This window comes from Pteropus medius, unplaced genomic scaffold (genome assembly GCF_902729225.1).
Source record: "Pteropus medius unplaced genomic scaffold, Ma_sr-lr_union100, whole genome shotgun sequence".
Taxonomy (NCBI): Eukaryota; Metazoa; Chordata; class Mammalia; order Chiroptera; family Pteropodidae; genus Pteropus; species Pteropus medius.
The window spans coordinates 13,327,265-13,399,042 of record NW_024344378.1 but is presented as its reverse complement, the minus strand read 5'-3'; the positions used below and the strand labels follow the sequence as shown (position 1 = coordinate 13,399,042).

The window sequence follows — 71,778 nt, the reverse complement described above, 5'->3', positions numbered from 1 at the left end:
GGAGCTTTTCAAGTTTTCCCCTTCAAATAAGAACATACTCAAAAACATAAAAAGGAAGACTTCTAGCTGCTGCCTAAAATGCCAGCTGCCTGCCATAAGCCCAGCTCTGTCCTGGAGATAAACTTCTAAGTAAAGCCAAGTGACCTTTCCTTGAATGGGATCATTGACCAGGAAGCCTAATAGCTTGGGAAGGTGCCAAAGTTCTTATTTTGTTTTCCTTTATTAAAAATACTCACACTATATGACGAGGCCTCAGCTTACAAGCCGTGGGCATCTGACTTAGCTGGATTTCTATTTTTGTTTGTTTGTTTGTTTGGGTTGTGTTTTCCCCTTGTTTCTCAGAAAATGAAAGAGAAACAAGAATTGGCAGGATGTTGTGAAAGCTCTCCAGCCTTTGGCTGAGTGAGGACTGGGGAGGCCCTGATGTGTCTCCAGCGTTCATCCGGGGAAACCCCGAGCACTGCTTCTTAGAAGCCAGGCGAGGCCGTGTTAACCTTTGGGGTTTCTGAAGGCCCTTGGTTTCTTCCTCTTGAGTCTAAACAGAAGATTCAGAAAAGAAAAGAAACATGGTTTCAGGGGTGTGTTGGGCTAAGCTCCAGAAGGTGGCTAGGATTCCAGGCCTAGTGTGTCAGCATTTTCCAGGCACTAAAGGGAAGATGAGGTCTCTGTAGGTACATCTAACTGAAGTGTTAAGCCCAGGGGCCAGCCATAGTAAATCCTAATAAAAATACTGGTTGTTACTGTTAACTACCTTTTGCAAAATCCTCTGTAACTTTCTTCCAAGTTGCCATACTGGCTTTTGCCTAAACACTTGAATTCTCAGGAAAGAAAAAGCAAGCTCCATATGCGGGGTGATGTGAGAATTGCCTGCTGCTGGCCCTTGTCCCATGCCCCTTTTCCTATGACGGGTCTGGTGGAGTTTCCATTTCACTCTTATTCCAGGACAGGAAATGGAAACACAGGAAACGGATGGATGATATGGAAAAGACTCCCAAAGACATAGCCACTGTCCCTCCAGCCCAGTGTTTCCCTCTAAATCTCCAGGGCTCCATTGTTCTATCACTGGCTTTTCTGGAAAAGCCACTCTGGAAATGCTGAGTCTGACCAACCAGCAGTTCTTTTTAGCTTTGCCTTGGAGTAGGTGGTCTCTGGTTCCATTGGAGATCCTCCTTAACTAGAAACCTGGTGTGTGGGTGGTCTCCCAAAACGGGGCAGATGTGAGCATCTCTCACCCAAACCTTCATCTCCACATGAAGAAGATCCGGGTGGGGTAACCCCTCTGCTTGCAGCCTAACAGCTTTTCTTTATCTGAGAATTCCGGGTAGATAGTATTTTCACTTCTCAGAAGCATACTTTTTTGGGATGTGGGGGACACATTTTAACATCTCTGAAATCCGATGCATCTTATGATAAAGTGTCCTAGGTTTGATGAAATACACTGTATAAAACATCAGGACTGTTAAGTGGGGAGCTCACCTTGTTGAATTCTCCTCTGTTTTATCCTGAAAGAAACTGGGGCTGCCCCCAAGTTGAAGGGCTTGCCCTGGTCCTGTCGTGTCAGCTAGAACTTGAACACAAGCGTCTCGTTGCTTCCCGTCACATCACACCGCTTCTCTTCCTTGTCAGCACAGGAAGGCTGCGGGCATTTCCCACCTCCTCGATTTGTGTGAGAAAATGAAAATCTTTGTCATGTGGGCTTTGCCATCACTGAGTCACCAGCAGTAATGTAGGGTAGAGAGTCTGCCGGGGTGGAGGCTTCCCCCACACTCTTGGTTCAGTAGCCTTGGCTCTGGACTCTCTCTACCTGGAAACCACAAAGGGAACCTCCCACCTTAAAATAAATAGGTCAGGGTTGTTTTGTTTCTTGCCCCAAGTGAGCAGGCTAATCCAACATTTCCTGGTTGTCCTTTGCCCCTGCTTCCAGGGTGGCCCAGTTGAAATCCTTCCATTCCTCTACCTTGGAAGTGCCTACCATGCATCCAAGTGCGAGTTCCTCGCCAACCTGCACATCACGGCCCTGCTGAATGTCTCACGGCGGACCTCCGAGGCCTGCACAAGCCACCTACACTACAAATGGATCCCTGTGGAAGACAGTCACACGGCTGACATTAGCTCCCACTTTCAAGAAGCAATAGACTTCATTGGTAGGTTCAGCCATTCCCCCTCAGTTGTTCTGAGGCCCCGAAGGGTCATGTGTTCTTGGGTTTCGATGTGCTGATGGTGGTTGACTTCTTGGAGAAGAAAAGTCTCTTGTATATGTAACCACCAAGAATTGGAGCCAAGAAGGGATGCAGCCCCGAACACGCAGAAGGGAGGATTTGAGTTGCTATTAATAGGAGCTTTTATTTGCAAGATAAATTAATATAATTTTATGGCAGTACTCACTGCCGCTCTTGTTATGGTTTCTAGCTGGGCAGGAAGCAGAGTGTGTCTGTGCGTAATGCTCCACGCCAGGAAAGCAGGGGAGGGAAAGAGCCACCCTAACTGTGCTTCTACGTAGGTTGGGATATTTTTAAAAGCAAACAGAAGGATCGAGGGAGACTACTTAACGCACTAAGCCCCAAGGGCCCCAGCAGCTTTCCAGTTTTTGGCAAACCACTTTGGGGGCAATTTGTTTTGTATTTTCAGCTAATTTTGGATTAAAGATAGCACTTGACTCAAGTTCCATGCTTTGTGCACAGAAAAGTTGGCATCTTTCTGCATCCCTTCTCTATTCCGTGAGGCAGTTACCATTCACTCTGTTGCGTAGGCCTAGAAATTTCTGGTCCCTCGGCCTGGAAAGGACATTCTTTGGGCCTGGGGTTTCCAGCTCGTCAGTATAGCTTGATCGTTCTCCCATTTGACATCTTCTCTTTCTCTCATCCATTTCCCTGGAGGCTGAGCTGACTGTTTCCTGTCTCAAATTCGCAAGCACCACTCCGCAACCTTAGGCTCTTTCCTCCCTTTGCAGAGTCTTTTCCCATTAACATACATAGTTGTTGAAGCCAAGACCTTATTCTCCTGTATCTTATTGTGAGGGATGTTGGAGGGGAAAAGGCAGGTGTCAGGCACAACAATAATTACTTAGTGCAGGTAGCAGTTAAAGGGCCCCTCTGCTCATCACGCACTATTTCTGCGGGAAGCTAATGAGAAACTGACCAGAGGCAAAAGGCCAAGCCTATCCTCCTTGTCCCTGAGCCTCTCTGCGGAGGCCAAGACGGCTCCTCTGGAGTCTCTGAGAGGCGCCAAAATGATGGGTTCAGGGTGGGAAAGCCTTGCCCTTCTCAGCCTATTATTTAATTACCTAGATAGCTACTCAGTGAGGTCGTGAAACCCGCCCCCATCCATTTCTCAGAAGCCTCCTTCCCCATCCTGTGTGTGTCTTGTGTCTGTCTGTGTACACAACCACGCACACCCACAGCATTTTGAAAGCACAGGATGCTTTTCCCCAGACTGGTCGCCCTACTCAGGGAAGGAGGGACTGAAGTTGAATCATGCAGTAACTCCTACCAAGGGGAAGGCCACAGGAGGGCCACATGGAAGGCAAGCCCTGAGGGGATAGAGTGGGATCCAGAAGCAATGCACTCAAGGCCAAGGCCCTTTGCCTTTTTGGCACTGGGCCAGGTAAAAGCTAGCGTACAAGGAGGCCAGCAGGAGGAACAAGGGAAAATCAGAGTTACAACTCTATAATCCTAGGGACTTGGGGGTCCCCTTTTGAACTAACTTGCAGGAACTTATTTTTCCTCTTGAGACAGAGACTGAGTTGGAGGCACCTCTAACGAGCTACAATAGTGTCCTCACATGGGGAAACTCCAGGGTTCCTCCTCGACTCCTCAGAAACTTGATGTTTTAGATTTTGCAGATCTCATTTGCAAAGTCCTTGAACTCGAGGAGGGAGATGGATAAGGAGGCTGACTTTTTATTTGCCCTTAAAATCTTAAATATTTTTGCATACTGTGGCTTTACATGGTGCCACGTACACCTAACTTCCTGTGATGTAATTGTTTCCTTAGTAGCAAGAGAGAGAATTGGAAAGACTTTTTTTGTGGTTATTTAATGTGTATGTTTAACCTTTTACCCTTTCTCATTTTTAACAGTTGTAGCTCTTTTGGGGGCAGGAATGGAGCAGAAAAGGAGGGCACCCCCCCCTTTTGTCATATTGAGCTAAAGAATGCTGATGGTGGTAGCTTTATAGCAGTGACTCCCATTGTTGTGCAAGATGGACTTTGCAAAAGCCATTTATATCCTACATCTTAGTAAGCATCACTTAGCCAGGGCTATAATTAGTGGCTGTGCACTATATATTGTATGTTTGGTAGTGGGAACCCTGGGAACTGAGCCAAGCATCCTGCCTTGGCATAGCCAGACAGGGTGCCTGGGGAGGCCAGAAGGCCTCTACCAGGATGGGGAATATGTCATCACCATTAGACTCAGACCCTGAGAAGCAGGATTTGCTTCTCTAAGTCAGCCTGAGCTTGAGGCCCTCAGAAAAATCTGCATAAGCAATGAAAATTTGTATGCAATTTCAAGGCTTTTCCAGTGCCCTCTTGGAACCCATCCATGTTCGGATGGCATCCTCAGGAAAGGATTAGTCCAGGTCTAGCACCTCCAGTGGCAGAGTCTGTGCAGGTATCCTGGAGAACCAGAAAGCAGCCCTAAGGGTTAGAAAGGTCCTACGTGGGGAAAGACATTGGTGGGACCTGAAAGCCCTGCCCTCACCAGTGGGATTAAAGACTAGCAGAAGTCTGGTGTAGGACCTCAGCTGCTGAGCAGTCCTGATTGTTGGATAACTAGGTTACTTTCGTGTTTAATTCTTGTTTGGTGTTGCCTTTGGGTTCCAATCCCAGCTTATTCTCAGTCTTTTCTTCCTTTCAGATTGTGTCAGGGAAAAGGGAGGCAAAGTCCTGGTCCACTGTGAGGCTGGGATCTCCCGTTCGCCCACCATCTGCATGGCTTACCTCATGAAGACCAGGCAGTTCCGCCTGAAGGATGCCTTTGATTACATCAAGCAGAGGAGGAGTGTGGTCTCGCCCAACTTCGGCTTCATGGGCCAGCTCCTGCAGTATGAGTCTGAGATCCTGCCTTCCACACCCACCCCCCAGGCTCCCTCCTGCCAAGGGGAGGCAGCCAGCTCTTCATTCATAGCCCATTTGCAGACACTGAGCCCTGACGTACAGGGTTCCTACTGCACATTCCCTACCTCCGTGCTGGCGCCAGTGCCCACCCACTCGACGGTCTCAGAGCTCAGCAGGAGCCCTGTGGCCACAGCCACGTCCTGCTAAAACTGGGAACCAGCCCAGCCCCAAGAACAACTGTGATTTTGTTTTTTTAAACTCGTGGACATTTCATACCTGTGCAATACTGAAGACCTCCCTCTGTCCTGCTGCCCCAGTGGGACAGTTCATGGTCACCAGGCTTGCAAACGAACTTCAGACTGACCTGGGGGATAGGTTCTCGGGACCGAAGGAAGGCTAAGCCATTATGAGAGCACAGTGTGTGCTAACTACTGTACTTCCAGACCCCTGCCCTCTCAGGACTGTTCAGTCCTAGCACCTCAAAGTTCGCCTTTTCATTTCAAGCGTAAGGCAATAAATACCTGCAGCAACATGGGAGAAAGCAGTTGCTAGACCTGGAGAAAAGGCAGTTATGAAGCCAATTCATTCTGAAGGAAGCACAATTTCCACCGTACTTTTTTAACTGGGCAGTCTCCGTATTTGTCTCTGTTGCTTCAGGAAATAAGCTGATCATCTAGTCAGGAGAGTAACCCTATAGGGTTTGTTAGGGACCCAATATATATGCTGATTTGACCCCTCGTGTTTCTGAGACTCTCTCTTGGGTCCAATGGAGGCGGTTGGTTGAAGTAGGGAGACGCTGACACTTCTGGGTTGCCTTTTCACTGTGGGTCCTTCCCTGACTTTGGACTTTGGCATGACTCTTATTCATACTTGAACCTTTCTTGTTGCACCTCTTCTCAAAGCAGCTCTTGTGTCATTTTGAAAAGAGTTCTTCAGACCACAGACCAAAAGTCACCTCGTTGAGGTGGCAGTGGGTGCCAGGAGAAAAATGGTACCTGCTGTCCGGTCAGTGGCATTGATGTGGTCATTTCCCCAGCTTGCTGTCCTTAGGTGTGTTTGTCGCGTCTCTCGTGACACTTGTTTTCCTCCTTGCCCCTGGGGTTTGTCTTCAAGTTGTGGACTTCTGGGATTTTCAGAGTTCTCAATGTGGTACTACTGCTTTTTTTTTGTCCATAGGTTATTTCTCCAGGGGAAAAGGCAATAATTTCCTAAAATCCACACGAATGTGAAGAAAAACAGTATGTTACTGGTTGTCATTGTTGTTTTTTATAGTGTAAAATAAAAATAGTCAAAAGAAAAAAAGCACTTCTTTTGGTGAGTTGGGGTAAGGGAGGAATACGTTTAGGTGGGGACGTGGCCTGCTCCACCGGGATTTATCTCCAAAGGAACTCTAAGGTGATGGTGGCAGTAGGCAGGAGGCTGTGGAACAATACAGAATGTTGCTTTCCAATTGAGAGGCCTCCCAAAGCTCATTTGCAAGAGATGTCCTTGGGCACCGGCCACACAGGTGGTCAGAGCATCTGCTCACTGAGTTCTTCACTCCTATGATCCCAGGCAAGGAATTCGACTTGAACCTCAGATTCTTCATGTGCGGAGTGAAATGAGCTAGGTGATCTCCCAAATCCCTTAAAGCCTGAGAACCTGGATTCCAGCAAATCTGAGTGCCATGGTTGTGGTCAGCTTCCTCCCTCCAGTTCCTGGCACATGGCAGACACTTGGAAAAGGTTGGAAAAATGGCCAAGAGACAGAAGTAAACTACTAGGTGAAGGTTTACCTTAAGTGCCTCCCCACCCCCTTTTTTTACCACTGAAATGAATTCCCCCAGGAATTCCTAGGTAAACCTTCAATGAGTGGTTTTAAATCCAAGGCTATATGGACTTGCCTTCTGAGTAATTTTCTCTGCAAGGGAAGGAGGAGGCAGTATTGATGTCACCACACACTTGGCTCTGCCTCCGCTCCAGCTTAACCCTTGGGGCCTGTTTCCTAATCAGAGGGAACCAGGAACTGGCTGGGATTTATGCCACCCAGTCAGCTAGTGCCTGACATGGGCATTCTAATTATACCCCTAGATCGTAGAGGGTCCAAAGAGGCCTCCAGCTCCCCTATCAGGGGCCATGTCAAAATAGCAAGATGGCAGCCAAGCCCCGGGTAGGCAAGCTCTTTCTGAACACCTCACTTCAAAGGCTTTGCTTGAGGCCTTACTCTCCACACTCCTTTCAAAACGTTCTACAGTTTCCTTGTAAAGTCCTCAGATAAGAATGCCACCCAGACTGGGGAGGCTGCATTTCCTTCAGCCCATGGCCCTTATCTGCATAATCCAAGCAGGCCTTCCATGGGAGGGAAGTGGAGCGTAGAGGACTGGAGAGGGAAAGGAATGTCCTGGGTGCTAGCCCTCACCCTACCCCTAACTCCAGTGCTTTGGAGCTAATCTCTAACATCTGGACCAAACTACTCTAGAGCCTCATCTAGCTGATGCCTGAGATCCCTCCTCAGTTCCACATCTCTGAGCCCGTGCTTAGCCTTGGAACATGTCCCGGAAGCCTGCCTATTGTTTGGGCCTGCCCAGGTGCTGAGTGGCAGGAGGGGCCTCACGCAGTGAGAGCCAGGGAGTAGGAAGCTGGGTGCAGGCTGGGGTGATGTGCTAAGCCACGTCCCACTTGCTGACATTTGCTTTATTGCATTAAAGCCTTTCTCCGAAGGGTGAGTAAGTCCTCTAAATCAGGCCTGTGAGGATGGCTCATAAGCCAATGAGTCACTGGAGGGTGAGCCAAATGAAGCCCCACAGCTGGAGATGGCTCTGTAACTCACTCCTTTAATAGTCTCCTCATTAATTACAGTTCCATTTTGGCCAAGACCAACTTTACACTGGCTTCCAGTGCTGGGTGGGGGAATTAAAGTTGGTGTTTTCCAATTTCTTCATCCCAGGTTTTGAAGAAACATCTCTGTTGGCCTCCAGCAACGTTTCAGGTAGAGAAGTGTCTAGGAAAATAGAGATGTCAGTTCCCCGCTGTTCTGTTTCCCAGCTGGACCTGTGGATGAGCCCCTTCAGGTCCACCCTATCTCCTCAGCTGGGCCGGATAGGGACAGGCAACGTATGAGCAGCCTCACACCAGTGTGCTGGCAGGAGCCCTGTGTACTCGCAGATCACCTTTGTGTGAGGGCCCAGGGGAAATGCCTCACAGATCCCAAGACCCTGAAAGGCTGTATCTCTCTGAGTTGCTGCTGGTTTATCTTATTAACGCCATAAAGCTCATGACTTCCCATTTCCCTCCTCACTAAGGCCCCTAGGCAGCTCATAAGCAAATTTTTAGCCTACCTGTGGCAATTTTATAGGACATTGTATTTTATAACTCATCCTTCAACTAAATAACACTTAACAGCCCTTCACATCTCAACTCCAACTTTACCTCTCCAGGAAGCCCTCCCAGACTCCCAGCCCAGATCAGATGTCCCTGTTCCATCTCTCATGGCTCCCTAGCTATATCTTTTCTTCATATTTCACCAAAGCTTAAGAAGTATCCATTCATTTACCTGTGATTATTCTATTAATGTCCATCTTCTCCAAACTTGGAAAGACCAGGAGAGCAGAGAGTATATTGTGTTTCAAGAGGGACACAGCACAGGGCCTGATTTGCAGTAGGTGTTCAATAAATATTGATCATGTGAAGGAGCGAATGAATGACAAACTGGGAAGGAAAAGCTGTCAGAACTAGAAGCTGCTCTCCATCTTTCAAACTCAAGCTATCCTCTGCCCATGAGCTCCTTTACCTCCTGCCACTTGCCAATTACTTCCTAATCCCAGAGGAAACAGGTTTCCCATATTTAATTACTGCTATGCTATTGGTAAGAGGTCATGTCACCGCATCAACTCATTGGGCACTGGTCAGCCTGAGTGGGCTGCCCTTGGGTCAAGTGTCTACCCTAGGACCAATCAGTTTCCTCTAAGTACAGAGACCTGCCTTGCTCAGACTCCCCAAGCTGGGACTGTAGATGGAGCAGCTTCAGCTATAACGGGAAGGGATCCTGCCACACACTTAGCTAACTTGCCATGTAAAGTGCTCAATTAACACCAGCAGACTGAGTGTTTGATGATAAGGTCCAGAAGACTGCCATATAGCCTAGCCACAATAAAACTCAACCCTACCTGTCTTGTCCCACCTCCAGTGAGCACCCTAAGGTGATCAATTATGGTACCTAAATTTAAAATCCTGGTAGTACTTATTTGTAGTAGCAGGTCAGATCCCTCCCAGTGCATATACCCACTCCACCCCCTTATAAAGTTTACAGAAACCTGGAAACCATTAGGTGGGAGCTTAAAATAGACTCTTGAAACATCTGTATACTTTTCATTCTAGGCTTCTCCAGCAGCCAGGAGAAAATGTGCTACTTGAGAGGAACAAATCTCCCAGATAGTGAAGCCTCCAATATATTTCTATGGCAGGAAGATGGAAAAAAATTATTTCCAGCCTTCAAGGAAAAGAACAGTAGACTTAGAATCAGGAAGCATAGCTGTCAGACCCCCAGGGAATCTAACTGCTTAGGACATTTAAAAAGCTCTTTAAAGCTGGATGCTTTGCATATGTTCTCTTATTTAAGATCCACAAAATACTGCAGGATGGACATCATTAGCCTTATTTACAGGTTAAAAAACTGAGAGGTTACATACCCAGTCCAAGGTTATACAGCTTGAGTCTGTGAATGTCAAAGCCAGGATACTCAACTTGCATTGGATTCCCAAGGCTATACTCTTTCCCCTACACTACACTGTTTTCCAGAAAAGGAAATTCAAAAGCTTCTTAGTTATGTGTCTCCATGTCTGTATCCCTTAAATGTGGTTATGAAATCTATTTGTTTTTGGGAGCAGAGTTTCAAGCGATCTCATTATAATAGTTCATTAACTTAACAAAGCCTTCTTTTCCAACATTATTAAGTTTAGATTTGAAAGCTGAATTTCATGTGGGATGTGGACAAACTAGTGTGTTCACAGATAATGGGCAATGAAGGGACTGGAAACTATGTTATTTGAAGAAGAGTTGGGAAAGGAAGTGATGTTTGGCCTGGAGGGGAGAGCCAATGAAATTGTGGAGTCATGTCTAGGAACTCAGGGCCTGGAGTTTCAAAACCCTGAGTTTGGATTCTGTCTCTGTTACTTGCTAGCAGTACAAGCATGGACAAATTACTTTGTCTCTCTAAACCTCAAAGTTATTATCCATAAAAGGAGAATACTAATTGAATCTACCTTGTGGGTACAATTTTGAAGAGTAAGTGTGATGAGAAATAATTGCCTAGTATGAGGTCAAAGACATAATAAGTCCTCAGTGAATAGCGGTCATGATTATTAATTATAGTAACTGAGGCAGTGAACTACCCACTGGTGTGAGGGTTGGGCAAGCAGAAGTGAGATTTCCACTGGAAAGACCGCTGTGGAGAGGATTCGAGCCTGGGGGCCTTTGCACACATCCCTCCTTCACCTGCTCATTTATGGGTCTTCTCAGTACCTCCCTGGCAATTTCACTTCCTCAGGGAAGCCTTCTCAGATTTCAAGATTCTACCATCAATGTTCTCCTGGCACCTGTAACTTTCCTTCCAAGCACTATCACACACAATAGGAATTAAATAATGATGCTCATAATTTTTAAAGGTCAGCTTTATTGAGGTATAATTTACACAGCATAAAATTCACCCATTTTAATGTTACAGTTAAGTGAGTTTTGACAAATGTTTCTATTCAGTTATGTAACCACCACCATAATGGACTACTTTATTCATCCCCCAAATTTCCTTGCACCCCTTTGCATTCACTCCTCTTTCCCCACCCCAGCTTTTGGCAATCACTGATCTATTTTTCTTTATTATAATTGTGCCTTTTCTAGAATTTCATATACATAGGGTCACACAGTATGTAGGTTTTTGAGTCTGGATTATTTCACATAGCATAACGTATTTGAGATTTATCCATATTGTCATGAGTACTAATAATTCACTCCTTTTTATTGTTGTAATAATATTGCATGATATGTATATATCAATATTTGTTTATAAATATACCCATTGATGGACATTTTGATTGTTTCCAGCTTTGGGCTCTTACAGATAAAGTTGCTATGAACATTCATGGGTATATTTCTGGTCAGATGGTAAGTATATATTTAACTTTATAAGAAACTGCCAAACTATTTTTCAAAGTGGTTATACCATTTTGCATTCCTACCATTAATGAATGAGAGTTCCAGTTGTTCCATATTCTAGCTAATACTTGGTATTGTCTATTTTTTTGAGCTTAGCCATTCTAGTAGCATGTAGTAGTACCTCACTGGAGTTTTAAGTTTGCATTTCCATAATTATTAATGATGTCGAGAATTATTTCTTATACTTATTGGCCATTCATATATCTTCTTTGGTAAGTGTCTATTGAAATTTTTCTTTAAATAAGTCATTTGTTTTATTATTGAGTTTTAAGAGTTTTTTATATATTCCATTGATCTATACGTGTATCCTTTTACCAGTACCACACTGTCTTGATTTCTGTAGCTTTGCAGTAAGCCTTGAAATCAGGAAGTGTGAGTCTTTCAACTCTTTTTTCTTCTTTTTCAAGATTGTTTTGGTTATTCTAGGTCCCTTGAATTTTCATACAAATTTTAGTATCGGCTTGTTAATTTCTGCCAAGAAGGAAGCTGGGATTTTGATAGTGCTCATACTGAATCTGTAGATCAATTTGGGGAATATTGCCATCTTACCAATCTTAAGTCTTCTGATCTATGAACATGGGATGTCTTTTCCTTTCTTTAGAACTTCTTTAATTTATTTCACCAATGTTTCATAGTTTTCAGTGTACAAGCCTTGCACTGCTGTTGTTAAATATATTCCTACGTGTTTTTTTTTATGCCATTATAAATGGAGCTGTTTTCTTCATTTCATTGCATAGATTGATTTTTGGGTGTTGATCAAATCTTGCATTTCTGGGATAAGCCCCACTTACCATGAATTATAATCTTTCTTATGTATTGTTGGGTTTGATTTGTTAATATTTTATTAAAGATTTTTGTATCTATGTTTATGAGGGATATGGTCTATAGTCTTATCTTTCCTTATCATATATTTGTTTGGTTTTGATATCAGGATAATTCTGTTCTCATAAAATAATTGGGGAAGTGTTTTTTCCTCTTCCAATTTCTGTAATAGATTGCATAGAATTGGTATTATTTCTTCCTTAAATATTTTGTAGAACTTATCAGGTTTTCTTTTTGGGAAGATTTTTACCTATAAATTCCATTTATTTAGTAGATATAGAGCTATTCCAGTTACTTATTTCTTCTTGAGTGAGTTTGGTAGCTTGTATCTTTCAAATAATTTGTTCATTTCATCAAAGTTGCTAAATCGTTTAGCATAAAGGTCTTAATAATGTTTCATTATTATCATTTGAAGGTCTTAGGATCTATAGTGGTATTCCCTCTCATTCATGATATTTGTAATTTTTTGTCTTTTCTTGGTTTTATTAATTTCATTTACATTTTCAAAGTACTACCTTTTGGTTTTATTGATTTTTCTTTACTATTTGTTCATTTTCTACTTCCTTGGCATTCATCCTTATCTTTGCTTTTTCCCTCCTGTTTACTTTGGGTTCAATTTTTTTTTTTCCTTAGCATCTTAAGGTGAAAATCTGTCATTGATTTTATACTTTCTTCTTTTCTAACATAGCATTTAAAGCTGTGAATTTTCCTCTAAGCATCCTACAAATTTTGACATTCTGTGCTTTATTTTCATTTAGTTCAAAATATGTTCTAATTTCCCTTGTCATTTCTTTTCAAATCTATTTGATTAACTTCCAAAATTGGGATTTTTTATGTATCTTTTTTTTTTTTCATTGATTTCTAGTTTAATTCAGCGGTGGTCAGGGAACATACTTGGTGTGAATTCAAATCCTTAAATTTATTGAGAATGATTTTATGACCCAAAATATGGTCTGACTTGGTGAATGTTTCGTGTGCACTTGGAAAACAAATGTGTATTCTACTCTTTTCAGGTAGAATGTTATGAAATGTCATTTAGGTCAAGCTGATTGATAATGTTGTTTAAGTCTTCTATATCCTTACCGATGTTCTGTCTACTCTTCTATCCATTACTTAGAAAGAAGTGTCTAAGTCTTCAATTCAATTTGGAATTTGCCGATTTCTCCTTTCAGTTCCATCTGTTTTTGCCTCATGAATTCTGAAGTTGTTAGTTGTAGCAATGTTTTGTCCTCTTGATGAATCGACTCTTTATCACTATGAAATTTCCCTCTTTGTCTCTAGTAATATTCCTTGTTCTGTTGTCTATATTGCCTGATGTTAATATTGCTACTCTATCTTCTGTTTAGTTAGTGTTTGCATGATATATCTTTTTATTTTACTTTGAACCTATCTGTGTACTTATATTTAGAGTTGTTTTCTTGTATACAGCATTTAGTATGGTCTTCCTTTTTTTATCCAATCTATCTCTGTCTTTTAAAGTACCTTTAACATGATCATTGATATTGTTGAGTTTAAAGCTACTATTTTGCTATTCGTGTTTTGTTTGTCCCCTCTGTTCTTTGTAACTTTTGTCCTCTTCTCCTGATGCCTTTTCAATAAACTGACTATTTTTTATCCACTGTATTTTTTTCCACTGTTGGCTTATTGGTTATAGTTATTTTGTTGTTGTTAATGGTGGTGCTAAGGTTAAATATACATCTTTAATTTATCACTACCTTCAAATGTACTATTACACTGCTTGTGTATAGTAAAAGAATATGTAATAATATATTTATGTGTCCCCCTTCCCAGTCTTTGTACTTTTGTAATGAATTTAGTTCTACATGATCTATAAACCTAATAATAACCTGCTATTATTTTTGCTTTAAACAGTTGATTATCTTTTAAATCGATTGAAAAATAAGGAAAAAAATTCTAGATCCTTGATTTCTACAATAATTGGCTATAGCACAGGGAGTATGAGTACAGCCTGACTGCTGCATCTTAGGGGTGACTTCCAATTAGAATACCAAACAGTCCCTGAGCCCCCAGCTGCCTAAACCTCTTCTCCAGGCCATATTCCTCCCTTGGGTAGTGGTCTCTCTTAGTTACTGCCCTCATAGTGGACAGGGCTCCCAGAGCTCCATAGCTGGGCTTCTTTCTAACCACTAAACCACCAGGGTGCGTGACTTGGTTTCTTTCTAAATCCTCTTTTTCTATGGCTGCCTGCAGCCAAGAACAGCTATGATGGGCCCTTAAGCTCTTTTTAAAGTTTACAAGGACATTGACCCTCATGCCAGAGCATTGAAAATCATGACGGTGCACATTAATTGAGCTCTTTCTATGTGCTAAACAAACCCCTTGCTAAGCTCATTATGTGCATTTATCTCTTAACTCTCACTTCCTCTGATGAGGTAGATACTGCCACCTTTTCACGAATGAAGAAATGGAGGCAAGATTAAGTAAATTGCCCAAAGTCATACAGCAAGGTCTACAAGGAAACAAAGATTTGGTTCTCAGTGGTCTGACATCGGAGTCAACCGCTCTCAACTACTGTTCTCTATGTCCCCCCAGTGACCTGCCCAGGGACATTTTACTGTCCTCTTAACACACATCTCCATTGATGTTATACACCTGGAGAACCACTGGGTTGGGGGCCTGTTCATCTGCCTGTCAGTGCCTGTGATGGAAGAACACATACACTGTTGATCTGTGTGGTTTAGTGGCTAGAGTCACTCTGTTCTCACTGCAGTTCTGTGGTTCGCCAGTCATATCTCTTTAGGCACATTAGTTAATGTCTCTGGTCTTGTAGTTTCTCACTACCTATGGTAAAGGGATCAGATTAGGTCATCTCAAAGACTCCATCAAGTACCAACATCCTATGAGTCTATGAATTAGTGACCTTGCTGATAGAGAGCTAATAATTACCTAACTTGGTAGGACATCTAAGATTTATTTACTTTAATAATATTTATCAAAACCACAGGGCTTAGCTGCTCCTTTTATGCTCATATATATTCTCCGGTTTCCTGTTTATCCCAAAGGTTATCTTTTTGAACCGACCTTTGGGCTTGTAAAATTTCCTTTGTGTTCACTACATGTTATTAAGTGAACAAAATGCAGGTTACAAAACTGTATGTATCCCATTTCATTAAAAAAAAAGAATGTGTGTATATATTTGTATATGTAAAAAATATATACTATATATAATAGAATGTATATGTGTATATATAATAAATTTATGTTATATAAACATAATACAACATATAAGTATAATAACTATATACTTATGTTTATATTGATATTTACATTTATGTAGTCTGAAAGGATGTACATCAAAATGTTAGAGTGACTTCTAGGTGGTGAAATAACTGGTGATTTTCATTTTATTTTTTCATTATACATTTTTGTCCTTTGCAGTTTTTGTACAATGGGATTGCTTGTATTTTTTACATTTATTGCTTATAAACACAATAGATCATAAACCAATAAATAAAATCTTCTCTGGACTTAGTATTTCCCTTCCCCTTTAACTTTGTCTTTGGTGTCTTCTCCCAAGTTGGCTACAAGTCTTTCTGTTGTAAATAACAAGACAGGTCGCAGGGGGGGGTGGAGGGGAAGTGGAGGGGGTGGGTAAGTGACACATGGAACAAAGTACTCTGACCTCTGGAGAGTCAGCCTTCTCCAGCCCCAGCTGTTGGCTATCCCTCACATCCTCCACCTCCATTCACTCACCCTCCTATTCTTTTTTCTCTTTTTTGTGTCAATATGAACCAACATTTTCCCCCAAAGGTCTTTCCACTTTCAGTTTCTCCCTCTGCGATTGATCTTGAGCACTTCCAGCATTCATGCGTTCATTCATTTCTGCATTCATCATAAATTATGCATAAATCAGAACAATAATGTAATAAATGTATTGTTTAGAGTTGAGGACTGAGGTTCAAGTCCTGAGTACCAGGATCATGTGAAAAGCACTTGGAAAATTGTAAAGACAGGATCAGTGGGAACCGTTATTGCCAAGGCCCTGTGCCAAGTCCCATGGGGGAAATGGTGAGGAGGAGCCTCTGCCCTCAGGAGCTGAGAGTTGTTTTCGAGGGTAAGGTGGAAATGCAAAGAGGGAGGGGGAGGGCGGAGAGGGATGCAGAGAAAATATCCATAGACATAGGAATGTATGACTGAATTCTGCACAGGAGGAAGAAGAACGAGTCAAAAATCACCAAGGAGCTGGGGGCCAGAGTGGTTGAGAAAATAGTGAAGCCATTAATCCATTTATCAATCCATATATTCATTCATTCCACAAATACACATTGAGTATCCGCCACCAGCCCAATACTGTTACAGGTGCGAGAGATGCAAACAAAACAGTTAACGACCTCCCACCAACCCCATTTTGATTACAGTCTATGAAACAACAGAGAAAAAAGAAGTAAGTAAGTACATAAACAAGATCATTTCCAAAGACGATAAGTGCTATGAAGAAAATAAAACTCGGTAGTGTGTGAGAGAGCAGCCTGGGAGGTGATATTTGTGCTTCCATGTCATTAGCTGAAATAGAAGTCAGGGGCTGGACTGAGGAGGATGGTGAATTTCATGGTAGGGCTGCTGACTCAGAGATGCTAACATTCACCTCCTGATGAAAATAATTTAATCTTCTCTCAAACTCTGTATTGTATCATTTTCTGGCTCAGAAATATTCAGTGGGTTTCCATCGCCCTCTGGATAAAATCCCAGTTCTTTAGCTTGCAGTTCAAGGCCTTCAAAATCTTGTTCACCATCCTCACATGAACCGTCCATTCTGGCCTCAAAGGGCTCTTTACTGTCTCCACATAGGCTGTGTCCCTTTGCACATCTATACTCGGGTCCTAGGAAAGTCTCCTGAGTTCTCCTGTCCACTACTGTCTTCTTGGAGCTCAGGTCTTTTCTCTGGCTGCCTGCCCTCTTAGATGGTTTAAATGTCTCATAAGCAAGGACCCAACTAGAATGAAGTCTTCTTGAGGGAGGGGCTTGCCCCTTCATGATCCTCTCTCTTGGGTTTGCTCTTTACACTTGCCCAGAAACCTTTATAGATCAATTACCGTCTTGTATAAAATGAAGAAGGAAAGACAGAATAAGAAGAATCTAGAATATCAAAGAGTTTCCACCCAAATTCACAGAGCCAGGAGATGACGAATTCAGCTGTGCGCAAGTATGCAGAAGCAATCAATAAAGAATCGAGTCAGTTCACTAGGGGAATTAGAAGTTGGAATAAACTACGTCTACCTTGTGCATCTAGGGATGAAACTGCTTGGCAATTTATGGCCTGAACCAGTGAGTTCTGGAATTCCTTTCATCTTTTAATCACAAGTCTTAGACTCGCCTAAAATAATCCATAGCCCCTCTCTTCAAGGCTTTCTTCCTCAGTTTCCTAGGCTTTGTCATATTTCCTCCTTTTAACCTTCGGAAGATGGAGCACCTCAGATTACCCATTTGAAATGCAGGACCACGGGATCAGCTGTCCCTTGCCCTTCCTTCTTCCCTTTCAGCAGCATTTGATACTGATGCTCAACTTCTGTGCTCTGGGGCCAGGATGTCAGGGCAGTGGAAGGTGAAGGGAGGGGCACGTGATCGTCATGACGGGTGTTTGGGATGAAAGTCAATACCATAAACACGTATTCATCATGACACTCCTTCTGTCATGTCTTTCATCTGGGGAATCTGAAAGCCCTGGACAAACGGTAATTAATTTTCACAACAGCTTCCAAGGAAGATGGGGTGCCACCTGCCAAAGGCCAGAGGGACATTTTCTCTGTACCCTTCCCTCAACTCTTCCTGCTGCCTCCCAGCTGCTGCTGGTCCCCAGTGCCAGGTGAATAGGATGCCTAGGTCTTAGACTCCTTCCCAGGGCTTCTCTGCCTAGAAGGCTCCAGAGGCAGATGAAGACTCCCAACTAGCCTCCTTCCCCCACCCTCACCTCTCCCTCAGAGGATGACTAAGAGGGAGCCAGGGCAGGGTTGGGAGCATTTCCGGCCTCCACAGGCGGGCTGGGGCCAAACAACTAGTTAGTTGACTCAGCAAGAACCACATGGCTCCAAAAATACAACTGCCTCTGCCCAGTTCCACCTCATGCTTCCTTGGCCCTTTGGACAGAGTCACCTGCTCCTCCTCCTAACCCAGGGGAGCCACTTGAAGTGATGTTTGCCTTAATTTTGATTATAGAAGGTCTAAGTTCGTTGTAGAACACTTGGAAAATATGAAAAAATATAAAGCAGAGAATTACACTGTTAACTCCATAATTCCACCACTCCTCAAATAACCACTGTTGAAATCTTGTTATATTTCCTTCCTATTTTTTCTGGGTTTTTTTCTTCGTGTGTGTTTTATTTTAAAATTTATATATAATCATGGCTATATATACACAGGTTATAAAATGAAAAGTGAAAGTCCATCCCAACTTTCTACTCCCACCCTGGGGGAAAACACTGTTAAGAGTTTCTTGCATATCTTTCCATAAATTGCCTATTGCATGTACAAGTATGCATATGCATACTCATTTGACATGGTTGAGGTCTTACTGTATGAATAATTTAGCCTTTTCTTTGCTTCACGTGAATACATGAGCTTTTTCTGTTCTGTTAAAAATTACTGGTTAAACAACATTTTTATTGATTACCTAATGTTTTATCTTATTGGTATGCCACAGTTTATTTAATCTTTTCCATATCGTTGGACATTTATTCGAGTGAAGGGCAAGGAGGAGGAAGTGAGTCAGAATGAAGGGTTGGAAGGTGGAAGCAAGTTAGGATTGACTGAAGGCCTACTGTGTGCCAACTACTTTTGCTATCTTCCCAATTGCTCAGTGTGAGAGTTAAGCACTATTCCCATGCTGAAGATGGTTCAGAAAGATTAAGAGAAAAGTTGCTTAAAGGTAAGACAGCCAGGGTTTGAAGCAAGGTTGGTCAACTCCAAAGTCTGTGGTAGTTCCATTTTGCCAAGATGCCTTAGAAAAGTCCCAGGGTTTAAAATTCCCCACTGCTTGGCGTGGGGATGAAGAGAGCTCTTCATTCATTCCAATAATATTGATGTGTCAGGCATGAAGGATTCAAGGGGAAAAGACCCAGTCCTTGTCTTCTAGAAGTTCAGTTGCAAGAGGGTGGACATGTAAACAAGCTATCATAACCTGGTGTGGGAGAGAGAAGTCCAAGGTGATTTGGGGTCAAACCAGGGGTTCCTCTCTCAGACTCTCAAGGTCAAAGAAGGTGTTCAGGGGGAGGGGACCCAATGCCGAGTCAGTCCTCTGGCCCCAGTCAGGAAGTGCCAATGAGGTTTGAAACGCCTCTGCTTCCTGTCCTTCCAGATCCCATTGCACCGCAGTCACCAGAAGCCGGAGTCGGCTCCTCCCTGACCCGGCTCTTGCCTTGAGCTTCCTGCCTTACACAAAATGGCTTGCCAGACTCCCACATGGTTGGGTGGGGTGGTGGGCCCCTAATTTCTGAGAAGATTTTCAACACAATGTTTCCAGTTGTTTTCTAGAAGGTTAGGAAATGTTTATCATAGCCTGGGGAAGAGGGGACTACACAAGAGGTTTGGTTAAATGCTTGGGCTCTGGACGGACAGAACTAGATTGGAGTCCAGCTCCCCATTTGCTCTGGGACTGCTGGAAAATCACCGATATCAGTCACAGTTCTGGGTAACAAGCTTCAGAGATGGCCCCTGACTATCTTAAACCGAGAAGAGAATCAAATGCAATAGAGTTGGCGGGGGCTCAAGAGGGGGCAGTCTTAGGAAAGGAGCAGATACTAAGGCAGCTCTCACGGCCCAGAGCAGCAGGGACATGCCACTGCAGCCAGATATCACAGCAAATGGGGTTCCAACTCCCCAGCACTTAGGGATCCAAGGCTCAGGCCTCAGGCAGGAGCATCCCACTAGAATTAGCTGGGCTTTGGCTTTGGTTCCCACACCCACTGCCAGGAGGGTGTGCGTGTGTGTGTGTGTGTGTGTGTGTGTGTGTGTGTGTGTGTGTATTTGTTTTGCCTTTGGACCTCAGTAGTAGGAGGTCGGGTACTCCCTTCCTCCAAGCCTACACACAAGGTAGGACAAGTCCTGCATACTATCAGGGGAACTTTGGATCCTGGATAGCCAAAAACTCAATGTCCAGGACATGCCTTGACATCTCAGAGCCTTTGTAAAATAGAGATGCTAATGTCCACCTTGCACATTGTTATGAGGATTTAAAAAAAAAAAAAAAAAGTCAAGTGCTGGCACAGTGCCAGACACCCAGTAAATTCTCAGTAAATGTTAGTTTACCATTAGTGTTGTTCTAATTATTATTTTTATTACTATTATTAGCTACTTTCTTTTAAAATAAAATACAAATAGTATTTTAAATATAAAACAAATTTTTATATATGGTCATATATGGCATTTAAAGTAATATATGCCATAGATAGAAAAGTCGAAAAATAGTGAAAAGTTGAAAGAAGAAAAAGAAATCACCCGCCACTCACAGAAAACCACTGTAAACATTTTCAGTTTCTTGCCAATCTGTTTACTATATGTTGGTTTTGGTTCTTGCATTCTTTGTTCCTTTTTTTTCCTCTTAAACATCTGTGACCATCTTGTCTGTACAGTTGTGAATCTGACCTTATAGCATTTACACTTCCTTATGTTATTAAGGACTCTTTGTAATTGTCATTCTCAAGAGCTACAAAATACCCCGTGGAGTAGATAGAACCATATCCTCCAACGGTTGTTTCCACTGCTTGGGAGAGGACAGAGGACAGGGAGTGGTATGCATTTGTAAATTATGAGTGTTTTTTCAAAAAAACACTTCTGATTCTGGAATGCTTCTTTGAAATCCCGATTGATGCTTAATTGACAACAATTAAGCACTTTGTTCCAAGGAAATTCAAGAGGCTGTTTCCTAAAATGATGCAGGGCAAGGGGCATGGCCCTCCTGGTTGCACACCACCTCACTGTATTTTGATGGGACACTTTCACTGCCACCAAGAGTATGAGAGTCTCATAGTCCCACGGTCACCCTGACACCGCTGGCCTGCCCACTGCTTTCTCACGTTTCCAATATGTTCAATCACTGATTAGACTTGGGATGGTTTATTCTGCCTGTGAAATTTCCCGCCATTAGTGTAGTGGAAAGTGCCCCGGCTCTGCCTCTTGCCTCCTTAGGACTTGGGGCGATTTTCTCACATCTCTCAAATCTTCTGGAAAATAAAAGGAATCATATATAAATTCTCTTAGTAAGTTGTCTTGGATAGTTTCATATTCTCTTTTTCCTTACTCCTTACCCCAGCCCGTGACCGGCTTCCACCACTTGCGGGTCCCAGCCGGGGTTCCAGGAAGTGGCTCATGCCTGAGGGGGGCGGGGCGGGGAAGGGCAGCTGGGGATCACGTGATCAAGCTCCCCACCAGGGGGTGACTAAAATGCCAGTGATGCTAATTATTTGGACTTCCTGGGCAGGGCCATGCACCCTGTGGTAGTGGGGCTTTGGAAGCAACAATAATTAATATTTTGCCGAATGCGATTCTGATCGCCCCTCCGCTGAGCAAAGGGTCCCACCCTGAGCTGGGAGCCCCGTGGGAACTGCCCCAGCTGCATTCCCCGGGGAAGTGATTGTGCAATGGGCACCCGCGGGCTCAGAGTGTGGGGCGGGCTGGCAGAGGATGTGCCCCAGCCTGACCAGCTTAGATAGACAGGAGAGGTGGAGCATTAACCTTTACCTTGAAGTGTCCTGGGCCGGACGCCCACGTGGTCCTGAGTCCACCCTGGGCCTGCCCAGGGCTCCCCATTGGGTGGCTAGGCTCTGGCCCCTCCACGGGTGTGGGAGTGAGGTGACCAGACGCGGCATCTGGGGAGGGCAAAGGGAAATGAAATCGTTCTTTCCCCTGTCGCCCACACCTCCCCGCCCTTCCGAAGAATCATTAGAACCTGAAAGAAGCAGGAGGCTCAGAGGTCTTCATGTCCAACTCTCTCATTCCACGAGGAAGGAAACTGAGGCTCAAGGAGAAGTGAATGGCTCTTCTTCAAGTTTCTATGAGAAACGACCAAAGAGGAGAGCGCACGGAAATTTTGAAAGCACTCTCCATGCCATTGCTTATGATGCCATTTCAATTACTGAGAAAGGCTCTCTGACCCCCAAATTCTCCTCCTACTCCTCAGCTCCTGAAATTCCACTTCCCTTCCCTTACTTTAAAGCCTTGATGCCAACTAAAAGTTAAGCTTCCTCCTGCAGGGATCACGCCCGGTGTGAGTAAGAAGTCATTTCTGTTCCTTTTTCTGAGAGCAGGTGGGAGGGATGGAGGGAGAGAAGGAAGACATAAAACCTCCGTGCGGCAGTCCTCAAACGGCTTTCAGAGTACGTTTCGTGTTTTTGGTTTGCAAGGTACTTGCAATGGCAATCTCCAGTCACCTCTGCAACAATGCGATGAGGCGAGAGAACCCTTAACTGTTATTTGTATTTATCAGGGGAAGGAATGGAGGCTCTGGAAAGTTAAGTGACTTGCCCATGCAGTAGGTAAGTGCCCAGGTGGGTTCCAAATCACGGCACCCAGCTGCTGCCCACAGCCCAGTCAGTACAAGGGTACGATGTTAGGACTTCTGTTGACTGGTTGATAGAAAAGTAGGAAAACAAGTCCTGGAGTTCAGGATTTGCGAGAGCTTGGAGTCATGCAGTACGGAACGCTTGCCTTCTCATTTGAGCTCCACTGTAGCCTTAGGTTAGTATCATCGCATTTTCCAGAGGGAAGGCCTAAGGCCCAGAGAGTGAATCCATGCAACTGTGGGCACCTCCAGGGCAAGGAACTGGGTCATGTCTATCTTTTCATATTTGATCCATAACTTTATCCGTGAATGTCTGTTGAGCGTGTACAGAAAGAATCCTGCAAGATCATCCACTACGCTCTGTGTGTTGCACAGATGAGAAAACCGAGGTCTGCAGGGTTAAGGAATGCGCCTGGACACATAGCTGGTGGCAGAGCTTGGACCTCAGAGCTCTCAATTCCTAGTCTGGTGTCCTTTCCACTTCGTTCCTTCATCCCTTCATTTGTCCAACTACGTGAACGGAGCCCACACTTCTTCAGAAACTATGCTGGGCTCTAGGAATACAAACAGGGTGGGGGATAGTGTCAGGAGAGTGAGGTGTTTGCTTTGGGTACAAAAACCTAACAGGGGTAGCAGAGACGGCAACAAAAAAAACTCAGTGACCAAGATAAATAAAACTTTATTACAATATTTTAACAAAATTAAATCAGCAAACCATAGGCCTACAGCCACTTTTTTGTAAATAAGTTTTAGTAAGACTTTTTTTGTAAATAAGTTTTAGTAAGACTAAGTCCCAGTTCCTGTTTTGAGGACCCCACAGTTTCTTTGGGGAAGAAAAGCCCAAATTAAGTATTTATTTAATTGTCCATGAGTGTCCTCAGGCAGCAAGCAAGGAGTAAAGGGGGGAATGTTCAAGACAGGAAAGGAAATGCACAGAAATCCAGCTGTATGACACTGCTGTGGGTTTATTGGGGGAAATGAGCGCAAAGTTTGTTGATATAGGAGACACAAGGTCAGCAGCCAGGGGAAGGAGGGGTGGTGAGTGACCAGGTCTCAAAAATCATGGGGACAGATGGGGGATAATGCAGAGCCCACCAAGCCGAGAATGTCCCTTAAAGATTTTGGACTTTCTACCATGGATCTGGTGAACTACCCTCAGGCTGACACTGAAATGGGGGGAAATCAGACACAAACCAGAGAGTCTGTTGTCAGAACTACGTTTAAAACCACAATGGATGTGTTTGGCTGGTTGTCCCAGAGGTACCTGTGGTATTTGCCCCCCTCCAGTGCTTGTCCCCCATCCCGATGCTGAGAGGACTTGGTGTTTGGGAAAGAGTAGAGTCCCAGGAAGGTTTAATCTAGGAGGACTTTCTAGAGAGAAAGTGGAGTTGAGGGCAGAATTTTAAAGGAATCGAGAAGATGGATGGAAGCATTCTGAATGACATGGTGTCTGAAAGATGGAACAATTTTGCTTATCTTCTATGAGAAGTAACTGCTCTCACATACATAAAATGGTTGGCATGTCACAAGGACCCAGTGAAAGATGGATGATGAAGAAGGAGGAGCGAGGAAGAGGAAAAGAAAGAGAGAAATGGACTGAGAAGCAGGAGACCTTGGTTCTAGCCACAGCTGTACCTCTGGTTAGTTACGTGAGACTTTGCGGACATCGCTGCCCCTCTCGATACCTATAGATTATTCAGGCTAAGATTTCCACCTCTGAGAGTCCCTGATCATAATAAACACAGAACAATAATAGCTATTGTTTATTACCACCTACCTCATACCAATCTCTCTCCGAAGTGATAAACATATATAGCATTACATTTGAATTTCACAACAAACTTATTCGTGGTCTCCATTATTATCCCCATTATGCTGATAAGGAAACAGAGTCTCAGAGAAATAAACTGTCCAAATGGCAGCTCTAGGTAAGTAGGGGCTCTGACTCTGGGCAGGCAGAGAGATGCTGCCTCCTGGAGGCTGTGTCCTCTACAGAGAAGCATTTTCCCACACTGGAATCAGAGTGGGCCATGGCTCCTGAAGACACCAAGGCTACAGGAAGCTGCTCTCCTTCCTTGTTTCACTGCCCAGTTTCTGTGGCAGCACCAACCCATAATTTGAACATCCCCCCACCCCGACCCATGCCTTCCCCTCAGCCCAGTGACTTTCCCTAAAAGCTGTGTCACTCTTAACAGATGACACTCAGGGAAAAGCTCTGTGGTTGAATCACAGTGACCACTTCCTGTTCCTTTCAGGGTCCCCTTCTCTAGGGCCCTCGCTCTGCCGTGCCGTGTTTAGTAATAAAAGCCATGATATCTGTGACCCCTGGGCTGCTTGGAAAGCTTGGTCACTTCTTTTATGTCCTCATCCTACCAGGCCGAGGGCCACCAGCTCTTAACTTCAGCCCCATTCCACAAATCCTGCTATGTAGAGCCCGGAGGAGACCTTGGATGTCCTGGGCTGTGTACGGAGGCAAAGAGACGATCTCCATCCCCTCAGACTGGTGATGTAAGGTTGATGGGGACAGGTGGGTGGATGTTCAAGCCTCAGCCATGAAGTAAGGGAGTAGTCACTGACCCTGTGGGCGCCTCGTGGGCACCCACTCAGGGGGGTATTGTTGTCTCCACGTACATGGGTCAGCACACAGAGTGGAAAGACAAATACAGACTGGGCTCTGTGTCTCAAGGGAAATCCCAGTTCTCTCCTAGTTGCTCAGAAAGGGTTTCCTGACAAACTGAAACAAATGTTGAGTGTGAAAGCAGAGGAAGTCACCCGATATTTGAGGGGCTGTCCAGAAGAGGAGAGCAGAATCTGGGACCATCTGGACCATTTAGGATCTCGAGAAGTCTTAAGCCTCTAAAGATTATGGTATTTCTTGCCCAAGCCTTACCCTCGTGGAGCATACAAAATGAAGCCATCTAAATCCTAAAAACACCCATAAGGAAGTCCAATAAAGTTCTGATTTTTTCCCCATGATAACCACTTCGGTGCTTTTTTTCTTCTTTTTTCGATACTATCAATTATCAAAGTCCTTTGAAAAAATTTTTTATGCTTTCAAGTGCCTCCACTTTGCTAATTCTATTAGCTCTGTTTGGTCTGTCTGTTGGGTAGATTATCCTGTACTGGGAACAGTGGGTGGTGTCACTGGACCCCACATACCTCCTAATATAGGTTGGATCTCTCTAACCATTTGTGTTGTGTGAGTGCCCCAGGGAGGGAGTCCCTGATCACTGATGTGTTCCCACCCCCACAAAGGCCAGAAGTCCCTATGATGGGGACTTTGAAGAGAAGAATTTCTTTTTCCACTGGGAATGCGAGACCTTGGAAGCCTCGGACCAGCTCTGCAACTACATCTAGAACACCATCTACTGCTACAAGATGGCCCCAGTAGTGGATGGATCAGGACCAAATGGGCAGGATTACGGGGCATCAGTGCCGCCAATCCAAGCACTATGTTCAGTCCTGTTTACATGTACTCCCCCCATTGCTCTAATATGAGCTCCCTGAAAGTCACAACTGCTTTATTAGTTCTTATTTCCCTGGTCCTGGCCCCCAGTTGAATTAATTGCATGACTAGAGTCAGGCGAAAAGAGATGGCGTATTTCTTTTAGGTGGCATATCAATGCACATTCTTTAGACAATAAATAAAATGCCTTCTGATTGTTTAGTGACTTTCCAAAAGGATGCACAGGAAACTGGCCATGGTTTTTGCCTCTGGAAAGGGAGACCAAGGGACTCAAGTCTGAGGGTTGGAGGGAGAGTATTGGTCACCTAATGTCATTTTTATCATGTGCATTTATTAGTTATATCAACTAAAATAAAAATGTTGGGTTTAAAAGTTTCCAAAATGCTTTCAGCACTTCGATTTAACAGTTGTAATTAAGTACTTGTGTGACACGCCTTAGAAGGGGCTCTTAACCATTTAGTCAACTTTACAACTTTCAATTTATGATTTCCACCACACTGAAATGTTTATATTCCAGTACAGAGCTCATTAAACACATCAGGTTAAAAGTGGGCTTGTGATAAGGGCAGCGAGCACACTTTTCTCAAGAGAAGAATAAGAAAAATGAGTGTTTCATTTTGGGTACATCAATTGACAGTCACAAATATAACTAGAACTTCCTGGCAAAAGATTACCCTGTATTCACATTTTTTTGAAAAGAAGTGAATCAAAATAATTCTTAGTTGAAATTGGCTATTCCAGACAAGCCTTACACCAAGGGCGAACAAACTGCGAGATCCAGCTAAATTCGAAGTTCCCCACAGGCTTTTTCAAGGTCTACAGAGTGGACTTCACTGACACCAAGAAGTCTGCAGCCATCCATGAAAGAGAGGGGTATTCCAATTTCAGGACTAATGCTGGGCCATAGAGCCTCTTGCTGACTCCCCGGCAAAACCCACATTTCCTTCTGCCGTCTGTGTAAACCCAGAGTATCGCTGAAATTCTCTGGACCTCAGTTTCATCAACAGTTAATTAGAAAATTAAATTCCTACACTTTGTTCTGTATTCTGACTATGATGCTAGTTACATGAATCTATAATGCAAAGAACTGCATACTAGAAGAAAAAAGTCAATTTTACTGTATAATAATTTAAAAACAAATTTTTTTTAAATCCTGTGCTTTTAGTAAGACACTCCTTACATGGCATTCTTTTAACTGTTTATTCTCTCTGACATCCAGGACAAGATGTAGCTCATAGCAGACATTCAACAAGTTGTATATTTGTGGAGTGAATGAATGAACAAATATTAGAAAGAGTAGAATGCTGATCCCAGGCAGGCACTCAATATTGTTCATTTCTTTCACCTTCTGTTGAGTCATTTCAGATAACAGGACATAGTGCAGATAGATCTTCATAAAACACTAAGGGCTTGCTCAGTTCTCTGCCACTTGGGCAATGTTTGACCTAAGGGGAGAGAAAAGGCAGCTATTGGCAGGGAGAGTGACCTGGCTGATTTCCTATAGCTGTGGATACATTCTATATTGACCAGGTGTCTTCTCTAGCCAGGGACCATGCTAAGTGGTATAGCTACCACGTCCATTTAGACACGTCCCTCTCCTTTCAACTTGGATGATGGAAACTGTGCATTTATCACAAGGCTCTGGGTTAACATATGCTGGAGGATCACTCAGCTTCTGATATTTTCCGTAGCCTCAGCTAATTTTAAATGACCCACTGGGAGCTAGAGTGAAAGAGGCTGGACAGGAAACCAGACAGGGCAGCAAGAGCGTGCCGGCATGGACCCTGGGCCTTCACCCCCCAGTTCTCCCAGCCCTAATCACATCCAGAGGGACCAATTTATTCTAAGTAATCATCAAGAGTGGGAATAATGAAACAGGAAATGAATGTATTCGTTTATAAGGCAATTCCTTGAGTCTGGCAGTGGCAGTGTTATTCTTTCTCCTGAGGATAAGGCAAGTCCAGGCTACTATACAAGCAGAAGTGTGCTCAGAACATAGAGAGCACAGAGGGACCTAGGAATTCTTTACAAGGAGGCAAGCAGTGTTTTAGAAAGAGGGTGGCCTTAGAGTCTTAAGCATTTGACTTTAAACATTGACCCCAGGACTTATTAACGGTGTGAACTTGGGCAAGTAACTTGAAGTCTCTGGGTCAATTTCCCTAGAAGTATAACGGATACAATAACATCTAACTCATACTGTTTCAAAGTGTAAAAGAGATAACATATGGAAAGATCTGGGCACAAACTAGGTAGCACCAAGTGGTCACTTTTTAAAACTGTTTTTTTATAGAGAACTTTCATTTGCAAAGATAATATGTGCATTATTGACTATGGAAAACACTAATAAACCAAAAGGAAAAAATTAAAACCTCCCATAATTCCATCGTTCAGAAGGAACTGTTGGTAACATTATATTTGTCCTTCCAAGCTTTCTATGTATTATTATTTTTAAAAACAAAAATGAGATCCTACTCCCATGTGGTCTTAAAACCTGCTTCTTTCACTTATGAGTGAGTATTGACATTATCCCATGTCTTTAAACGATCTTCTACAGCATCATATTTTTAAATGTCTGGCATAGTGTCCTAACATATGGCCATACCATCATTTATTTAACTAATTTCATACTGTTCAGCATTTTCACTATTATAAACAAAGCTGAAATGCACATCTTAGCCGCTGAACATCTTTTATTATTTCCCTATGAAGAATTTCCTGAAGGAGAATTGTGGCTGATTCTGACAGACAGCCTTCCGAAACTTTTGTGCCCATCTACCAAGTCCAGCAATGTCAATTGTCTTGATGGCAGGTGAACCTCGTTTTCTTCATTTTCTTCTCTCTAGTAGTTATAGTCTGATCACTTTTTCTCCTCTGCTCTAGAAATATTTCCATCCAAATACATAAATTTGGTCTCCCAGCCTCACGAGGCCTCTTCTGCCCCGTCTAGTTCTGGAGACACAAGTTCTGACTATTATCTTTTGCCAGTTTTCAATCCCAGCCACCAAGTCCTGTCTCACAGAGACCGATGATAATTAGATGACTGTTGATCTGTTATTGATTACACGTCCCAAATCTCATCAGCCTTGTTCACAAATCTCATCTAGGGTGAGTTCCTTCCTGAGAAGATTGTCACAGATAGCTAATACCATTTCATTTTCTGTAGATACTCCTGGTTTCCACTTCCAAGAATGAGTCTGGCTTCATCTCTAAAGGCAGGGGTGGATGGGGAGGACGTTTTATCTAAGCCAAAAGTAGCAAATTGGGTTCCTGGGACAAACATCAGGAAATGGGGGTTCAGATCAAAGGAAGGGCAGCCATGGGGGAAAGGGGTGTGGCAGAAGCAGAGGGCCTTCTTCCTTGTCTCTTTGGCCCCACATCACTCTAATCTCTGTTTCTATCATCACATTGGCCTCTCTGACTCTCCTGCCTCCTTCTTTCCTGTACAAGGAGCCTTCTGAGTTCATTGGGCCCACCCAGATAATCCAGGATAATCTCCCCATCTGAAAATCCTTAACTTAATCATACCGGCAAAGTCCTTTTTGCCATGTAAGGTCACATAATCATAGGTTCTGGGGATCAGGACTTGGACATATTTGGGGTCATTATTCTGTCCACCTCATCTGGCAAGCCACTTTCCCTCTCTGGCCTCTTCCGCAAACTGTGAATCTTTGACAGAAAGCTCTCCAGGGTCGCTTCTAAGTTTGGCTAGTGGGAATATTTTAAAATGTGAAATGTAGGACTGAGGGGTAGGAACTACACTGAATTTCTCCCAGATTTCCCTAATTCTCTTTCTGGGACTCCATCCTCTCCCCTGAATGCTACCGATGTCATCTGTACTTATATGTCTATTGATTGGACCAGCCCACACAGAGCGCTTATTACCTGCCAGACTATTCTAAGCACTTCACAGCTATGAAATCATTTAACCTTCATAAAAACCCAGTGAACGAATCGGAGTGACAACCCCTATTTTCAACAGAGAGGTTGAAAAACTTGGAAAAGATTGCAGAGCAGCAGGGCTAAGGCCTAACCTCAGCTTTCTGACTGTAAAGTCTGTACACTTAACCATTGGTGGCCCAGCCTCTCCTCAAAACCTTTGACCCGGTCACACAGCCATTGTTTAAGTCTCTTCCAGACTGTGAGTAAGTCAAGAGCAGGAGTCTTGTCTAATTCTGTGAATTCCAGCTCTGATACACGCCTGGAACACAAACGAATGAATGAATGGTGAATGGTAAATAGTGAATGGATGAATGAGTAATGAATGAGTGAATGAATAAATATGGGCATTATTTTTTATTTACCTGAGAATCTTTTGCAGATCAGACCCTTGGTGGCAAGACATAATAACAACCATTAAATGGGACACTTCAAAAGAGAGCGTGATCCTCATGCCACAAGGTAGGTTGCTGTTATTATTCTCATTTTACAGACAAGTAAATTGCAGCAGAAAGAAGGTCAGTAACTTGCCCAAGGCCAGGAACTGAATTTGAGTTGAGATTTTCTTGACTTCCATGTTTGCATCACAAAGGTTAGCATGAACTCTCCGAGGCCTGTGTCCTTAAAGTTTGGCCCAGGTATAACTCTAGATACCCAAAGAGAAGGAAGGAAGCAAAGGAACATTTTATTAGGCAACTACTACATGGCAGGAGTTGGGCGAGATGATCTCTGAGCTCCAACTCAGCTTACTTTTTTAAAGCCGGCACTGTGTGCTTATTGCATGTCAGGCGCTATGCTAAGAACTTCACATACGTTATGTAATTACATCCTCATGACACCCTCCTGGTGCTACTATTATTTCCATTTTAGAAATGGGGAAACTGGGGCTTAGACATACAGATATTGTCCAAGGTTACACAGTTCCCACAAGGCCCAACCTGAGATTTAACTGAGGCTTTTTTAATTCTTAGCCAACTCTTATGCATACCCTATGCTGCCTCCAGTTACCCCAGACAGCCTTTGGAGTGAGAACATCCTGTGTTCCTACAGAAATCGGAACAATGCTGGAGTAGACGTGGGATGAGTTCCTTAATGTGTGGGCCCCTTTTCCTTTGGATTTCAAAGACTCGCTTTGGTGAAGTTCTGTTAGAGTCAAAAGGTGACATCCTTCCATGGACTACTGGCCAAGGCTCAGAGTCCAGCCGTGGCACCTCAAGGGCTTGGCCGTTTGCTCTGATCTTGTTATCAAGGCAACTCAAGATGGCTCTGTGGCTCCGTAGTTATTCAACCTCTTGCTTCCTTGTCTTCCCACATTTTCAGGAGAACACTGGAGAGATGGCAGCTCCAAGTGGCCCACTTGTCAAGGATTGAGGCAATACTGGCCTGAAATAAAAACAGTTTCCAGGACCTTCAAGGCCTCAGACAGAAAGAGCTATATTCTCTAAACACTGAGAGCGGAAGCTGTCTGTCTCATTCATAGCTGTGCCCCAGAGCCTTATGTGGGGCCTGGAACAAAACAGGTGCTCGGTAAATGTTGAATGAATGAACTCATTATGGAAAGGGGCTCCCTAATCACCAGGAAACTGGGGTAGAGCAATGGGTTCATACTTGTAGTGGTAACCCATTATAAAAGTACATGTGTGTGAACACGTCTGTTTGCCCCAAAGCGAAGGCTCAACAGCCCGTGTGATATGCTGGCCCATGTCCTTCCACTTCTTTTCTCTACCTCTTGTGAGCTGGAGCTGTCAATGCAGACGGTTCCTGCATAGCTAACCCAGGCTTCTGGACTGAAAGATCTCCCTTCTTTCTCTCCCTCTCCCTCTCTCCACCAGCCCCTCTCTCTCTTTCTCTCTCTCCGTACAATACACGTAATACAAAATTTACCATCTTCGCTATTTTTAAATGTACAGTTCAATGGCATTATGTAGGTAGATTCATACTGTTGTGCAACCAATCTCCAGAACTCTTCATCTTGCAAAACTGACTCTTAAGCCTTGTGTTGTCCTACCTTCACCTATTTTCTTGGATTTTAGCTATAAATACATAGACAGTGGGTTTTGAACTCTTTAGTAAGTCTTAGTGTGGTACGGGACAGTACTGGTGCTCAATAAATGTTCTCTGGGTAATTGATTTGGCTGCGTTTAATTTTTTCCTGCGTGCTTCAGTCTCTCGGTTTAAAAGCAAATTTGGCTTTAGGATGCACTTTATAATTATAAGTACTTCTTGACTGCCCTCTAGTGGGAAAAAAATGAAGAAGTGAAACTCAGAACTGTTTATCTTTCTGCTGGAATAAAGTGGCCCCTTTTTCCCTAACTTACTGGACTTCGTACTATCCAAAATTGTGACCACTCCAAAATCATCAGTTAATCTTTACCTTACAGATGAAGCAGATGCACAGAACAGTGGTGAAGGACCAGTCTTGTAAAATTTTTTTCATCTGTTGCAAACCAATCTATTTGTAAAATACGATAAAAATGAAAAATTAGATAAATTATATTAAAAAACAAAGGCATACAAAATAAAAATCTAACTCATTATCAGATTCAACAGACAAAATTAAATTTCAATAAAAAAATCATAACAAACATAACAAAAAAATAATTGCAAAATCTGTATGTGTGGTTCATTGAGTGTGCATGTTATAGGTGATTAATACAAGAATTGCTATTATGCTAATTACTTTTTGTTGTTCTGCAATCATAACTAAACAAAAAATCATAAGTGAAATGTAGTGTTTCCTTACTTCAAGTGAACACATGTATATTAATATTAAGGGTAATATAGACAAATGCACATGTTTAGGGCTCGTTAGCCTATCTAAACCAGGTAGAATGGAATAGAATGCTACTCGTAAGGTATAAGGTCTATAGAAACTGTTTCTATGTCTCGCTTTTATAAGAGCTCTAGTGGAGAAACCAGCATCACAGAGGTTTGTTGATGGGAATGGAAAAAGTTTTAAAGCAATTTTAGGAAGCTCAGGATTTTCATTTTTTGTTTTTATCTAAAATGAAGCAAATGATTGTTTTCAAAATTCACCTTCAATTCTCTATCCATTGCTAGTTGCACCAATTTATCTTGTAAAGTTATATAGTTAAATCAAATTACCTTTCAATGAAAGCCATGGTTTCTGAATCCCTGAATTTCCCATAACATTGTGAATTATGCAAAAGCTAATGTATTAAATTCTAGATGATTCTCTTTATAATGTGATAACTAATGTTAAACTAGACACTGTTTAGTTCAGCTAAAATTGCAAAACTTTCTTAATGAAAGAAGCAGCGTGTTGAAGTACATTCTCATGTAAGTTCTTTAATTTTGGTAATAACTTCAGAAGGTTTTTCTGTCTATGCAGCAGCACCGTTAGAGCACATTCCTACACCAGACTTAAACTCAAACCATATTCCTTGACAGTGTAATCCTTCATAGTTTTTTGCAGTTCAGAGATAGTCGTTTGTCATCAATGAAGCTGAAAAAAATTCTTTCTCATATCTCTAGCATGTTCAAATTGCATATTATACCGAATTAATTGTCATGTTAGCAGCATGTGTGCATTGAACAACCCCTGAGGCTGAGACGAAATTGCAGCCTGGTTGGTCAACACTTAACTCGCATTAACTAGAATTTTATATTTACTTATGTTCTTTTTTCTGATGTAAAATTCATATACGATGAAATGGAACATTCTTTTCTCTTATTTATTTTTATTTTTTTAATTTATTAATATTTTTGGTGACATTGGTTAATGAAATCCAGTAAGTATTTTTTTATTTTAATTTTTAATTGTTTATCGGGGTAACATTGATTAATATAAATATATAATTTTCAGATGTACATTATCATTTGACATCTGTGTAATATATTGTGTGTTTACCTCCAGTAAGTTTCAGGTGTACAATTTAACACAATTTAATTGCATTGTGTATTTCCTTCCCATAGTTAGATTTCTTTCTGTCACCACATATTTAACCCCTTTTACTCCATCTACCTCTCTCCTCCCCACTCCCCTTCTACCCTCTGGTAACCATTAGTCTATTGTCCATGTCCATGAGCCTCTGTCCTGTTTGTTTGTTGCTTTTAGGTTTATATCCCACATATAGTGATACCATGTGATTTTCAACTTTTTCCGTCTGGCTTATTTCACTTAGCATGATTATCTCAAGGTCCATCCATGTTGTCGCAAATGGCAGTATTTCATCTCTTCTCATGGCTAATATTCCATTGTACATATGTACCATAGCTCCTTTATCCAATCATCTATCATAGGACACTTTGGTTGCTTCCATGTCCTGGCCACTGTGAATAATGCTGCTATGAACATCGGTGTGCAAATATCTTTTCGGATATGAGTTTTCAAAATGGAAAATTCTTAAGCGAATAGTTTTGCTAAATGCATAAACCTTGGAACCCAAATCCCTATAAAGATATAGAACATTACCAACACCTCCCATAAAATTCCTTTATTTTACTTCCCAATTCCCCTCTAGACTCCCTGAAGCAATTACTTTTCTGATTTTTTTCCATTATAGATTTGTTTCACCAGTCCTAGAACATCATATACATATAGTTATACAGTATGTGTTCATTTGGAATATATATATTTGAATTCTCATTTTTGAGATTCATTGGTATAAGATTTTCAGTATAATATTTTTGAGATTCATCCATGTCATATATCTGTCATTTCTTAATTGTCACTGTAAAGATATACCTCAATTTATTGATTAAGCCATCTGTGGATAGACATTTGGGTTGTTTCCAGTTTGAGACCATTGTGAATAAAGCTGCTATGAACACTTTTAAACAGTCATTGGAGACATATGTGTTCATCTTGGGAAAACACCTATGCATGAACTTACTAGGTCATAGGGTAGATTTATACTTAGTTTTATGAGAAAATAAAACTTTTTGCTAAGAGGTTGTATTACATTACATTTCCATCATAAATGTTGCTCCAAGATCTTGCCAAGATTTAGTGTTGTCAGTATTTTTAATTTTAGCCATTCTGATGGGTGCGTAGTGGTGTAAAAGCAAATCTTAAGTATGCTGAATTTTAAAATGTTCCAAGATTTCAGAGTCTTGAGAACAGCTAAAATATATATGGTAAAAAGTATAAAATGTGAAATTCCGTCTGAAAAAATTGATTGACTGAGGTATCATTTGTATGTTTGTTTTTTAACCAAAAAAAAAAAAAATTATATAATGTCTGCATTAAATGGTTTTTAAATCAACAATTTTTTTCTAGCTGGGTTCCAACCTGGAAAAAAGAAATTTGACTTTGGGCTACAGGCCAAGGAATTGGAAAAAATCTTGGGACTGAGGTTAGTGTCTTTGAGTTTTGCCTCTAGCAAAAACTCTGGTTCTAGAAAGGTTATGTGGGGAAAAGGTGAACTTCTCTCTTCTTAGTTAATAACTCATTTTTCATTTTGTTACTCTCCCCAAAGAAAAATACTTATACTGAATTTGGAGATTTTGTATTAAATAGATTTTAAATTATAAAAGATAATTTTAAAATATAATTAAATTGGAAAAAGTATCACTTTATCTTATTGTTAAAGAATGTAATTTTGTGTCTAACTCTGTAGTTACACAATTACTAACGAATGAAAAGTAAGGAATTTGGAACATGTTATATTTGATCCCATACCAGAATTTGAATTTCCTCATTTAACTAGCTAAAGCTTTGTGTAAAGATGATGTAAACATGAGATTTCAAAAGTATATTTGCAATTATGGTGTATTTTAATTATATACACCACTGGTATCTTTTATGAAATGGTTCTAGAATGACCTAGACAATCCATACATTATACAAATCTGCACATGGTTGAAATCTGGGTATGGTTTAAAGATGCATAGTTAAATTTTTTTCAGTTTTTTGAGGGGGCTTTATTGAGATATATTTCACATACAATAAAATTCACCCATTTAAAGAAGTTCAGTGGTTTTAATATATTCAAAAAGTTGTGCAACCATCATTATAATCTAATTTTAGTTTATTTATTCATTTATTTATTTTTATTTTATTATTATTTTTTTTTTAGGCAAGGCAACCCTTGGTTGACCTCACAGATTGCAAGGACCTTGTCAGCTTACAATCCCTGATTTTTTTATTTTTTACACCTACAGCATCTGGTCTTTCTAGGTGGTCTCCCATCCAAGTACTAACCAGGCCTGACCCTGCTTAGCTTCCAAGATCAGACAATTTTAGTATATTTAGAACACCCTCCCAAAACACCTGGTGCCCCACTGCCAAATCTTCTCACCCAATCTCCAGCCCCAGAAAATCACTAATCCATTTTATGTCTCTACAGATTTGCCTATTCTAGATATTTCATATAAATGGAATCATATATGCTCTTTGTGACTGGATTCTTCCACTTAGCATAACGTTTTCAAGATTCATCCTTGTTGCATTGGTATTCTTAAAATGTATGTATCAGTACATTCTTAAGCAAGTATCAGTATTCTTTTTTATTGCTGGATCATATTTCATTGTAAGGATAGACCATATTTTGTTTATCTATCTATCCATCAGTTGGACGTTTAGATTATTTCTACTTTTCAGCTATTATGAATAATGCTGCTATGAACATTCATATACGGATTTTTGTGTGAATTTCACTTCTCTTGGGCATATACTTAGGAATGAAATAGCTGGATCATATGATAAATTCTATGTGTAACTTTTTGAGGAACAGCCGAAAAGACTGCACCATTTTATTCTCTCCAGCGAATAATATGAGGGTTCCAATTTCTTCATATCATAGCCAACACCTATTATTGTCTGTCTTTTCTATTTTAGCTATCCTAGTGGGTGTGAAGTGGTATCTGACTGTGGTTTTGATTTGCATTTCCCTGATGATTAGTGATCATAAGCATCTTTTGATAAGTGTATTGGCCATTTGGGAAACTGTATTCAAATCCTTTGCCCATTTTTAAACGGAGTTATTTATCTTCTTATTGAGTTGTAAGAGTTTTTTTTATATATTTTGAATCCAAGTCCCTTGTCAGATAATAATTGATAAACATTTTCTCCCAGTCGATGGCATGTCTTTTTACTTCTTTTGATGCACACAAGTTTTGATGAAATATAATTTATCTATTTTTCTTTTATCACTAGTGCTTTTGGTGCCACATTTAAAAAAACATTGCCTAATCCATGGTAAGAGATTGACTATTATGTTTTCATCTAGAGGTTTCTACTTTTAACTCTTACATTTAAGTCTATGACTCATAAGGATCTGTGGTTATGGATAATAGACCATGCAGTTCTAGGAGTGAGACAGATAGGAAGCCAATGAGGGTAGAGCTTCACTTACATACCAAATTATATTAAACTTGGGTGAGCAGAGGCTTATGCCAGTCATCCCAATGGAAAATTACAACCCCAACCCAGTTTCTAGACCTGAGCCAGAACTCACACTGCAGCCCATCAGTTGAAGGGAAGTCTGGGTCCTGAGGAAGGTGTATTCCTTCCTTAGGTATATTCAGTATCAATTTCTCCAATCTGACCCTAAAAGGTATCAGAGTAACTGAGCCCAGGGAAAAGGGGAACACCTACATCTTTTGAGTGCTATTAGATACAACAAGATCTGAGTTGGCAGTGATACGTAGAGAGAGCAAACACATTTATGGCAAACACATTCATGGCTCCCATGATACAGGAGAAGTGTACAGAGGCCAGCTGATAAATGAAGTCCTGGCCCAACTTTGTTTCACATTGGTTGCCATGGGTCCGCAAACTCATCTTGTGGTCATTTTGCTGGCCCATGTGTGTGCAGTCATGGAGACAAATATTCTTAGACACTGACAGAAATTCCACATTAGTTTCCAGATCTATGAACTAAGAGCCATTATGGTAGGAGAGGCCAAATGGAAATCCCTAAAACTGCCTTAAGCCAGCCAAGATAATGAATTAGAAGTAGTCTCACTTCTTGGGCAGAATGGCAGGGATGAGTACCATCTCAAAGAATGAGGAGTAGTTGTCTCCATTACATCCCTATTTAATTCATCAGTTTGGTTCCTGCAAAAGATAGATGAATCCTTTCAGATGATAGTGGTCTAGCCACTTAAGCCTAAATTAACTCAGCTGCCACATTGAATGTGGAATCTTTACTAGAATAGCTCAACACAGCCTTTGGCCCTTATTATTCAGCTGTTAATTGGCAAATGTATTTTTTTAATCATCTGGAAGGAGCGAAGCATTCTTGCAGCGCAGGCAGCAATTTACATTCAAGTCTTACTTTTGGGCCACATTAATCCTGTCATACTGTAGTCTGAAAAGTCCTTAATCATCTCATCATTGAGCAGAACATGATGTTGGGCAACTATATTGGTAATATCACGTTCCTCAGACCTGGGAAGGAGGAAGTGGCACATATTCTGGATACCCTAGAGGTGTCCAGAATACAGTACTGTGGCACAAAAATTATTTTGAGGGGAAAGTATTTGAGGTCCTGAAATCTCTTATCTGCCTAAAAGCAGAGCCTCCCAAAAGAGGTCAAAAGAACTCAATTGTCTAATGTCCCCCCCTGCCCCCTTGGACATCCAGAGAAATCTTACTCTTATAATGAGGTGAGATGTCTCCACACTACACCCAAACAGGCAATGTCACAAAAACTAGCATGCTGCCATGGGTGGGATGGGGTCATTGGGAGACTTTAAATACCAATAGCTGGCATATATGAGCCACTGCATTGTAGTAAATACTTTGCTTTCCCGTATTTTTCATTCGTAAGTATTGTGTACTTTCTAGGAAAAGATTACTAAAGAAACAGCAGGGACGAGATAAAGTCCCTTTTTTCTTGGATTTATATTGTAGAGGCAGACAACAAATACACAAATATAAATAAGCGTGTCAAATTCTCAAAATCACCTTTTTATATTTTAGGTTTTCACTGACCTTTTTTTCTGCCTGTATGAATTATGGAAACTAATTGTATACGATTCATTTAATATGGAAGTCTAAGGAAGTAAAAATCTCATCACTGTGAAGATCATAAACGTTTTGTTAACCATCCTTCCATCTATATATCTGTATAAGTAAATAGGATAATTTTATACTTCCTGTTTTTAATTATAATCATGAAGAGGTTTTGTCATCAGGCTTAAAACTTTAAATACTGTAGTAACATGCCTACAATCATAGTAAGAAATTGACAATGTAGAGATGCTAATGTAGAAATGTTTAAAGAGGTTGTTTGTTTGTTTGTTTGTTTAAGCCAAGGGCGTGGACACGAAAGAAATTAGGCTTTTAAAATAGCTCGATCTAAAAATAATTAGGGCTGGAACGGCCTTCAGCAGCGAGGACCGACTTGAATGGCTATTGAGTGGCAGGTAATTTTACAGCGACACAGAGATGCAATTTCTAACCAAGTTTTTCCCCTAAAACTGATAGAGATCAGATACACTTAATATTGCCACTAGTAACTATTTTTCAAGCTGTTTAAAAAAAAAAAAGGAGCATTTAATCTATCTAAATCTTTTTTTGTTGCATTTGTCCAGGTCTGCCTAGACTTACAGTAAATGGCAGAGCAGTAACAGCAATCTCGGTATTAATTATCACGTTATTAAATTTTCCAGCAACAAGTCCCTGGGGGGCTGTCCTGCGAGTGGGCAGTGTGGAGCCAGAAAGGGCCGTTCTAAGCTCATAAAAGTTCCACGAGCGAGACAATGGAGCAGCAGAATTTCCACACACTGAACCACTATTCTGCAGGTTCGCAGTTAGGCACCGCCCGCGCGGTGGCGGGGTGGTGGGGAGGGTCTGTATTTTAAAACAGCTCGAGATCACGTGGCCGCCCGCCCGCGCTGCTACTGGCCCTCCGACTCTTACACTTGGCTTTGGCGCCGAACCTTTCCCCCTTTGTGGGCGCAACCATTGGCTCCGCGCTCGGAGGGAATACAGGCCAACTTCACGATCAAGACTTTTCTGAATGAAGCTTCCAGCTAAGTCTCAGGAAATATTCAGCTAAGAATTGAAGGATCAACTGAAATCCATCTAAGGACGCCGTGGAAGGCTCCTTTTGCCAATATCGACGAGCAGACCTACTCCGACTCCCCCTACGCTTTGTGCGGGGGGGGAAAGCGAGAGTGGTTCCGTCCGACGCGCGGACTCCGCCTCCACGGGCGCCGCCATTTTGTTTGGCTGGAGGGGAGCGAGCGGCGCTTGGGGGAGGGGTCTTGTAGGCGCCTCACCTGGCCCCGAGGCCGCGCTGTTTCTTCTTGAGGTGGGGAGCCCATCTCCCCGGCTAGGAGTGCGGAACCATGTACATAAAGCAGGTAAGGCCAGCGCGTACCTTCTACCCCTCACGGGCCCGTGAGGACCGTTTCTGGAGGCGGGGGTGTCGCCTTGCGACCCGCGGCCTCTCGCCTCTCACTTCTCCCCTCCCAGCTGAGTGGACCCGAGCTGGACTGGGACGGTGGGGAAGGGGAGAGGGCCCGCCTCGGGAGCGCAGGGGCCGCCGAGAATTGGGGCGACCCTCTGCAGCCCGGGCCTTTGTGCAAGGCGCTGGTCTGAGGGAGGCAGGACCTCCGAGGAGTGTGGACGGGCTGGCGGGGTGGGCCTTGTAGAGGAACTGGGCCTTTCCGGGTGGGCCAGGGGCGAGAGAGCTGGCCGTGTGGGCCGAGGGCCCCGGGCCCGAGCTGGCTGGGGGCCGCGCCGGTGGCCGCGCGGAGGGGAAGCTGCCTTGTCCTGCGGGGAGAGAGCCCCGCGTGGGCCATCTGGGTGAGCTGTGTGGAGAAATGTCTCTTCGGCCCGGGGGTGCCCCGGAGGCACAGGCTGAGGTGTCAGCTTACCCGGGGGCCTTTCTCCTCCCCTACTCACCGGAGAAGTGAAAAGGACTCTGCTTGCAGAATGTGTAGCGCCTCATTCAGTTGTTTACTTCTGTCAAAATGGTCTTCCCGCGCTAGAGTCCACCACAAAGATGAGCCCATTCACACTCTTGGAAAAGTTTCTCTTTTGGATATGTTGGACTCTTAGCGCTCCTTTCTTGGAACGTCTGCTCTTTTTTGGCTGGCCCGTGTATCTCTTGGAGTCGGGAAAGCTGGAGTCAGTCTGCCTGCTTGATGCTTTAACACTGTGAAGTTCCCTGTTCCGGCGAACCTTGCACGGTGTACTTGATTTTGACACTCCCTTAGGCGGTTATTAATTAAAACAACAAGGGCAATGGTTATTGATAAAGGACTGTTCTTAGAAGATTTTTAGTCACCACATTCCAAAATGAATTTTTCTTACGTGAAATTGAAAGTTTTCTATGTTGCGTTAAATGAGAAACCAGAAAGAGAAGACGTGCAAAAGAAAAATGTTAGTTTAGAAGGTATTTCTTTGTGTGTTCTGAAAAATCTCTCTTATTTATTCATTAGGTTATTATCCAAGGTTTTCGAAGTTATAGAGATCAAACAATTGTAGATCCCTTCAGTTCAAAACATAATGTTATCGGTAAGTGTTCATGGTTTATTAGATCAGATTTGTATCTATACAGCCATACAATAAATTCTGCCTATATCTAGGCTTAAGGAGACAATAATTGTCTTTGAATATTACATAAATTTTTCTTTTTTCCATATGAAATAATTTCTTTGTCTTTTATCTGCATTGATAAATTGCATATTTTATACATTTAAAATACTTGGATAAGTCATAAGTTTCTCATTTTTATATGGATAGCCTCCTGTGTATTAAATGTGTTTTAATAGCTTTAAGTTTATAGTAAATGACTAAATTTAGTGTTTGAGGTCTTCTGTTACTTATATGTCATTTCCTAGGTAAAATGCTCACTATTGCCTTATTTCAAAGGTGACCATTTATTCACAGATTACATTGTTCTCAGATTTTTTTTTCCTCTGTCATAATGTGTAAGGGCAGACCTTGCAGTTTGGCGGGAAGGGTGTAAACTTTGGAGCATAGTAACAGTATGGGATTCAAATCCCAGTTCTGGCATGTATTTTTCAAACTTTACTCCTTGCGGGGCTTCAGTTTTCTCATTTGTAAGGTGGAGATGATGATACTCATCTCATAGAGCTACTAGGAAGAGTAAATGAGAAAGCAAATGTGAGGTTAAAGGACTAACAGTGATTGCCCTACAATACAATACTTAGTCTATAGGTCCTTCAGATGATAAAGTAACATTTTACTGATACAGTCAGCAAGAGTGATTTCTGATGTTCTGCTGAATTTTTAAAGGTTAGATGAATCGAGTGTTTCTGGACACCAGAAAAGTATAGAATTTGCCATTGATTTTTGCTACATCGTGTCTTCATTATGGGATATATTGGTATATTAGTCTGCTATGTCTACCGTAACAAAATATCATAGATTGGGAAACAGGTATTTATTTTCTCACTGTTCTTAAGGCTAAAGTCCATCATTAGGGTGCTAGTGTAGTCAGATGCTGGAGGCTTCCATCACCATCATGCTCACATAACCTTTATTTGAGCCTCTCCTTCCCTCTCCTCCCTCCCCTACCCCTGTTTCCTCTTCTTCCTCTTTTTCACTTTGGAGCACTAATCCCATCATGAAGATCCCACCCTCGTGGTCTCATCTAATTCTGATTTCTTCCCAAAGGCCCCCATGTCCAAAAAGCATCATATTGGGGATTAGGACTTCAATATATGAATTTGGGGGGGGGGCATAATTCAGTAGCATAGGATTAAGTGGGATTCATATAGAAATCGATAAAGAGTGAATACTAAATGCTGATGTTCCCAGAGAACCTTAGAGAATCATACTTTCTGTATTTCGAAATAATAAATTTTAAAAATTGAGAGCAAGAAAAAAAACCTGCCCTCAGTACATCAGTTACAACCTGTAATTGGGAATTTAAAAAAAGAAAACATACTTTATTTTCCCCTGCTTTACCTACTGAAGAATTGTTAATTGAATTTGTGTGCTATAATGGTAGCTTAATCATCCTGGAGTTTTATTTACATTTCAATTATAAATAAGTGCCTTTTGATTTTCATCTAAAAATCTTTGGAGAACAATGAATACTTACTAGATATATATGTTTAACTTACAAGTTATAAGAATATTTTAATATATCAATTGTGTAATTTTATAAATGAGCTTTAAAATGAAGACCATCATTACCTAGGACGATTAAGTTATGGCTAGAGGGCCTTTCAAGTATTTTTGATTTAGCTATTATGAGACAGCTGTTTTAGTACCATACTTTGTGACATTAGGATTGTTAATAGTTATGATTACAAAGGAAATTAAGTGTTCTTTTTGTTTGTTTTAACTGAAAAAGACAACATGATTTTATTAGTTTACATGTTTTAAAAACAGGTACCCGTTAAGACTAAACATAGTGTAGACCGGGATTGACTCTAAAAATATCTTATGAAAGCATACCATTTTAGTGATTTTGATCTTTAAAAAAAAAAAGATTTGAAGGCAAATATCTCTCCTTATGTTTGAATGAGGGTTGAATGTACCAAATATATACCTTTTTAAGGTTACCTTTTTTCTAGCATTTTAACAAAAGAAATTTTTGTTAATTATAGAATATTATGGAAGAGCATAAAAACTAAAAAGAAAAACATTAAAGTAAACTGTAATCTTTCTACCTAGAGATAGCCACTCTTATTTTAACAATCTATACTTGTATTTTCCTTGGTTTCCTAGAAAACAGCCCAGGTCCTGCTTAGCTTAGTAGGCTTTAATGGGAAGGTGCAGTCTTAAGGCAAGAGAGAAAGAAAAAGCTGGTCATAGCTTTGTAAAAAAGTTACAGCTGGTTTGTGGTTACATTGGATAATTTCCAGACAGACTTTGTGAATCTACAATGCCATGGAAAGGTCAGATGGGAAAGGAATGGAGAGGGTTTTGTCTGGTGGCTCCTGTTTCTCATTGGTCAGGGTTTTCCACACAGGGCATTAATTCCCCCATGCTTTTAGATTATATTACTCTGGGGACTAACCCCTCCTGAAGTAGTTGGGGAACTGTGGCCTCTTTTGAATTTTCACACATTTGACCTGCTCTTCCAGGGTGGGCTGAAACAACCAGAGATGTCGGGAGACTGAGCCTCTCTATTGACAGGCAGGCAAGGCCTGGGTTGGGGAAAGTAAATCTGGGACACACATAAATTGGGCCTGCCTCAGTACCTCTTCAGTCTTTGCCTTGTAATCTGTTGGTAATTTGCTGTTTTTCAGAACAAACTTGAATAATCATTAGATATTCAACATCTTTAAAATTGCTACATAGTATTTCACTATGGGTAGGAATAATTCTTAAAAGGAATATAAAAATTTTTTTCAGTTATTTATGAATGGATTGTGGTTCGAACTATTTATGTAATTCTTTTTATAAGTTGCCTTTTTAAACTTCGATTTAGAGATAAATTACAAATTTACAGAAAAGTTGCACGTATAAGAGCAGTACAGAGAATACTCATATATCCTTTACCCAAATCTGCGGATTAACATTTTCTCTACTTTATCATTTGCACTCTTCTCATTTTTTTTCTTGAAGTAAGTTATGAATATATCATGGTCCTTTACTTCAGACTTCAATGAATACTTTGTAAGAATAGGGATATTCTCTTGCATTATCACAGTATAGTTACAATCTTCAGTAAATTTAACATCAATGCCACAACCGGCTCTTCATTTTCCAGTAATGTTGATTGACCCAGAAATAGAAATGTTCTTTATTGCATTCTTTTCGTGTGTGTGTGTGTGTGTGTGTGTTTATATCATTTTTTTCCTTACAGTACAGAATCTAATCTAGAATTAGGTATTGCATTTAGTTGTCATTTCTCTTTAGGCTCCTTTAATATGGATCGTTTCCACAGCCTTTCTTTGTCTTTTGTAACATTGTTTTTGAAAAGTATTATATAAATGATGTGTCCTTCTCTGGGTATTACATCTGGAGGTACATGATATCCATCTACCTCTTATTGTTGTTACTTTTGATCACAAGGTGGTGTTTAATTTTTCCACTGTACAGTGTGTTTTTTCCCTTGCAACTAATAAATAATACGGAGATGGTGATATACTTTTGGACCATGCAAAATATCATGCTCCTTATCAAAATTTCCCCCTAAATTTAGCATCTATTGATACTTCTTGCCTTTATCCTGATGGTTACAAAATGATGATTTTCCATTTCCAGCACTCTTTTCATATTTACCACTTGGTATTCTACTGCAAGCAAGAGCCCTTCATCCTTAGCTGTTTTGTTTTGTTTTGTTTTGTTTTAATTAGTAAGGACTCATGGATTATTTTCCCCACACTAATTTATATTTCATCTAATTATTTTGGTGCTCATATTGTCTTAGATATAGTCAATGGAAGTCCCCCTTTCAAGCTAGTTTATTTACGTCTGTTATATGCCTCTTTTTAAAGGCACTTCATTACTTTCTGGCATAACATAAATTATCTCTTTAGGATTTACTTTGGGACCAAATTATTGAGCGTATTTTGGTCCAGATTAAGAGAGAATGACATAAATTTTAATGACTCTTAACGAAAATTTTGCTAAACAGAAAACTCAGGTGAATTAAAATCTGAAACATTTGATATCCTTTTGTGTAGAATTGCTTAATTTCTGAATTCAGGTAGTAAAAATAATGCCTTATAGTTGTCTATATTTTTGTGAGTCTTTGAAACTATGCATGATATATAGGGCTGATCATAAATAGTTTAATATGCAAATAGTTTGAGAATTTAAAATAGTTAAGTATATTTAAATGTTAGTAATATGTAAACCTTTAAATTGTCTAAAAAATGCTTTATATAATTAAAATAGAATTACATGTCTATTGTAATGATTATAAATTATAAAAGCCAAGTAGTATATTTAGTTATTTTTATTAACTTTAAACTATTGGGAAAGAGCAAAAGAATCAACAATGAAGTGAATTTCTTTAAAGAAAAAAACTTTCTGAAGTCTATACAAAAACAGTGCTCTTTTGGTTATTAAAACTTTTGTTTATTGATTTTTTTTTTTTTTTACCATTCTATTGTATTTAATTTCAAATATTAAGATTTTATGTTAGGAACTTGGACTTATAATAAATTTTATAATACTTTCAATAAAGTTTTAATTTCATTGACTTATGCAAAATAACGTGTTTTTTTTGAAATTTTATAGTGGGCAGAAATGGATCTGGAAAAAGTAACTTTTTTTATGGTAGGTATTCTTTTTTTGAATTCTGAATATATTAAGACCTGAGTATCTTAAGATAGTTTTATTTTTAAAATTGATTTTCTGAGGTTATGTCTGCATGAAACCCAAGAAATACTTCTTCATACAGGGTCGTAGTTTAGTGTAGAGGGTTTAGAGTGTAAGGACCTCTGTTTTACTGTGTAACTAGTGATTAATTAGCTGTGTGAGACTAGGCAAAACAACCTCTCAAATTACTCTTTTCACTTTAAGAACAGAGGTGTTTTCCCTGCCTACTTTAGATAGGTTGTGAGAATCAAATGAGGTAATACTTGTGGAAGTGCTTTTTAAATTTCAGTGAAGTATATAACTGTTGTAAATGCAGGGGCGTGTGTGTATGTGTGAATAAATAAATGTATATAACTGCAGTAGAATAGTTAATATAGGGTTTGGAAAATGGCTTATCTTTCTGGTTCATCTTTTAAAAAAATGTTTTCTAAGCCAGTCATTTTTATAAAAGATGGAGGGGTATAAAAAACTTCATAGACTCTCAACAATGACCATTAGTTTGAAGATAGTAAATAGAGCTTTGAAAATTATGCCTAAAGATAAAAATTCATTTAACTATTGTGATGCCTTTGTTAACAAATCCTCTAGGGAGAAAAAAACATGTTAACAGAATTGGACAGTACAAAGAGTAGGCTGAAAAAATTTTGAACCTCTTAATTCAGTAGTGCTTGAAGGAAAAGGGGGGATTAGAAGAGCAAAGGTTCTATCCCATCTGTGCTCCCAAATCTAAAAGGTACTCTTTATCTCATCAGTGGTTGTAATTTGGGGATGGTGAGAGTGAAATTGGAGTGAAAGTGAGTTATTTCGTAATCTCCAGGGGGATGAGCGCAGTTCAAATCCATAGCCCACCTAGGTGATTATGAAGATAGCCAATCCCACTTTCACATTCATTCATACACTCACTCTTTAGAATGTCAAAGATCTTTTGGATCGACTGGGAAAAGGACAGCTGAGTAGAGTTCCATTTCTAGGGCAGGGTGGTCCAGTTAGGTACTCTACATGGAAGTAGGAATGGCTCCTTACTGAAGTTAAGGGCAGTGCAAGCAATTCAGTAGGAGGTGGGAATCTGAAACATTCCCTTGTATTTCTTACTTAGTTCTGTTTCTTTTGATAAAGTAGACAATTAAGGATATTGTAGGACTGTATCCTATTTTGTTAATAATTTTTATCATTTACGTTTAGTGGGTTAAAAGCAAATATGTTAACCTAATCAGTCAGTCCGGTTAACCAGTTAGGTTAAGTGATCAAGAGGTAGACCTTAGTTCTACATCTCACTTCCTCTACCTTCGTGTTTTCTTTTTATTTTCTTACTTTAACTGTTTTAGTGAAAGCCTAAAATTTTTCCTATATCATTTCTTAGCTGATTAGTTTGAATTATAGCCGAATTTTCTTCATTGCTTTTGTCTATATGGAAGAGGAAATCTACTTAATCTTCATTGTTCATTATCTGATACACTGTATTCCATGAAGGTATGGGAAATAATAAGGCATAAATCCTTTTTTTGACTGTTTTAATAGTTATGTTTTTGTATTTCTAGCAATTCAGTTTGTTCTCAGTGATGAATTTAGTCATCTTCGTCCGGAACAGCGATTGGCTTTGTTGCATGTGAGTGAGACTACTTTAAGACGTTACAAATATTACAGTTGACCTTTGAGCAACTCAAGGGACAGTGACATGGACTGCCCTCAATCGGAAATCCACGTGTAATATACTCCGAACTTGCAGATTCTCAGCTGCCAGTTGACCCTTGAACAACAAGGGTTTGAACTACACAGTTGAAAAAAACTCACATTGTTCCCCGGTCAACTGTATATATTTCTAAAAGTACGTTGTTAATCTCAGTAAACAAAATCATTTGTGATGTTTCAAATCCTTTGTGAAGACGATATAGTATCTTAAGTGCGTTATTCTGCTATAAAATTTAGCCTACTCTATTATACTGCAAGATAAAACTCTAGTTTTTATATAATGGTAAGAAAATTGTAGGATTTGCCTGGATATATCTTCCATATAAATATGAGTTTTTATTAAGTTATAGTCTGGTAAGTCTCTAGAAGCAGGTTTGTTGAGGAGAAAGAATAGTTTGAGATTCGGGATTGGGAACTTCGAGACTCAGAACCAGAAGTTAAGTGAGAACATAGAGAAGCAGCCATTGCAAACTAAACAACACACAGGTTATTATTTTTAGCCATATTTTCACTTAAATGGTAACATAATTTTCCAATATGAAAGATAGTATATTTAAAGAAAATTGTTTTTCATTAGATTATTATGAATAATCAACTAAAGTAATTTTAGGATAAAAAATTATTAAAAAACTATAATAAAATGATGTAATTTATCTTTCTTATTTGAATATGGCTTATAATTAATCTTAAGACCAGAAAGCAAGATCCCTCAATAATGTCTCACACCTGGGAAGTTTTTCTTTTTTAACCATTATCATCTTCTCTCTACCACCCCATTAAATTTTAATTTTAGCCCAGTAATCAGGACTAATTCCCTATAGAAAAATCTCTTTTTAGGTTTCTCAGATTGGCATTAGAAGAATAATCTCTTTAGGTATTAGTGTTCATTGCCTAGAAATGATCTGGACTTAATATGTAAGTGGTTGGGTCATAAATTGGACTAAACATGACACATTAAATGTGTGTTTTCATTAGCAGATTTAAAACTACAGAGAATATTTCAAACGTTAAAAAGCAGTTCTAGTAATTCCAGCAATAAGATGAGTCTATAAAAGAAAAGTCTCAAAATGTCTTGGATATTAGGAAATAGGTAGATTAGGTAGACTTAAGTGTCTGTGGAGTCTTGTGCTCTAATAAAGTGGTATGTAGAAAAACACCTAACTTTGACATCTCTCGCATAGTTCTCATTTTTCTATTTAGAATCAAAGCTATTTGGTTGAGAAATTGTTATCCTAATCCTGTGTCTTAGCTGTTTTGGCAAGAGGGATGTATATGTACTAGTCATATTAGTCTTAGAAATTTTTCTCGTTGAATCAACTTGTTACCATGCACTAAACTTCACATGTGTTTAAAGAATTTGAAAATACCACTTAAATTACAAATTTATTTATCTCATGTTTCAGGAGGGTACTGGTCCTCGTGTTATTTCTGCTTTTGTGGAGATTATTTTTGACAATTCGGATAACCGGTTGCCAGTGAGTAACTGCTTTTTTTTTTTCAGTAACAATGTTGAGAATTTTATTGTTGCAGCTGAGTTTTTTCATGTTTTGAAACATTTATTGCTGTACTTAAACTTTTATAATTTAATTTATATGAAAATAGCTGTACAATTTATATATGACTTTTAAAATTAAAATGAACATTCTTGTAAACAAACGAGGATATACAAGCTGTTGTGAAAAATTGTCTTTGTCATAACAATTGAGTATCAGAATATCCTTAGTGAGATTGAAATTTCAAAATAATTATTATGGTCAGGGACTCTAAAATGACCTTATTAAGTAAAAAGTTTTCCACTTTTACTATTAAATTAACTTTGGACTTGTATGTTTTTTCTTAGATCGATAAAGAAGAAGTTTCACTTCGAAGAGTTATTGGTGCCAAAAAGGATCAGTATTTCTTAGACAAGAAAATGGTCACGTAAGCATTTTTCTTTACATTTGTAGTTTATTTATGAAAGAGGGAAAATACTTTTACTTGCCTTGTATATGAGATATGTTTGCCTCACATTTAACAAATCAGTGTTTATAGTATAAATATAAGAATCAAAAGAGTCTCTGAGGCTGATAAAACAGATAGTTTAATGAGTGTTCTGTTCTCCCTCATGCTCCTTAACCCAGGAGTTAGTGTGCTCATTTTTTGGTTATTGTTTGATTGTTAATTTATCTGAAAAAAAATTTTCAACATTTATCAACAGGAAAAATGATGTGATGAATCTCCTTGAAAGTGCTGGTTTTTCTCGAAGCAATCCTTATTATATTGTTAAACAAGGAAAGGTAAAAAATTGTATGTCCTTTTTTAATAGAATTTGTTTTCTGAATATAGTCATTGAATGATGAATTGGTTTATTGATTCTAGTTAAGTTGAAGCGGAAAATGTACCTTATAATCTTTTTGTTGATTTATTTTATATTGAAGTTAGTATTCCCTTTTATGTGGCCATAAGTACAGAGTAGGGCCATTGCATAATGGGATGGAAGTGTTTCAGCAGAGTTTTTTAAGTGGATCGTGTTTTCTTAGTGAACTATATCACTTACTAAGCTGCACGATACTGGAAGACATTTTTGGTTTTTGGAAGTCATGATGATCATAATTTAAGAATATTATAGAAATTCTGTAAAAATTTTGAAAAAATTTGAAAAAAATTACCTTCTAAAATTAATACTTATAGAACTAAAATAATAAAAAGCTTACATTACCAGAAATCTCCTGTAATGCTAGATATTATTTTCCTTCATAGAGGTTGTATTTATATGTGTTAGCTGATTGTTCTACTGTTTCCTCATAGACTTTATAAACTATAAGATAGTTTCTCTTTCTTAGAATGTACCTGCAATGTCCAAAAGTTTTCATAGTGGTTTTTTTTGGACTAGAGGAATATTCTTTTAAAATATCTACTACTTATTTCATATTGGAGGCTTTTTTAGTAGATATGTGTTGAAAAGTTAGTATTCAGGAGAAGTGATCAAGAAGTGTATGGTGTTTCACTTTTGGGAAATGTGATGCCAGAAGAACAGGGTTTTGAAAAAACCCATCTTTATAAGAGAGAAATTTCTTTAAAAGGAGGCCCGGCTTGGAAGAGCAATTATCTGTCTTCCTTGCAGACATACAACATAGACCTCTTTACATCATTTAAATTTCTGCTCATTTGTCATTCCATATAAGCCATCCATGACTGTCTCATTTACTAAAGCATTGCCTTCAACCCAACTCTGTATGCTTTCTTTATTCTTTAAATATGTTTTATTTTTCTTCATAGCAGTTAGACTGTAATGGTATGCTTATTTCCTGTCTTTTTCCCCTAGAATGTAAGTTCCATGAGGGCAAGATGTTTTTCTGTTCTGTTCAGTGTTGTTTTCTCAGTGCCCAGCAAAGTGGCATAGATGTCGTAGGCATTTATTAAATATTTTAAGTGAGTAAATTGAATGAATGAATGTGCTTAATCGGGGTACCTAATGATAAGGATCTGAAAGGTGATTTTTTGATAGACCATATTTTCTTAGCTCAGAGCCGATTCTCTTTATGTAAAAGTATTAGAGTAACTGTCACTTGAATTTTTAATGCAGTGATAGCATTTTTTTACCTTTAGTGGTTATTTTTATTTTTATGAATACGTTAAACTCATGCTTGTTATATAAAGTTGCATGCATGACAGATTTTACCACTCTTTGTCATATTTTTTTGTCATATATTTGTAAATGAGATTTTAAAGATGTTTTTGCTATTTAATGCTCACTACCCCTATGAAAGTTATTTTTATCTGTATTTTAAGCATATCATTTTTGTTATACTTTTAACAGTATATATAGCTTTTTAATCCTTTGTCAGATAGAAAAAAATGGCGCAGCTCACTGCCAGCATTAATTTAACATGACTAGTAGAAATGCTACGTTTTCTAGGATTTGACATTTTCAGCAATGCAGAATTACTATATTTCGTAAGTGGAAATACCACTACTAAAAATAGAATGCTATAGAATGACGTCATTTGTTTCCAAAGACTATTGATATACTAGAGTGATTTGAAAATAATAAAGCAAGCTATTTCGTGGCAAATTTGGGGGCTAAGGTTAGGACTGTAATCCACAAGTTATCTCAGAGTAAACACTAGCCGCAAGCACCGTCGGCGAGTATTCTTGGGGCAAACGAGAAATGGGTTAAAAATTAATAGTGAATAAATGGTTTCCCCTTGTAAAAATACTTTGTTCTTTTAGAATGGATCTCATCTTTTATACCTTATCATATTGACTAAGAAAAAATGGTGGTTTAGAAATTCCTACGTTATTTGTAACTTTGGGATATTCCTACGTCATTTGTAAATTAGAGAGTTTTATCCATAAATTAGACTTAAGAATGTATCAGTTCTATTGGGATTTTTGGTAAATTTCACTTGTGTAAAAGGAGATACAGGTCTGTGGGTATATGTACGATACAGATTACATTAGCAAACTCATACTCAACTCATGCGAATATCATTTCAAGGTAGAGTTCTTAAAGAGCAGTCTGTAGTGCTATAATAATTATTTTTCTAAAATTTTCAGATCAACCAGATGGCAACAGCACCAGATTCTCAGAGACTAAAGCTGTTAAGAGAAGTAGCTGGTACTAGAGTATATGATGAACGAAAAGAAGAAAGTATCTCTCTAATGAAAGAAACAGGTAAAATAAATGTGATTTTACCTTATTTTTGTTGCGAATTACTTTTCATTGTGTTATGATAGTGGAAAGGAATTATTCTCAAGAATATATTATATAATAATTTACCCGTGTGCTGAATGGAGAGAAAATTGGTTTGAAGCCATTTAAGGTTTGAAATTTCCTTTAGTTTATTACTTTGAATAAAGGATCGTTGCTTTGAAGTAATAATGCCTTTCTAGGTCAACTACTTTGTGCCTCTAGTGTCCTCATCATTGTGTGAGGATAACAAATTTGGATGATTTGGATGTATTCCTCGAAATATTGTTCAGGAGCAAGTAACTGTAAAATAACTTAGAATCTTCATTATTACATTTATTATGGAAACCTTACTTTGCGTTTCAAGTGCTGTGTCCTGTCATAACTTAGAGTCAGACAGTCCTGAGTTCAAAGTCTGACACAATTAACTGACATTGTGACTTTAGATTTGATCTCTGTGGTCCAGAGCTTCCCCATCTGTAAAATCCTTTTACATATTTTGTAGTGGTGAGTAGAGGAGCAAAGTAGCACCATGATTGGAATATAGTAGGCATTCAATATATGGAAGCTATAGATAATACTATAATTATAATTACGAATTAAAATTGGGAATTAGTGACACTAATAATGTTGGTAGGGTGGTGGTGGTTGTTTTTTTAAAGTTGTGGGAAAGCACACTGGCATTTAAAGGACGCTTAAACTGAGGCCCTTACTGCATGTATAAGAATCAGTGTCACTGTTTTTTCTTTGACGCTTAGCATCTTAATTATTTTATTAGATTTGGTTATCAAGTAATAGCAGAGAAATAACACTATAGTCTTTAAGTTTAACTTACGGTATATTTGAGAAATGGTATTATTATATAAAAATTTATTCAACTCCTTTACTCCCATATTTTTAAAGAGGGCAAACGGGAAAAAATCAATGAGTTGTTAAAATACATTGAAGAGAGATTACACACCTTAGAGGAAGAAAAAGAAGAACTAGCTCAGTATCAGAAGTGGGATAAAATGAGACGAGCCCTGGAATATACCATTTACAATCAGGAACTTAACGAGACTCGTGCTAAACTAGATGAGGTAAAGTATTTACCCTTGAACTCAGATTAATTTTATTTTTATGAATATATTAAACTCATGCTATGTTTATAATTTTCAATGATTTTTAAATAGAAGCTTAAAAATTTTAAAAGCCCCTTAATGAATTTATTAGTTACCAAATTTGTTCTTTCAATTTATTCCAAGGAAAATGCCTAGGCCCATGTTGGGCTTGCTGTAGTTGTATCTGAAATATAATCAGGTGGTGGTGTCAGACAGACCAGGATGAAAGGAAGCTACCTTTGAAGCTTCGTAAAAATAAATAATAAAAAATAAAGCTTCATGGATTATATATATGTTTCAATTATAGTTGACATCAAATATTATATTTCAGGTGAACAACATAGTAATTACCTTGAATATTTTTCTTAGCTTTCTAAAATGTATTTTGTAATTAGTATTGCCAACATTTTTTACCAAAATTTGTCTTAGGTAATGCTTAAAACTTAGAGTTCTCTATGTAAAGAAAACCACTAAAATTTTTCTGTAAAAAAATAACACGTCTGAAACTTCTATTAGATATTATGAAACATTAAACAAATACAAAATGAGTGAGAAATCATAGGTTGGTTTTTTTTTCAGCTTTCTGCTAAGCGAGAGACTAGTGGAGAAAAATCCAGACAATTAAGAGATGCCCAGCAGGATGCGAGAGATAAAATGGAGGTAAGATTATAAACTTGGCTTAGATTTAACTCATATTTTTTGACCACAGTGAACCCTTTGTACCATAATTATGGAATGGTAACTTTAAGTGGGGTGTCATTGGGATTGAGTATTGGAAAGGCAGGAGTAGTACTGAAAGTGTAAATGAAAGAAACAGAAGGGACAGAACTAATGGCGTCATAATTTTGCTGTTGTGCTTTTAATTGCCTGGCTCATTTTTGTCCGAAACTTGAACAGGACATTGAGCGCCAAGTTAGAGAACTGAAAACGAAGATTTCAGCTATGAAAGAGGAAAAGGAGCAGCTCAGTGCTGAAAGACAAGAACAAATAAAGCAGAGGACTAAATTGGAGCTTAAAGCCAAGGATTTACAAGATGAATTGGCGGGCAATAGTGAACAAAGGGTAAGTTAATACAAAAAATGAAAGATATAAATAAAATGTTCAGGTGAGTAGAAATTTAAAAGTTAGTTTTGTCACAGGATCAATTTTCTTATGAATTTTTTTCATGAGAACATTTTATGCTAGACTTATAAATTAAGTAAAAATTTTAAAGCTGATTGCGTTTTTACTTATCTTGCTTTATTTACAGAAACGATTATTAAAAGAGAGGCAGAAGCTACTTGAAAAAATAGAAGAAAAGCAGAAAGAACTGGCAGAAACAGAACCTAAATTCAACAGTGTAAAAGAAAAAGAAGAGCGAGGAATTGCTAGGTCTGGGATTTTTTTCACCAACACTTTTAACTTTCTACGTAGTTCTTCTATAGAACCTAAGTAGTTATGGGTTAAGCAGGCACAGTATTAAGGGCAAAAGTTAAACGCTCTTTTCAAAGTAATAGCCAGTGTTGAACAAATACTATGGGCCAAGCATTGTATTCATACCACCTACATTTTTTCCTACTCAAAGACTCTAGGAGAACCACATTTTCCTCACTTTAAATTTGACAAACTTGAGGCTCTGATAGGTTAAATGACTTGCCTAAGATAACATAGCTAGATGTCGTTGGGCTTTTTATAACATTCATGATGATTTTTTTCCCACACCCAAATGACATCTTACTTTATTCTTCATTCTACTTTTTTTTTTTTTCCACTCAATGCTGTTTTAACATTTAGACATTTTAGTGTCTATCTATAGATTGGACTTGCAGGATTTGCTGATGTCACGATTTAGTGCATTATGTTTTTGTGCCACTTATATTCATTTTAGTGAATTGCCTATTTATATCCTTTGCCCATTTTTTATCTGATTTTTTACTGTTGTATAGTGTTGTTTTATGTGATTTGGACATGAATATTGTTGTGAATGTTTTCTCTTGCTTTTTAACCATTGTAGTTTCTTTTATTGTAAAGAACTGAAAATGTTTATGTAGTTAAATATAGCCGGAGCATTTTTGAAAATTCCTGAGATACGGGGAACTAGAATTGTCTAGATTTACCAACTAACTCACACGTGGAGTGAAGACATTTTCTGTCTGAAATCCTTAGGGTGTGGACTATTTTACCTGACTTTAACTCTGATTTCAAAGTAGAATTAATATTATATAGAACTAGCCCAACTACTCCAAGGTAGCAGTGCTCTTTATAGTTAATTTATTTTTTTATGGAACTTTAAAAATGGCTGTGTACTCTTGATGTGTCGATTGCAAATGAACTTGATTATTTCCTGTTCTTTTTCAATCCATTTTTTTCTATCTTTTGTAGATTGGCCCAGGCTACCCAGGAAAGAACAGATCTTTATGCAAAGCAAGGTCGAGGAAGCCAGTTTACATCGAAAGAAGAAAGGGATAAATGGATTAAGAAGGAACTCAAATCTTTAGATCAAGCTATTAATGATAAAAAAAGACAGATTGCTGCTATACATAAAGATTTGGAGGACACTGAGGCAAATAAAGAGAAAAATTTGGAGCAGTATAATGTAAGAACTTTTATAGGTGCTTTGTAAAAATCTTTCCAAATAGTTAAATATGTATAGTTTTACCTACTTGGGTTTTATTTTAAACAGTTTCCATGCTACTCTTAATATATACACAAGATAGGTACTAATTTAGAAAAGGCTTAGCACAATTTAATGGACATGTGGTAATTCTCTTTTTTAAAGAGAATTTTTTCCATATCAGTGAATGTCCATGTAGATTAAGTATATTTTGAAATATATTTTTATGAATTGATAGTATGTACCTGAACTACCCTTAATTTTAACATGACAATGTACAAACTATATAGTAATTTTGTCAGTTTATTAACTTACTGCAGAATATATTTTTTGTTGGTTAAAGCAGTGGTAATTTTATAGAATTTTCTAAATTAAACATTATTTACTATGCATATTTAGCTAACATTTTTTTAAAAATTGAGGTAGAAGATACAATTGTTTTCAGAATAAGAAAGATCTCACATTTAAATGAGGAAGGGAGAAAAATGCTTTCTTAAGCGATATGTGTGGCTATAGAGTATAGGTGATTAGAGGAGGATGGAAGTGATGAGAAGGGAGTGTGTAGGACTGGTAGAGGATGAGGGAGTATATGTGTACATACCCAGAAAGAGTCCTCATACTCCATGAGATCTGTACCAGTTGATATGGTTGGTTTGTCAAAAAAGCCACCAAAAGCATATAATCCTTTTTTTTTCAGGCAAGGCAACCTTTGGTTGACCTCACAGATTGCAAGGACCTTGTCAGCTTACAATCCCTTATTTTTATTTTTTACGCCTACAGCACCTGGTCTTTCTAGGTGGTCTCCCATCCAAGTACTAACCAGGCCTGACCCTGCTTAGCTTCCGAGATCAGACAGGATCGGGCTTGTTCATGGAAAAACATAATCTTAATATGTGTATATGTATATATATTTTTACATATGATATGTTTGGTTGCACCTGTGAAACTTACACGTTCTTTATTGAATGCATTTGTCTTGAGTTCATGAAAACATCAAAATCTTTTCTTTTTGAAAGAGCCTGGTGATAAACCAAGATTTTCCAATAAGAGGTTTTCTTTCTTTCTTTCTCAGGCTTGAAGTTCATTATTTCGCAGTATTTCAGCCACACCTTAGAGTATCAAAATGTCCACTTGTAAAGGCAAATTCTGTCCTTTATACTGGATAGAGATGATGTCACAGTGCTGATTACATTATACAAAATAGCCTTTTGTTTCTCAGTATAATCCTAAATCTCTTGTGTGTGTATAGAGGGTGCAATATGAGAAGCAGGCACTACAGTGTTTTGAGATTTTATTATTGTATTTTTTCTTCTATAATTCTGGAGTGCATATTATAGAAGCAGGTTTAGATCATCAATGAACAAATTACATTTTAGTGGTATTTTCTAGAGCAATTTTGTGGTTTTATGTTTTCTAACGATGTGCTCTTGTCTAAAGACAGTTTAAAAATTGAAATTTGATTCTTTAGCATCTTCATTGAAGCATAATTGACATAAATTGCACACATTAAAAAAGTATTATTTGATAAGTTTTGACATTTGTATACACCTGTGAAACCATCACCACAGTTAAGGAGCCTGTTCATCACCCCAAAATGTTTCCCACGCCCCTTAATAATTCCTCTCTCCCTCCCCTACTATCCCTATCACCCATCCCCTGGCAACAACTGATCTGTCTTCTGTCACCACGGATTAGCTTGCTTGAAATTAGATTTTAAATTTGAGTTATTTTTATTTCCATAGAAACTGGATCAGGATCTTAATGAAGTTAAAGCTCGAGTAGAAGAACTGGACAGAAAATACTACGAAGTGAAAAATAAGAAAGATGAATTACAAAGCGAAAGAAAGTTAGTATAGATTGACTAAAAAATATGCCTTTTTTTTGAGAAATACCAGTTACTGGCTGTTAAATGGTTTTTAAGTTATAAATTATTCAAGTTTGATTTTAGTGTTTTACTCTAAATTATATACTATCGTGTATCTTAATGCTTTTAAAATTAAAGACACTAATTTTTATTGATTAGTTACTTGTGGAGAGAGGAGAATGCAGAACAGCAAGCACTTGCTGCTAAAAGGGAAGATCTTGAAAAGAAACAGCAACTTCTTAGAGCGGCAACAGGAAAGGTGGGCAGATTCTTTTCATTATTTCAGTTTACATTGAGTCATTTATCATCAAACAAGAATTTATTAACTCTCAAACTGTCTGTAGGTCATTGGTTCCAGGTAATCAATAATAATAGAGTACAAATTACTTGCCTTATAAATATGAAATGATGAGTATTGTTTAAGTAGCCTTACTACCACTCATGCTATTAATGATAGCACTTGATTTTTAGATGAGGAACGCATTTTTAATGCTACTGTCATAGAACAGAACCCATAATATAAGATGTGTCTAGTTGAATATTTCAAGAAGGGATGTGTTGTTGAGAGTTTAGTTTAATTTCTAGTGTTTTTTAATGTATAGAGTAATGGTTTATTTCTTAGCAAGAGTGCCATTGGTAAATAATTTAAATCTTTTTCACTTCTAAACAGGCCATTTTAAATGGCATAGACAGCATAAACAAAGTGCTAGACCACTTTCGTCGAAAAGGAATAAACCAACATGTTCAAAATGGTTATCATGGCATTGTGATGAATAACTTTGAATGTGAGCCTGCTTTCTACACATGTGTGGAAGTCACTGCTGGGAACAGGTGAGATTGCTTTATATTTTGAATTTTTAAAGTAAAGAGGAAATAAGAACAACCTAAGAAAGAACTTTTTGTAGTTTTAGTACAATATGTCTCTCATTATCTTATAATGCTCAATTACTTATTAATTTTCTAATTAGATATGTAGATGCCAAGTATTTGTTCCTAATTGTACAAGCTAGAACTTTTCCCTTTTGGGGTTTTTTCTTTATCCCATTTGAATTTTCTAAGTAGCTCCCTCCCCACAGTATAAATTGGGTTGCATAGAAAGGAAATGAATTATTTATTTAAATGTTTATAGCACTTTAAAGTCTAGCGATAAAAAGGTGTCTTGTTCTGTTTACATATAGGTTATTTTATCATATTGTTGATTCAGATGAAGTCAGTACGAAGATTTTGATGGAGTTTAATAAAATGAATCTTCCTGGAGAAGTTACTTTTCTGCCTCTTAACAAGTTAGATGTAAGGGATACTGCCTATCCTGAAACCAATGTGAGTTGATGTGTGTTAAGGTCTATTTTTCTTTCAGTAAGTTACCTTTTTTCGTGTTTGGCACATGCTTAGTGCACAGGCACTATACATTGGGTTTTACATGGTTTGTGAGACATGTATGCCTTTCTTCCCATAGAGCACAGTCAGCGCAGGGTGGGGATGACAGAGGTCACAGCCACAACATAAAACATATCATTGAAAATGAGCAAAGTGTTAAAATATGCAAATGCCCGATACTTTGAGAGTGTCTCCAAGGGTGACAAGATTAAGTTTAGGTAGTTGGAGAAGTCCATAAGGAACTGTCATTTAAAGTGAATATTTTTAAGCTTTTCGAATATACTTTTTAAAATGGCTTATAAATTAAATTCAAGATGTCTAGCAAAATGATAAGTTCTGTAAGCATAATCTTGCATTTGTTACTACCTGGTATACTTTTCAGTGGATCAAAAATATTTTTCAGACAACCATTCTTGAAAAAAAAAAAAATAATTGCTTTGAGATATTTGGTTTCAGAAAGTTCATAGTTGTAGCAACTGTTTTGCTATCCTCTAAGGTTAAAGCTGAAGAACCCTATGAGAATGATCAACAATTTAAGTGGAACAGTGAGAATCTTATAAGCTACTCAAAGGATCCAGGGAGTTTGAGGGAGGAGAAATTGAGTCAACAAATGTGACCTGTGAATGAAGCAAAACACAAAAGAATACATGTAGTGTGGTTCTCTATAAACTACATAAAACTAAACTTAGATAATACAACTAGAAAGAAGTGCAAGGAAGTGATTATCATAAAAGTTAGGATGGTGGTCACTGCCCAGGGTAATCACTGTATGATTAGGAAAGGGGCACACTCATGGCTTCTGGGTGTCAGCGGTGTTCTGTTTCTTGTCCTGCATGCTGATTATATTGGTATTCTCTTTATAGGTATTAATTTAAACTTAACTAAATATTGCATTTTTCTGTATGTAGGATTTATTTCTTAATTTAAAAATTCTTAAAATCTTGCGCTGACAGTCTAGGAGAGAAAAAGGGAACATAAATTTTATCTGAAAAAATTTTCTGAATATCTAAGATATAAAATAAAAACATTTTGAGGAAATACTATTTGTTTCCATTTATTTTGCCCTTCTATGTGATAGATGTTATCCTAAGCGTTTCACATATGTTATTTATCTCATCTTAACAACTTTATGAGGAAGGCACTGTATTTGCAATTTTGTAAATGAAGTAAGTGTTATATAAATCTAGCAGCTTGTCCAGAGCACACATCTGGTGAGTGGCAGAACTAAGATTTGAACTTGAGCAGTATGGCTCCATAGCCACTAAACCTTTCATGGCTGCTCTACTATTGGAAACTTAGATGATTACATGAGCACAGTTTTCAGAATATTTCAGTAGACTGATTTTTCTAACTTCAGTGTAAAAACGAATAGTTTTGAAATATAAAAACCTTTGTGTTTGTTTCATAAAGATGTAATTCATAATTCTAACACATTTTAAGTAACTTTGTTGTGATCTCTGCCTGCTGACAAAATATTCATTTTTAGGATGCTATTCCTATGATAAGTAAATTGAGGTACAATCCAAGGTTTGACAAAGCCTTCAAACATGTATTTGGAAAAACACTTATTTGTCGAAGCATGGAAGTTTCAACCCAGCTGGCCCGTGCTTTCACTATGGACTGCATTACCCTGGAAGGTTTGTAATAGTAATTCTTAGCTTTGAAAATTCATGTCTAGTTCTTGCTTTTTAAATAGCTGATTTATTCAAGTTAGAATCAAGACAGAGTCCACACTTTCTGTTTAGTTGATGTCTCTTAAAAATATAATCACTAGGTCTTTAATAGGGGTTCTTAACCTTTTTTGCAACATGAACTCCTTTGTCTCTTTGAAGTCTATGGACCCTTTCTCAAAATGTTTTTAAATGCATAAAATACTTAGGATCATTAAAGAATTATATTGGCATGGTTATCACAACATTTTTGAAAATATGACACTAATTCTTAAGGTATTCAAAAACAATTAGCAATGGGTCTAATAAGTCATAATTTTGAAGTACTGATGCATGTAAACAATATTTTGAATTTGCGACTGACAGAAAATAGCTGTTTCTCTTGGTAACAAAGTTATAAGGACTGATAATATTATTATGGTTCTTGTCCCATTATAGAAGGAATTGCTAAATTTCGTTTGAGGTTAGTATAAAAACCAAGATTAAATATTTTTCCCACTCGAGTCATAGATCTGAATTTCACGTGTGGAATCCAGGTTAAGAACCTCTGGTATAATGGTTCGCCTGCCCTCATTTTTTGTTTTTTTCCTTCTCTTTATGTGTCGGTGAAAGAAGGTAACCTCCTTAGCTTTATCACTATATATCTATATATATACATATATATATGTGTATATATATGTATATATACACACACACACACACACGCATATATGTAACATTTTGTTTTGAACCATCTGAGAATAAGTTGTAAAAATGAAATTTGAGCTCTGAAAATTAAGCATGTATCTCTTAAGAACAAGAACATTCTCCTTTATAACCACAATATCATTGTTACACCTAAGAAATTTAACATTAACCAAATAATATCTGAAAAGTATCTATATTCAAATTCTCTAAGTTGTCCTAAAGTATTTAAAAAACTTTTTATTAAAGTAATATTATTTTCAGGCATACATCATAGTAATTCGACATTTATCTTAGTAATTCGACATTATATATCTTTATTTACCTTATGCAGTGATCACATTCAAAATATTTTTCTATACAGGATCAAGTTAAGGTTGCATGCAATGGCTTCTCTTTAGATTCTTTCACTATAGGACAATTTCTCCTGTTCCTTCCTACCCCCAGAAATTGACTTTCTTGAAGAATGTCGCATATTCTGGATTTGTCTTCTTGCTTCTTCATCACATTAAACATTCTTGACATGAGTGATATGTACTTATTGCATCACAATCTTTCAATTGTAAAGGTGTCTTTTCTCTTTTGTAATTAACTATATGTGGGCTTATTCTTTAAAAATATATGACTGTCATATTCCCCAACAACGTTTTTACCAATGATTTAGCATCCTTTGCTGACCCCTTGCCTGACTTACTTAATATACCAGGGGTTTCAAAATGGTGATTCTTAAATTCTGTTATTGCTTCTATAGTTATTAGCTATCACTGTTCTGTAAAGAAAGGCCCCTCCTTTCATTAATTTTTTTTTAAGTATCACTGTGATTCATGGATTCTTTTTTTAATTCAGTGTGCTACCACATTGTCACTATTACTTTTGATGCTCATATTTTCCTAAGTATGGCTAGTGGGAGTTCCAAACCTAATTCTGTGTCCTGCTGACATGTCCTCATTAATCTTTAGCGCTTTCTGCTTTTCTGGCAGATGTTCAAGCTCACCTAGAAGGTACATTTTTTAAAATGCAGTTTTTAATATTAAAAATTTTTTTCATAGTAACCTAAATTCTTTTTTTCTCATTCAGTCTTTGGTTATTTGATTATAAGTCAGTTTGTCATTAAATAAAGCAGTTATACAGAATTACTACCTTTCTTTATGTTTTGTTTATAGGTGACCAAGTTAGTCATCGGGGTGCTCTAACTGGAGGTTATTATGACACAAGAAAGTCTAGACTCGAATTACAAAAAGATGTTAGAAAAGCCGAAGAAGAACTAGGTGAGCTTGAAGCAAAGCTCAATGAAAATCTGCGGAGAAATATTGAAAATATCTTTTTGTCTTGTACTGCTGTGGAGAAAGAATTGCATTTTGGTTGGAATATATAATCTTTTGCATGTTAGGTGTGTTTTCTCATATATACAGTGGGAAAAAAATTCTATGTGTTACAACTTTGACTTTTATTTAAGCACAAAAGCTTATATTTGCCTATTTAACTCCTGAAGACAGGAAAAAAACAAAACTATTTTAACATTGATCCTTCACTTAGCTATTAAATAGCTAATAGCAAGTTTACTTCTGAGAAAAGTCAGGAAACCCTAAAATTTAAAGTTATAGAGGGGACTGAGAAGGATCAGTCAGAAAATTGTATAAGGGAAACCAGGATAGTGTTTCAAGGAAGAAAGGTGGGAGGTATCAGGATTGCTATATACTACATAGAAGTTAAATATATAAAGGTTGAAAATGTCCATTCAAATTTACTATCTTAAGGACATTTGGTTCAGATTTAGTATTAGTGGAGGAAATGGCTGTCAAATCCAAGTCTTAGGAACCAAAGTGCTCTCAGTTTAGATAAAAATGGTATTCCATTAAGAGTGGCTAGTTCAGCTTAACTGAAACAGTTGTGCCTATGCATTTTCTTAACCGTGGTTTAAGACAAGTGCTTTATGGGTACTTCGCATTGCCACTCAAAAATACAAGTACTCAAACAGTAGGAACAGTTAATTATTTTTACTGCTTTGTTAGGATATTCTTAATTGAGACTGGCATTTAAAAAATATCTATGTTTTTAGCTTCTGTGCTCTCAGCACGGAGAAAAAGGTAAATAAACATCTTAATTTTGACCTTGCAGGGGTCTGTATAGGACACTTTGAGAACTGCCCAAATTTGTCAAGGTATTAGCACTAAGAAAGCATGGTGAAATAATAAGAAAAAGGAGGATATATTGACAGTGTACACCAACTACCTTCCTGAATTTGATAATCCCGTGAGGTAGAATTATTCTTCCACATGGGCATGGCCTCTTATATAATGCTTTAAGCATAACAGATTACATAGTAGGTATTTGTTGAATAAAAAGATACTTTAAATAATACCTTTATATTTCATTTAGCTTCCTCAAGAGCTGTCTGAGATTGATTGATTGCTATAGCTATTAGTAAAATAGTATGTCATTTTGAATGAGAAATAGTAGAATGAACACCATTAATGTAGTATTTTAATTCAGCATTGTTATGGTCCATAAATTTGGGGAAATAATTTTATTTAAGGGGAAAGGAAGGAGATACAAAATGTGTTCATAAGCACCAAAGAGAATTTAGAACATAAAATGTATTTACAACTTGGAGAGAATTTTCCTTAGCCTTGTATATGGATTAATAATGAAATTGATCAGTTGATGAACCAAATGCAGCAGATAGAGACCCAGCAAAGGAAGTTTAAAGCATCTCGAGATAGCATATTATCAGAAATGAAGATGCTAAAAGAGAAGAGGCAGCAGTCAGAGAAAACCTTTATGCCGAAGGTTCGTAAGTATGCCTTTTGATGTAGATGTTTTAATTATATAGAATTGGGTTCCCATGTTATATAGGTTATCTTTGGATTTCATTGTTCCATTTTTGTTTAGACCCATACGTTTTTGGCTGTCTACATTTACCTGTACCACACTTATACTCATGGGTACCCAAAGTCTCTTTTCGTAGGCCGCTTTTAGACTTTCCAACTTCATTAAACAAATAGGTATTTTGAACTATGGCATAATAGTACTATCTGATAGTAATTATTTTCTAGTAACCATTTTTGTCTGTAAAGTACTATTTATAGAGTTATTTGAACATTTGATTGCATTTTGTTCAGAGTGTATTAAAATTAGAAAACAAACTAGTATAGCTATTACAAGTGATAATACATATCGGTCTTATAAATATGAAGCCTTTTGGCAACAACTATTAATTTAGTACATCAGCGATACTAAAACAAGGTTTTCTTTAAATTGTCCATAGTTATTTCACCCTAACATCTTCTAGCAACATTTTTGTTCTTATGAATATGTATAAAGATTTTTGTTTAGTTTGATCATGGAATATGATATTCTACACAGCCCCATTGCATTGCATCATAAATATTCTTGTTGCTACATAGTTCTGGTTGTCACATTTAATGGATACCTAATGTTGAACTGAGTTGGTATGATTATTTACTTTAATATCAAATATTGACTTTCCAATGTTTCACTGTTATAAGTAATACAGTGATTAATATCTTTATTAATAAATGAATAATCTGTTTTATAGCAACGTAGCTTACAAAGTTTGGAGGCAAGTTTGCATGCTATGGAGTCCACCAGAGAATCCTTGAAAGCAGAACTGGGAACTGATTTACTTTCTCAACTTAGTCTGGAAGATCAGAAGAGAGTAGATGCTCTAAATGATGAAATACGTCAACTTCAGCAGGCAAGTACAATTGACAGAGAAATTGAGAAACTATAATAATGAGACTTGGAGTAATAATATCCACAGAATAAATAAAATAAAGTTTTAATAAGTTTTTCTAAACCACTGCATGTCAGGATTATACAAGAAATCTTCATTTTGTTCTGTCTCATTTAATGTACATTTATCATTAGTAAAATTGAGCTTGTTAGCTTTGCTGTTATTTATTGATTTGACCACCTTCAAATATTTAATATCGTTTTGATTAAACATTTTAATAACATTCTATTTTGAAACATGTAAAAAACACTAAGTCCAAAAAATTAAAAGCAGGGAAAGAAAAATAGTTTTGACAGCATGCCTTGTAAAAAGAAACAGGCTCAAAAACTTAGCATTCTGAAGAGAGAAAATGAAAAAGTAGGGCTTTTTGGAAGTGTACAAAACTTCATTTCAGCTTATTTGAACACAGATGATGGAGATCACAGCAGATTAACAGCATTCCTTTGTGTGAAATGTGCATGCCTATGTAGACAAATTTTCTTTTCTTCTAGGAAAACAGACAGTTGCTGAATGAAAGAATTAAATTAGAAGGTATTATTACTCGAGTAGAGACTTATCTAAATGAGAATTTGAGAAAACGTTTGGACCAAGTAGAACAGGTATGTTTTGTTTTATTTGTTTGTGGGTTCCTTGATGACCATAACCTTTCAAAAGTCCTTATGTGAGAGGCTCTGATTGAGAGCATGGACTTGAGACATAAAGACTAGCTAGCAGTCTGACCATTTGCCTTGAGTTTTAGTTCTAGCACTGCCACCTAGTGTATGGTCTTGCACAAGTCATTTACTATTTCTAAGCTTCAGTTTATTCCTGTGTAAAATAATCGTAATAGTAATGCCTGTTTTGTATGATTATCCTGGCACATTCTAGGCACTCAGTAAAAATTATTAATATTTTCTCAGTAGTAGTCAGATGCTGAGAAGATTTTTAGTAATTATATCATTAGTTTTTTGTCCCTTTAATGGATACTTTAATTGCAATTATACGAAGTATGTTTTTTTGTTTTCTTGAATGCGTAAACATAACAGCTGTAGAAGCTGTTGGTAGTCACAACAGTTTGAAACTAACAAAATTTATATTTTGTGGCTTAATGCTCATAAATTCCTTCTGTGTTGCAGGAACTTAATGAACTTAGAGAGACAGAAGGGGGTACTGTTCTCACTGCTACAACCTCAGAACTTGAAGCTATCAATAAGAGAGTGAAAGATACTATGGCACGATCAGAAGGTGAATTTTCATTTAGTAAAATATTTTTAAGTGTGTAGTTAAATTTAGCTTATTCATTTTTTATAACATTGTTTACTACAAAATGAAATATCCAAATAGGCAAAAGCACCTCTTAATGATTTTCTGTGTTTTCCATTATAAACTACAGTGAACGAAATTTAGAGGGTTGATTGTAAATAGTATTCTTTGTTTTATTGAAATGCTTGTGACAATTTTGAGGCCATAAATTATTAATTTTTTGACAAAGATATGAACTAGCCGAATCAAGTTTCTTATCACTTTGTTGCTGAGAAGAAAATTATTTTTAAGTTTTTATAAGCATTAATAAAAACTATACTTAAGTGGCTCTCATGTAAACTCTTTTGTCCTGAAATAAATGTTGTATGAATTTTACAGTAAAAATTAAACATTAGAAAGTCTATTTATTTTGACTTGACCATTAAAATAATTGGTCACAGAACACTAAAAGTAGGTATTGTGGCCTAAGTTGTCTTTTTCCCTCATTTTAGATTTGGACAATTCCATCGATAAAACAGAAGCCGGAATTAAGGAGCTTCAGAAGAGTATGGAGCGCTGGAAAAATATGGAAAAAGAACATATGGATGCTATAAATCATGATACGAAAGAACTAGAAAAGATGACCAATCGACAAGGCATGCTGCTGAAGAAGAAAGAAGAGTGTATGAAGAAAATTCGAGAACTCGGATCACTTCCCCAGGAAGCATTTGAAAAATACCAAACACTGAGCCTCAAACAGGTAAATCTTGTTGGTTTTAAATTTGAAATCTCATTGCAAATTTTTCTCTATATGAATTTATACATTTTTTTTCCTTTTTATAGTTGTTTAGAAAACTTGAACAGTGCAACACAGAATTGAAGAAGTACAGCCATGTTAACAAAAAAGCTTTGGATCAGTTTGTAAATTTCTCTGAGCAGAAAGAAAAGTTAATAAAGCGACAAGAAGAGTTGGATAGGGGGTACAAATCAATCATGGAACTGATGAATGTACTCGAACTTCGAAAATATGAAGCTATTCAGTTAACTTTCAAACAGGTATGTTTCCATTTGTGGTTAATACACACAAGGCAAAAGTTTCAGCTATTTAGTTTATTCAGTTTATAAAGATTTTAAAGCCTTTTTTCCCCACTGATAGTTGGATCTAATACATGTGAATAAATCTAGCAGATAGGTTGCTAACATAGTAACTAGAATGTTTTACACAGCTCTTAAGAGAATCCAATCTGTTATTCTTAGATTTAAAAAATACTTCTGATTACTTTTAAATATTTGTCTTTGTTTTAAGCAGTAATATATATAGTTCCAGCTAAGCAAAATTTATATTGGAATTGTGACTTTAACTGCCTGCCTTCTCTATTTATTTCACCTAAGCAAAATTTATATTTGAAGTGACACCCAACTTTATCTGTCTTTATTTTAAGGTGTCCAAGAACTTCAGTGAAGTATTCCAGAAGTTGGTACCTGGTGGCAAAGCTACTTTGGTGATGAAGAAAGGAGATGTGGAGGGCAGTCAGTCTCAGGATGAAGGAGAAGGAAGTGGTGAAAGTGAGAGGGGTTCTGGGTCACAAAGCAGTGTCCCATCAGTTGACCAGTTCACTGGAGTTGGAATTAGGGTAAATACCTTTACATCTAGTTTTCCTCAGCGATTACCATAGTAAAATTTGGAGAATATTTTGCAAATCTAAATTGTTGTATGAAATTTAATTTGAAGAGGTAATGGTGACTCCACTTCTTTAGGATATTAACTCAGATGTTTTCTTAGGTGTCATTTACAGGAAAACAAGGTGAAATGAGAGAAATGCAACAGCTTTCAGGTGGACAGAAATCCTTGGTAGCCCTTGCTCTGATTTTTGCCATTCAAAAATGTGACCCAGCTCCTTTTTACTTGTTTGATGAGATTGACCAGGCTCTGGATGCTCAGCACAGAAAGGCTGTGTCAGGTACAGTTATGGTTTTGAATTTAGTAATGAGAACTTCCTTAAAAATTTTAGCTTACCTTTTTATAGTGATTTCTTGTTGCCTCAGATATTAGCAGGGACTAGACAGGGTATATATTCAGTAAATAAAATTTTTCTTAACAGGTATTTTAAAATTTAGTATTACACTACAAAGGTTAGTTCTGTGAGAAATAGGTGTAATTCTTTGAATCAGTTGAGAATCCTACTTCGGTTAAACTTTTATGTAAAAGTCTCTTGTTTTAAAACTCGTTTTTCTCAATGTTTGAATAGCCCCTGTCATAAACAGTGTTGATTCTATTCTGTGTTTAAAGAATCTGTGTCTAATTTTTAGTAAGTTCAAAAGATCTTAGGGGTGGGGATGTAGCAGGAGAAGGTTATTTTTGTTTTTTTGTGTGTGAGAAAACTTACCTTGCTCTGACATTTCTAACTTCTGTGTTAGAAGTTGTCGCTTTTATGTTCTGTAACTTTAAGATATTTGGGTTAAAGATTTATTCCTAATTTAAGGAATCAAGTTAGTAATTTCTGTAGGTGTATACATGAAAAATGTAGTCACAGATTATTTTTGAATTTTAAGTAAGAGGAAAAGAGTATTCAGATCTACTGAGAAAAGGGATTATTAAATTATCTTTTTTTTTTCTTTCTTTTTTTTTTTTTTTTTTACACAGATATGATTATGGAACTTGCTGTACATGCTCAGTTTATTACAACTACTTTTAGGCCTGAATTGCTTGAGTCAGCTGACAAATTCTACGGTGTAAAGTTCAGAAACAAGGTAATTTTTTTTATATGAAGTTTAAGTTCATATAGTATGTAATCCATTATATTTGTTGAATTCTTATGTTAAGTCATGAAAGAGAACTTAGAAAGTTGTTGCTTATCTGATGATGATGTCTTTGTGAAGAAAAACTTTTACTTCAAATGCCTGTGAAGTTTAGCAATTTTTTGTGGCATTCATTGCATTGATTTTTTTCATTGGCATTAAGAGAAAATATCTTCTTGTTTAGTCTATTCAGTGCTTATTTAATGCACAGTCTTTAACAATTATATACATCTTTTTTAACCAACTCTGAACCCCCATCTGTTCTTGATGTTTTAAGCTTTCAGATTCTTTGAAATAGCAAAATAATAAAAATTGAACAAAAAATGTGGTTTAAATATTTAGGCATAAGTACTTTTGTCTGTACCTTCAGACCATTAAAGTGCAGAATTGAATGAACATCATTATAAATAAAGGTTTTATAAGTCAGTGTTGTAGAATCATGTAACTTTATATGTAAAATATATAGGTGATAGTCTATATGTTTTAAATATTAGTCTATACAGTGGGAACAGATATATTCCTTTAATATTTAACAGCTTTTGTTTAACATTTATTCTTCAGGTTAGTCATATTGATGTGATCACAGCAGAGATGGCCAAAGACTTTGTAGAAGATGATACCACTCATGGTTAATTGGAAAATATTGCCCGTTGGTTTGGAAGATGTGTATAGTAATATGATTCTCACACCCAGGAATTGTAAATTTAAACCTGAAGATCTGGTTGTTATTAATAGTTTTCAGACTTAGAGCACACGTAGTCCTTTTATATTTCTGTCATTGTATTTTATAAGGTGCTCTGTAATGTTACATTTCTACTTATAGTTTAAGAATTTTATTTCCCACACAACTTTTTGTAAAGTGTCCTCCTATTTTAAATCTTTTGAAACATGCTAAATATTGTTTCCTAATTATTTTATCAATTATATTGCCTCTTTTTTTATAGCTTCAATTAAATAATTGGTTTTATGACTAGTTTTTGTGTTTTTTGTGGCTTTTTGTTTATAGTTGTACAATTAGAAACAAATTTTTCTTAAAGATCCATTTTTATTTTGCATAAGAAAAGATCGGCTTTCACCTAGAAGGAGATTAAAATATCGTCTCATATTCTGTTGAATTACATCAGTGATTCCCAATCCTGGTAACGTGCTTAAAAGCTTTCCATGGGGAAAGCTTTTAAAATTGTAACACTGCTAGTCTTTCCCTAGACCAGTTGGATCAAAACTTAGAGGAAGTAGGCTCCTGATTGTTGTTAATTCTAAAGTTCCCCCGGGTGTTCTGACCCCCGGTGAGGGTTAGAATCCCTACTTTTTAACTCCATATAACTTTCCTTTAAAAATTAAGATGGCAATGCCTTTAATAGAATTTGAGGAGGTAGCTTTAAGAGTATCTAAGAACATTTAAGCCAAAAAATTAACCCATACTGTTTCCTTGTTCTTCTGGATAAGTAGTTTTAGAAAACATTGTTATGGAAACATTGTTTTTTTTTTCCTCAGGTGAGGTCTTTGTTGTTTATTGTTTTAAAAATTGCTTCATTGACATAATTCACACATAAAATCCACCCATTAAAATTATACAATTCAGTACTTGTGCATTTTTAGGATATTCACAGAATTATGCAATCATCTCTATAGTCTTAATTTTATTACCCTAGAAAAGAAACCCTGTACCTGTCAGTGGTCACACTGCATTCCCTCTTCCCTCATCCCCTGGCAATCCCAAATCTTTCTGTCTCATGCTATGAGTTTGCCAGTTCTGGACATTTCATATAAATAGAATCAGACAATATGGGTCCTTTTGTAACTGGTTTCTTTTTCTAAGCATATTTTCAAGATTCATTCTTGTCGTAGCACATATATATCTGTGTGCTGAGTAATATCTCGTTGTACAACTATATACCATGATTTTTTTATCCATTCATTATTCAAACATTTGGGTGGTTTCTACCTTTTGGGGTATTGTAAATAGTGCTGCTATGGATATTCGTGAACAAGTTTTGTGTGGATATGTTTTCATTTGGTGGGATGTCTACACCTAGGATTGCAAATGTTGGATCACATATGGTAACTGTTTTAATATTTAGAGAAACTGCCAAACTTTCCCAAAGAAGCTACAACATTTTACATTCCCCCCAGTGATCTATGAGGATTTTTTTTTTTTTTTTTTTTTTTTAACTATAGCTTCTGAGTATGGAGTGGTCTCTT

General features: G+C 38.1%; 2 protein-coding genes and 2 long non-coding RNA genes across 6 annotated transcripts in view; 2 read left to right on the top strand and 2 right to left on the bottom strand.

The window, feature by feature from the left end:
• Window positions 1-6,356, top strand: part of DUSP5 (dual specificity phosphatase 5) — a 12,436-nt gene extending 6,080 nt beyond the window's left edge. The window contains exons 3-4 of the mRNA XM_039871246.1: window positions 1,925-2,144; window positions 4,855-6,356. Of these exons, the coding sequence (XP_039727180.1) occupies window positions 1,925-2,144; window positions 4,855-5,261 (627 nt within the window). The 3' untranslated portion in view covers window positions 5,262-6,356. The remainder of the gene's footprint in view (window positions 1-1,924; window positions 2,145-4,854) is intronic.
• Window positions 6,357-20,954: 14,598 nt separating this feature from the next.
• On the bottom strand, window positions 20,955-23,162 carry LOC120609104 (uncharacterized). The gene is made up of 3 exons (XR_005654671.1): window positions 21,966-23,162; window positions 21,758-21,885; window positions 20,955-21,240 (listed from the first exon to the last, which is right to left on the bottom strand). It is a non-coding gene; the product is annotated as an uncharacterized LOC120609104 (long non-coding RNA).
• A 3,211-nt stretch (window positions 23,163-26,373) lies between these two features.
• Window positions 26,374-41,051, bottom strand: LOC120609103 (uncharacterized). 2 transcript variants are annotated; one of them, XR_005654670.1, is made up of 4 exons: window positions 40,802-41,051; window positions 32,354-32,431; window positions 30,345-30,625; window positions 26,374-30,241 (listed from the first exon to the last, which is right to left on the bottom strand). It is a non-coding gene; the product is annotated as an uncharacterized LOC120609103 (long non-coding RNA). The 2 variants fall into 2 exon arrangements; XR_005654669.1 differs by having other exon boundaries at window positions 26,374-30,625.
• Window positions 39,867-70,488, top strand: SMC3 (structural maintenance of chromosomes 3). 2 transcript variants are annotated; one of them, XM_039871243.1, is made up of 29 exons: window positions 39,867-40,257; window positions 41,341-41,416; window positions 46,070-46,108; window positions 47,689-47,756; window positions 49,243-49,314; window positions 49,680-49,759; window positions 50,037-50,115; window positions 52,379-52,496; window positions 53,415-53,590; window positions 54,191-54,271; window positions 54,509-54,673; window positions 54,861-54,982; window positions 55,973-56,186; window positions 57,947-58,050; window positions 58,228-58,327; window positions 58,739-58,899; window positions 59,247-59,388; window positions 60,932-61,082; window positions 62,963-63,115; window positions 64,438-64,589; window positions 65,359-65,517; window positions 66,048-66,155; window positions 66,672-66,780; window positions 67,290-67,537; window positions 67,621-67,833; window positions 68,220-68,411; window positions 68,561-68,738; window positions 69,422-69,528; window positions 70,138-70,488. In XM_039871243.1, exons 1-29 carry the CDS (start codon window positions 40,243-40,245, stop codon window positions 70,207-70,209), a joined length of 3,654 nt encoding a protein of 1,217 aa, XP_039727177.1. In that variant the 5' UTR covers window positions 39,867-40,242; the 3' UTR covers window positions 70,210-70,488. The 2 variants fall into 2 exon arrangements, with proteins under 2 accessions (XP_039727177.1, XP_039727178.1); XM_039871244.1 differs by lacking the exons at window positions 39,867-40,257; window positions 41,341-41,416; window positions 46,070-46,108; window positions 47,689-47,756 and adding an exon at window positions 47,808-47,975.
• The last annotated feature ends 1,290 nt before the right edge of the window (window positions 70,489-71,778 follow it).

Excerpts from the sequence above, each read along its gene's own strand:
- SMC3 (XM_039871243.1), top strand. Across the intron at positions 63,116-64,437 it reads TCTGCGGAGAAATATTGAAA|GGATTAATAATGAAATTGAT; the intron begins ATATCTTTTTGT and ends AGCCTTGTATAT. Across the intron at positions 65,518-66,047 it reads AAATACGTCAACTTCAGCAG|GAAAACAGACAGTTGCTGAA; the intron begins GCAAGTACAATT and ends CTTTTCTTCTAG.